The following is a 72,089-nucleotide window of genomic DNA, read 5'->3' on the forward strand; positions in this document are numbered from 1 at the left end:
ACTTACTAACTCCGCCAAATCCTGTGATAACAATCAAACTCCGCTACCTCCAAACGGTTTTTGCATTTTTTATACTATAAATCGAAAATATTTCGGCAATCCTAAAGATTTTAATCCTAAAGATTCATACTTTTTTACATACGTGCATTTTTATTTGTTAAATTCAAGCATGTAATTTCCTTATACAGAAAATGTCCATTGGCCAAAATTGCTTGCATGTGGATTTGGCGGGTAGGTATTGGAAATAGACGCCTCATATGTGTCAACACGTATGATATTGTGACTTAGATGACATTTGAACATATTATTAAATTGATAAAAATCGTTAGGTACCTAATAATATAAAACCTGATCATTCCGGGTTGATTTAAGAGAGTTTGTAGCTTAGAATCTCCGTTACAACATATACGTATATAAAATGAAAATAAATTCTTGGTCTGGCATGATAATAATTACAAGTAAGTCCGTAATGATATTAAATCGAACTCTTTGCATAGAAAATAATATGGCTAGATTTCGGGATAATAAGACCAAATCCGGCTCTTCGCGTATGGTTAGTTATGAATAATAGGTATTGATTATTAATCTATAATATACATAATTCAAGTGAACTCCTATGGTGTAAATGTCTAAAATATTAATCACGATATATAAACGCTGAATAATGCCTATCATCACTGACAGATTGTCATTAGTCTATGGATAGTCCGAATTGGTTTGACGTTTCATGTCAAACCATTTCTGATGATCCGAGAACGGTTTGATTTTCAATGATACACTGAACCAAACGTCAAATCTCAAACCATTTCCGGTCCTACTCATACAATTTGTACGTATATTGTCTATGGTTTCATTTGATTTGTTTCGTTCAGGTTGAAAGATACTACTTGTGCCATTTTGTGTTTCCTGATAGGAATTTAAAAAAAATCTGGCAATACTTTAGCCAAAAGCAGTGTGTCCATTCGTACTATAATTATAGTATTTGTACTATAATTTTGGTCCGCGTAGTATGTACGATATAAAACAGGTATAGTACGCCAAAAATACTATAATTTTGAATAGCTGGAAAAAATATGTAAAAAGTACTAAAATTTCGATATTTCCGTTCGACAAATTGGTGCAAAGTACTATAATTTCACAATATAAGAAGATTTGGAGAACTTTGAAAAAAAATTGCTCGAAAAACGTAAAAAAATCTCTTAACTTTGGTTTAAAATGAAATTTCTTGAATTCGTCGGTAAGCATTTTTGGTCGTAAGAGATACCTAAATAAAATGGGGTCTCGGAGTTTCTCAAATTCTCGGTGACAAAACAGAACAGCCAGGGGAAAAATGAAACATTAATTTTTGTGTGAATCTATTTATTAATTAAATTTTAAACGAAATACATATACTTATACATAAATATTTAATATTTAAAAAATATATCATTTTTTAAGTGAAATCATCATGGTATAATAATACTTTATTTTTTTTTACAATACTGTTATTTTGAAAATAATGCATTTTTTATATATAGAGTATATAAAATTGTATAATGTAATCACTGCATGTTGGCCATTTGGCGTAAATACCTATATTTATCTGTTTGATTTTGATAATCATGCACGACTATTGCCACTCGATTACTAAGTTTTTCATACTTTTTCTTTATAACTTCAAGACGACCTGTATAAGCACTGGCTAATAATAAGCGGGGTGCCGGACGAAATCAAAAATCACGAATAAATGCTTTTTTGTCTCCTGCAAAAAATTGCGCAACACTAACACTTATTTTTAATTGCGCATATTTTACAAGAGAGTCAAAAATCATACATTTTGTAAAAATTGCGGAATTCAACAAAAGAGTTACGATTGCGCATTTTTTTCAGGAGAGACAAAAAAGCATTTTTTTATCTTTCTTACTTATTTTTCGGGATTTCGACCTAAACCCATCATAGGCTTGTCGGCAACACCGAGTTAAGTTTATTTGAGGCTTTCTAGCGATTAGTAATGCAGAAATTAGGTATATAATTTGATTTATTATGGCGTATTGAAAATCTCTGCTATTAAAAATCTATCAATATAATAGAGATAGGACAATTTCAATAAATTAATTTTTTTTTTTTTGAAATATAGTTATATTTATCGTTGTTCTGTTTTGTCATGTTCTGTTTTGTCGTGTTCTGTTTTGTCGTGTTCTGTTTTGTCTTGTTCTGTTTTGTCACCGAAACAAAAAACCTATACAATTTCAACAGTGATGACAACGCGTACTATATTATTTCCCCAAATACTATAATTTTGGAAGACTATAAAGCCTTCCCCAAACCAAAGCGAATATTCGCAGCGAATTCGCAACGCCCTCGCTATCGCTGTCGCTACCGCTTGGATTTGATGCGAATTTCGCGTTTGGCCCCACACCAAAGCGTCAGCGACGCAGCCATAGACTAAATAATTTTATTTACGCGCCAGATTTAAAATTGTAAATATTATTAATATTTTACGCCAATTATTCTATAATTTTTATGAATTAAATATGAAAAATACACGTACACTATAGCGCTTTCAGAATTGCTACAACTTTTACCCACTTTGCGTAAAGTGTATTTTAATTATCTGAAAACAAGATGGCAGCATTGGGTGCAGCCATAGACTAAATACTAATGTCAAAGTGACAAGTCTTGACAACAGTGTTGCCAACCGTACTATAATTATAGTATTTGTACTATAATTTTTGACCGCGTACTATGTACGATATACGCCCAAAATACTATAATTTTGAATATCGGGAAAAATATATAAAAAGTACTAAAATTTCGATATTTCCGTTCGACAAATTGGTGCAAAGTACTATAATTTCGCAATATAAGAAGATTTGGAGGACATTGAAAAAAAATTGCTCGAAAAATGTAAAAAAATCCCTTGACTTTGGTTTAAAATGATTTTTTTTGAATTCGTCGGTTAGCATTTTTGTTCGGAAAAGGTACTTAAATAAAAAGGGGTCTCGGAGTTTCTCAAATTCTCGGTTATTTTTTTCTGAGAAACATAAAACCTATACATTTTCAACAGATGACAACGCGTACTATATTTTTTCCCCAAATACTATAATTTTGGAGGCTCTGTACTATAATTCTACTTTGAAAATATGGCAACACTGCTTGACAAACAAACAAAATGTACTCAACAACGGACGACACTTTGAAAAGATGGCAACACTGCTCAAATATGAAAACGTCACTTTTGTGTTAACCTGTTAACCTCAAATCATAGTGCTCAATCAAATCCATCTAATATCCAACAAGTTGATTATTTTTAATAAACCCTAAATTAAAGAATGGCTCTTTTAAGAAAAAACATTTATAAATTGTTTGCGTATAGAAGAATACAAGGATGGAAATGCTTTTCTAGCAGTATTAATAAGTGGGTGAGTGATATTCTAATAATCATTTAACTGTCGGCTAAAAAATCATTCTTTATTATTAAAATAATATATTAATTAAGTCTCTAATACTCTTATAATGTTCTCTGTTCTTTTAGTTTTTGAGATAGCTTCTTTTATTTATTTTACATTAGTTTAAAAAATAACTGATCTCCCAGATAGTTTACTTTTTTTTCTAAAAAAAACTTTCATTTATTACACAAAATCGATAAATACTTGGGTGTAAAAAAAATATTATACCTACATACAGTACTCTGTCAGTAATCCGCCGCTCGATTATCTGACAACTACTATAACCCGCCGTTATTTTTACTAGTTGAAAGCATAAAATCAGGCTCTATAATTCGCCGGAATTCGATTGTCAAATTCAGTAGTCCGCTGCGTACAAGTTTACAATGCTGATGAGACGGGCTTATTTTGGAATTACCAGGGAGGAAAGTCCCCAAGGACCGCATCACAATTATGCCGTGCTCCAATGCAACCGGGACACACAAACTGAAGCTTTTGGTCATAGGAAAATCCAGGAATCCTAAGCCATGCAAGAATATCTGCCTCACTGAATAACTGGTTTTGTCAAGTGATTTACTGATTAATATTTAGTTAATCAACTTAGTTTATAAATATGTGTAATTTAGTAAATACTTGATTTTGATTATAAATAAAACCGTGATTTTCTAGTACAAATTTCTCAAAAAAACTATTTTTACGAAATATGTGTTTTATTTGTTACCATATTTTGTATGTATGAACTATAATCCACCGCTTTCACTAATTGGACACTTGTCTGGTTTTTGGGGTGACGGATTACTGAGAGAGTACTGTATAGTGATTTATCACAACAATATGAAAAGAAAACACGGGTTTATATTTTAGATTCCCATGCAAGATTATATTATTTTTATACATAAGAAAATAGTATTATGGTTATAGTTATTTAAAATCAGCTTTTTACAGACGGTATTCAGTCACAGGTTGGGGCGACGAGGTTATTTACACTTACTTAATTTCATTATTTTTCACCTCTCATCAAAGGAGAAGACTGACTGTTTTTTTTTTTAAATCCTTTTACTCCATACATTGTATAACTGTAAAAAAACCATCCTTGAGATCTCGACTTCTAGAAATTTCTGGAAGCAGGCGGCTTTCTAACAAAAAATCTCATTAACCAAACGAGGAATGTTGATTCTGAGATTTTTTTGATTGTCACAAGAGAATGTCCAGTACCTATTAGCGAAGCAATGTGGAATTGCATGATGTTGGAATAAATCACGATTTAGCTCAATGTGTATTTTTACTTTGGCTGTGATTTCATTAGACTTTCGTGAGGCGGTCCAAATAAACATAGTATTATAGAGCCAATTAATAATAATTGTCTTAAATTTGGTTTCAATACATATGTGTAAAAGTATTTCTATTGATCTTTGTGTGAGATTAACAAGCTTGCATTTACATTACGTGTTGTATATTTGCGACGTAAGTAATTCTAACTATTCATATGCCATACATCCTTTTTAATAAGCACCACAGTCCTAATCATAACATAATGATACATTGTATGCAAACTAATTATTTAAACGAATGGATTATTACTTTCTCTGTTATAGAATCATTTAGAATATAATATCATACCGTCCGACTACTGCACCCACGACGGCCAAGTGGTAACGCTTTCGCTTAGTAAATCGATGGTCTCCGGTTTGAATCCCTATTTTGGGGATCACTTTGCAACAGAGTTGCTTTCCAATGTGTGTTTGGAACTAGAGCGTGCACGTAATATGTTCAGCATGTGGCTAACATTCATTTCTCTCAAAATAATGTTATAAAACCTTTTTGCCCAAGATCTACACTGGATTATAGAGTCAATTGAAAAACTGACCACCTGTAGTACCAATACCACATATTATTCTACAAACTACACGCATCCCGTATGTAAAAAGCTGATTAGTAGACATTATTTTTCATTTGAATTTTGTTACTGCTCGTCCTGCCTAGTACGAAGTGCAGAATTTTTACAGAACATTTTACACCATCTTTTGGTTATTTCAGAATGATGACCTTTCATCACAAATTAAAAAAGAGATTGAAAAACAATGGAATCACTGTGTCCTTAAGAATAACAGAGAATTGGCCACACCATCGGATAAACCTAAATTCTACGCTCTGTCAATGTTCCCTTACCCATCGGGTAAGTTACACATGGGCCATGTTAGAGTTTATAGTATATCGGATGCAGTTGCAAGATTTCATCAAATGAATGGAATGCAGGTCATCCATCCGATGGGCTGGGACTCATTTGGCTTGCCCGCTGAAAATGCAGCTCTAGATAAACATGTCGCTCCGCAAAAATGGACAGAAGAAAATATTGCCAAAATGAAAAGTCAATTGATTCAACTGGGATGTTCATTCGATTGGGATAGAGAGTTGAATACCAGCAGTCCAGAGTATTATAAATGGACGCAATTCTTATTCCTGCAACTATATAAAAACGGATTAGTTTATAAAAAAGAAGTAAGTTATCTTTTGAACTCCAGTCGCTCACGTCCAACATTCTTTTTTCTGTATGTAGTACCTACGCAAAACATAATAATATGTGAATTTCATTGTGACAGGTAGGACGGACCTAGGACAGTCATATCGAAAGAAAGTATCTGAGTATACGTCAAAAAGTATCGTAACTTTTTGACGGACATTATACCATAATATGTTTTAAGTAAGTGACGTAACGTCTGTTAATTTTGGTCACAGCCATTATAATGCGAACATTTATTATGACTGAAGTATTAATTTTGTAATTTGGTTGTCTATTCATTTTTGTAATTTTTATAACTTGTACCTGTGACAATGTCTATACTATTGAGTCTTTTTGCTTAGCTAAAATCTATTTAGTTACGGATTTAACGCATATAGTGAAATAATTAATAATGATATAAGTTGTTCATGAGTAAATAATTTAATTCAAAAGGCAATTTTATGGATATTCATTTACCCAATTTCATTCTATATTGCAGGCATATGTAAATTGGGATCCTGTCGATAAAACTGTTTTGGCAGATGAACAAGTCGATATAAACAGTTGTTCATGGCGATCTGGAGCCAAAGTGGAAAAAAAACTTCTGAACCAATGGTTTATCAAAACTACGGTATTCGCAAAACAACTCTATGATGGACTGGACGACCCCATTCTGGTGGATTGGAAAGATATAATACAAATGCAGAAACATTGGATAGGAGAATGCAATGGAATTACTGTAGATTTTAATCTATTATGTGATACAGACAAAATAATTAAGAAATCAAGTATACCAATTTGGACGGACAGACCTGAATCATTATTGCACTGTCATTTTGTAGCAGTTCCACCAAACAGCATTTTAGATAAAATTGATTATGTTGAATATGAAAATGAAAAATTTAAATTATTGTCAATTATGGCACACAATCCGATAACTGAAAAAAATTTACCCATATTTGTAACGAATGAAATTGTTTTCGCTGAAGGATCAGAAGCTCATCTCGGATCTCCAGATATAGACGATGAAGACCTACAATTCATTATACAAACAAAGATACCGTATAATAGAAATGCCGCATTGTCCAACATGTCATTGAAGGAACTTCATGAAATGAGAAACACTATATGTGAAATTGCCAAAGACAAAAACATCGGCGGATACCCTGTCAGTTCTAAACTTAAGGATTGGTTGATTTCACGACAAAGATATTGGGGTACGCCAATTCCCATTGTTAATTGTGAAATATGTGGAATTCAACCGGTTCCATTGGACCAATTACCTGTGGTTTTACCAGACATCCAGAAATATAGTAGAACTGGTATTTCACCATTGTCAGATATTGAACATTGGATAAATACAGTTTGTCCAGGATGTGGAGGAAAAGCAACCAGAGAAACAGACACCATGGATACTTTTGTGGATTCTTCATGGTATTATTTGCGATTTTTAGATCCAAAAAATGATTCTCTTCCATTTGGTAAAAATAGCGTATCAAATATGCCAGTAGATATATATATTGGGGGGAAAGAACATGCGGTTTTGCATTTGTATTATGCCCGTTTCATGAGCCACTTTCTGCAATCCATCGGACTAATACCAGAAAAAGAACCATTTAAAAGACTCTTAGTTCAAGGAATGGTCATGGGAAAATCATATAAGATTAAGGACTCCGGACAATATATCCCAGAGAGTTCTGTAAAAATAGTGAACGTAAAAAAAGGCACAGCTGTTACAAAAGATTCAAATAAACCGGTTGAAATATTTTGGGAAAAAATGAGTAAATCTAAATATAATGGAGTTGATCCGTCAGATTTATTTGAAGAATACGGATGTGACACGACTAGACTTTTCATTCTGGCAGATGTATCCCCAGTTTCTAATAGACATTGGTCCAATAATAGTGAGTTAAATTTATTAAATAAGTCACCGCATGCAATGATGTTTTATTATATTAAAGAACATAGATAAAACAAAGATAATTAATAAATATCTTAACACTGGATATGTGTCGCTGAGTTTCAAAACCCGCTATAACACTTTTTCATTTTGTTGAGAAAATCAATAAAAACTTTTTGAACTAAAAAGGTTTTTGAATGTTTCAGTAGTGTTATAGCGGGATTTGATAGACACATTGATTTTGTTTCATAAATGACAGTTAATCGTAGCGGTTTTTGAAAGAGGCGATAAAATTTTCATGTAGAGATTTTAATAACGAATCCAACGATATATATATCTTAATTATTTCAAAAAAGTGTTATAGCGGGTTTTGAAATTTAGCGACACATGTATAATATATATATCAAATGCTCCATCTTGAAACTGAATGATGATTTACTTTCTTTTACTCGATAGCATACATAAAACATATTATATCAATTTGTTTCAGCTTTTCCTGGAGTATTAAACTGGCAACATCGCCTTTGGCTTGCTGTGGGTGAATTTAGGAAAGAGCGAATAAATATAAATAATGTTGAGAATGAAAAAATTTTTCAATCCAAAGACTTCCAAGAGCAGGATAAAAAGATGTGGGATTCATTGAACTATTTTGTAACTTCGATTACATTTAACTTTCAATATACAAATCAATTAAGTGTTGCTATTTCACGGCTTCAAGGTTTAACCAATAGTTTGCGTGTGAGTACATTATATAATTATTTTATCTTTACTTTCCACCTCTAAACAATGTCTTCTTTCATAATCGCAACACTAAAAAAATATTCAACAATTTATTATCATCAGGTTATAGGTTATATTTTTTTTTTAGAAAGCGCATCCTAATATTAAAGCGTTGAGTAAAAACTATGAATATGCTCTAGCGAGCCAAATAATAATGCTGTCCCCTCTCGCTCCGCACTTTTCTTGTGAATTATGGGAAGGATTTATTAGCGCCGATGGAAGAATACAAAATGATGATAGTTTAATAGCATGGAACAAGAATGTTCTCGAACAAAACTGGCCAAAAGTTCATGAGAATTATAAATTGGACTTAATATGCACTGTAAGTATGAACAAAATCTAAGAGTTTGTCACCTCCGAAAGGGGGGGGGGTGTAGGTAAATGCGCTGGACCCCCCTGATGATGTAATGTCATGTCAAGTCACGGTGGTATCGTCTGCTTCTTTCGGGGACATGTTTGTGTTGATTGACAACGCGGAAGTACAGGCGAAAACAGGGCGTTTATTGTTCGGAATATGAATACAATAAAGTACAGCGTACAAAATATTTAACAAAAAAATATTTAAAAAAAAATAATTAAATTTAAAATGGCAGTGACGCCGGGAGCGCGGCGCCACAGCCGACGTCACGCTCCTCGAGAGTTCGAAAACCGAATGACCCTAATAGGGGCTGGTAGGGCAGAGTAGGTAGTAATAAATACCCAACAAACAATTCACAATTATTCTATCTCTGACAAATGACAAAAACAGCCTCTGGCATATGTACCTGGCTTGTAAGTAGGTACCTCAGGTCTCATATTTCAGACCTTTTCTAGGTACATGCTTTGGAAAGGGGCTGTGAATTTCTTGGAATTATTACTACCTTCTGCATTTCTTTGCTTGTTAGCTACATATTTTGAAATATTTGAACTAGGTACAAATACATATTTTTTTCAAAGTAATCTCAAATCATATATTCTAGGTGCTAGGTACATTGTATGGCTGGGAACTTTGCTTCCAATATTGGTCAAAATTGGATGAAATGTAGGTAATAATATTAAAAAAATGATACCTATTAATAATTACTATTTGCTTACGGGCTAGAAATTTGCCTCGCAGTCGATCTGTTCATGTTTGCATGAATCAGCCCAATGATGATTCAGGCCTCATGGCCTTGGATCCTCTGAGGATGCCATGGTTTAGACGGTATCAAGTTGATTAGTAGCCATAGAAAAATTAATATATAAGCTGGCTGCTATCAATTGTTTATAGCTGCCATCTTTTGGACATATGTTGATATTTCAGTAGGTAATGTCTATAATATGTATGCGATTTTTGTTGATTCATTTGAATTTTGTAATCATGATGGTTCGGTGTATTTAGTGGCCTATGTACAATAATTGACGTAATCTTTCCTTTCACAGATTTCGTTTGCATTCAATATTTAGGGGTATTCTACACTAGCATGTAAAAACCGCGGGTTACCGGCCACCGACCACATCTAAATTTTGCAAACTACATGAGATTGTCAAATTACTGCAGCTAATCTAGGCACGCACAATCACATGCACAATGACACTGATCACGCACAATGGCAAGCAGGCAACCGCTCACTAACACCTCCAGATATGTTCCATCTGCAGCCTGCTTTCCGAATGCCTCCCTCGCGGCCGTCAAAATGCTCATCTAGATAGGCTCATTATAAACTCATGGTACTGTTTGATAGCGCGGTTGGTAGCTGGTAATCTGCAATGATACACCTGCTCGTATAGAATGGCCCTTACACAAAGATAGTCGCTCTACGAGCTAGTCCAAAATGGGTAAAAAAATGCATCTTGGTTTTTTTTTTCAATGTATATTTGATCTAGCGCAAGGACCCAGTGGGTTGAGGGAATGGCTTACAACTATCTGTCATAAAAAAATCTGTTAATACAATCTCCACTCTACCCATATGCTCCACTCGAGATTGAACAGGGTAATTTACTTTACAAGTAGACCGCGGTCCGTGTTTGAAATGCTGAATGTATGTAGTAATTAATAAAACAATACCATACATTCATAATATATTCATGTGTCTGGTGTTTATTTTGACACCTTCAAATTTAATAATTGATGAAATTGACTGTGTAGTTGCAGTTTTTGACGGATGCAGGCGACTAAAGTTGTGAAGTTTGCTTTAAATTAATCTGCAGTGCAAAATGACTTGCAGCTAATTTATTAATGAGTTTTTTTCAGTTTTACTTTTGTATATATAGGCGTCATCTTTTAAAAAAGGTTTTCTTCAACATATTTGGAAAGAATTTGTCTCTTCATTAAACAAATTGATCGACATAAGTGTAGTTAAAATTGGTTCAGTATGTTTTTAGTTAAAAAACAGGTAGAAAAAATAAGTTTTAAAATATTAACGAATTGAAGATATTTTATTCTTTTATTACTAATATTGATGTTATCACTTATTTTTTTCAGATAAATGGACATGAATTTGGCCGTTTAAAATTGCTTCCAATTGAACTGAATAACTTGAACGAACAAAAGGCACTCGATTTGGTTTTACAATCTGACATTTATGGAAAATATAAAACTAAAGCCATATCCGATACATCACTTTCTCTATACCCCAATTGTAAAGCAATGTTGACTATAAACACTGTGCAGAAACCAAAAATACAACAAGAAATCTGTTCAGATGTTGCACAATAAAATTAATCATTTACGGTAAAAATGCTTAAATTTTCGGCTACAGTTGTATTTACAATTCCCAGTGATCTCTTGAGAATAAATTTATTAAAAAGTCTTTAATATCTAAGGCCATTAATATATACTGTTATAATAAATTTGTTGTGATGTTTCTAAAAAACACTTAATGTTAGCATCAATGTATGTATTAAAGTAGAGTTATCTTTATCAGATAAAATATAATACAATGTCTAGATTCAGTATCACATGAAGAGAAGACTCATTGCTATCAAGTCTGAATTACAATACAAATACATTCAGCTTTGTAATGTAGAAGCATTGCAGCAAAATATCCATGTACCATAATATGATGAGTATTGGATTGAGTAGACACCCCACCCCACCAGGCGCATAGACAGTATTTTTAAATCTAATTTTATGTGATCTAGCATCTAGAAGCACTATTTCCTCAGTGAGAATGTTCGGTGTGAATTATGACTTAAGAGGTATTAGCATGTGGGCATCTCAGGTTTGAATTAGAGTGAAGCATTAACATTTTAAGTAAACTATAGTGAAACTTTTTTCTCAATATAAGTATTTTCCATATCAGGTGTTTTGACATGTTTCTTTTATATTCACCGTCATTATTAATCTGTTTTTTCAACATGGAATACCGTGTTTTAAACAAAAATAATCTCAGGTGTTGCCAATGAGTTATGTGAGACACGTTATGTACATTTACACACACTAAAGCTTGATATGCATTTTATGAACTTATGCGTTGAAATGATTTTATAGAATACTTTATACAGGTATTTTGAATAGATTTTCAAGTCTGTTTGAAAATTTCTAGATACATCCTCCTATAAAATAAATTTCTTTCTGGCATCATTAGTGCACCATTCCTAATAGTTAAGCACATGCTTTTTTATATAAATGTGTTTAACCGCATGGACCCAATAGCTAAAAGCTACATCATTTAAAAAAATCTGTACACCAAGGAGGCCCAGATACTCAGTCTGTGATACAAAAGTAATTTACTTTTTAACCACATATTAACTTAAACTGTTTACAAAGTATTTTGTTGTCATGTTGCCCACTAACTACCCAAGCGACAGATAATGCAACAAAAATCTTAGTATGAATTATTGTCATTGCCACAATGTAAAATAAATAACAAGTTTTAAGTAAACACACTAGTAATATTTAATTACATGTAAATGTTTTGATAGAGAAATCATCAATGAGAATCATGAGAATGTTGAAATTGAAAAGAAATCCGTCAACCAAAACCGAAAATTTTAAAATTCGCTAGTAAAAAAAAATTTGGGATAATAAAAGCCCTAGACTTTGAATCATAATTCTTAAATTCGACGTGAAAAAATTATTTGCTAATAAAGGTCTAAATAAAAGGTCTTGAATTTGATCTAAAACAGATTCGGCCGGCAGAATATTCGGGCTGGATGAGTTGAATAGATGGAGTTGAGAGGATGAAAAAGAAATCAATAAACCTATCATGAATTCTCAAGAAGAAAATATTTTTGAATTCGAGAATTCTCCAATCTCGAGAAACAAAAAATGTCAAGGATTCACAAGCTCTAAATACATAAAAAATACCTAATATTTTTCAAATTATCCAGAGCCTGTCCAGATAGCACGATTTGACTCGCACGCTTCCGAGGTACAGGTGCCCCAATTGAGTTGTCTACATGCACTAATGACATGTAACATCTCGCTCCCGCACGCCGGACTCACGAGTACGCCCAAGATGAATTACTATGGCGGCAATAATTGCCGATAGTTGCAACAAGACGTATTGTTGCGTCTACGTATTGAATATTGTCTGTATAGTAAACTCACACTTTATATGAGCGCAAGACATATTTGATACTCTGGCGGCGAGACTTGCGCCATCTGGACAAGCTTTAAAATCAGTCTTTTGCGTAGCTATTATATTCTGTCAATCTGATTCTTTAAGGGGGGACATGCTCGTCGAAGGTCAAAATTGAGTTTTTATTGTATTTTCAAACCATGATCCTGGACACTCCTTAAACGTTGTAGATAATCTATTTATATAACTTTGAAGCCTTATTATCCTTTATAGTTATTTTAAACATTTAATGACTGCATACAGTATTTTTATTACATAAAATAGTATTCTTTTAAACCTCTCGCTCTAATGTTTCAGAATATAGTCATATTTTGGTACATAACTGTGCAGTGGTGTTAAGATTTTTTACATTTATTAATTTTTAAACGCATTTATAAAACCATTAGTATAATTTATTACGAGATAATTTTTGTAAAATATTCACGATAAAAAATTATATTGATAAATATCGGCAAGATTAACATATTTGAAGATGATTCTAAAGATATTTATTATAAGCTATGTCTTTGACCATTCAAGTGTGATAAACATCTTATGAATAATGATTGCTTTATAATAATTATTGACCTAAGAATAAGGTAGTGTTTTTTTGAAATACGCCATTTCTTTTGTCATTCCCCAGTAGTTAAGCTACAACATACGGCCGTAGCCATAAATTGACAAACTATAATTGAAGTAGGGAGTAAAATGATATTGACGCGCGTGTTTGAACATGTACCGTTTAAAAAAAAAATTTAAAAAAATCGGTTAGGTACATGTTCAAACACGCGCGTTAATATCATTTTACTCCCTATTTTAATTATAGTTTGCCAATTTATGGCTACGGCCGTATGTTGTAGCTTAACCACTGGGGAATGACAAAAGAAATTGCTTATTTCAAAAAAACACTACCTTATTCTTAGGTCAATAATTATTATAAAGCAATCATTATTCATAAGATGTTTATCACACTTGAATGGTCAAAAACATAGCTTATAATAAGTATCTTTAGAATCATCTTCAAATGTGTTAATCTTGCCGATTTTTTGAATAATAAAATGCCTAATTCTTGTCAAATTTGGGATCACAGAGATTATCAATATAATTTTTTATCGTGAATATTTTACAAAAATTATCTCGTAATAAATTATACTAATGGTTTTATAAATGCGTTTAAAAGTTAATAAATGTAAAAAATCTTAACACCACCGCACAGTTATGTACCGAAATATGACTATATTCTGAAACATTAGAGCGAGAGGTTTAAAAGAATACTATTTTATGTAACAAAAATACTTTATGCAGTCATCAAATGTTTAAAATAACTATAAAGGATAACAAGGCTTCAAAATTATATAAATAGATTATCTACAACGTTTAAGGAGTGTCCAGGATCATGGTTTTAAAATACAATAAAAACTCAATTTTGACCTTCGACGAGCATGTCCCCCCTTAATGGTTATGTATGTTTTTAAATTTCAATATAAGAAAGTTGTGAATTTGATTCCCACTCAGTCCCACATTTTTTCTAGAATTTTTAGAATGGGTAGGCTATGTTTGGGATTTTTCAAAATTATGTATTTAAAATTTTTCAGCAATTGACTTTTATTAATTGGTTTTACTTAAAAAATAGGCTTATTCTCATGTTTCAGTATAAATAATAATCATTTGTTGCTGGGTAAATAAATATACAATATCGTGTGGTTTCCAATATCTAAGATAAAAATGATATAACATATAAATACAGAGGAACATGATGGAAAAATGAACTCTACCTGCATTGTAATAAGGATCAATTTGCAAAGTGCGTTCATTTATATAAGTACATCATTATTGTTTTTCTTCTACCCAACATGTTTGTGGGCTAACTTAGAACAATACTCTACCTATATTGAAAGAATCTCTCATGATTTTTGTAAGAACCTTACCTGAAACAATTACTTATTGTTGTGTTCAGATATTGTGTGGAATTATTGTATATCCTGTACATGAATGGTCTCAACCGACTTCTATTCTGTAAATCTGTGTAATTTTTTTGATTGACCGTCAACTTATTTTCACAACAATTTAAACACATAGCTTTATTTACACTATCTAATTAAACCACTGTAATAAAATATATATTTTATGATGATCAGTAATCAATAATGTTGCTTCCTACTATTGAATGTTAATAAAAACACTTTAAAAGTGATAACTGTTGTTTTTCTTAATTTTTAGATACCTATGTCCTATTTTCCTTTCAAGTAACTTTTATTTTAAATTTCTAGATCTTTTGTAAGATAAACAAATCATATGACGATTTGCTAAAATATTAATCCATAACATGCTAAATAAATGTGTATGATTCATTTCATCTAATTAATCATTTGTGTGAGATAATATTAATAAATGCATTTCCTTTGCAGTTGGTTTACATTACAATATATGCATGCCTAGAGGAGATTACAATATAGAATTAATGTTGAATCATAGTAGTAAGTCCATAATTTGAAAATGCAGTGCCACCCTAGTTCCAATCAAGTATCTTATCTACGTTTCAATCTCCCATTGAGTAGGTTAGAAGCAAAACGGTTTCTCTTGTATTAATAATAATAGTCTGTATCAATTTAATTGAAATTCGTACTTATATATTTAAAATTATAATTAAATTATTTCGTATATATCTAAAATTATAGTACGGTCCTACAAACCTTTCTAAAGTCAGCCAATTTCAAAATTTCATTCGAATGTCAGATTATGTCCAGTTGCTAGTCTTGATTGGGTAGTTCGGTAGTTTTAGACTGTGGGTCCAGTGTTGCCAACTAATATTTTTAAAATTCAGTAGTTTTTTCATCAATATATCAGTAGATTGACAAAAATGTATGAAATTCAACGATTGTCTTTGATGAAAACGTGCATATTGACATAATCTCACAAGTGTCTTAAAAAATCATGTAAAAAGTGACTTTTATTCACCACAAATATCATAATTTCTTCTTTTCCTAACCTAAATTTCAGTAGATATACTGAAATTTCAGTAGACATGGCAATACTGTGTGGGTCCCACATCCTGTACCAGTGCTGCCAACCGTACTATAATTTTGGTCCACGTACTATGTACGATTTATAACAGTTATAGTACGCCCAAAATACTATATTTTGAATATCGGAAAAAATATGTAAAAAGTAGGTACAAAATTTTCGATAGGTATTTCCGTTCGATAAATTGGTGCAAAAGTACTTTAATTTCGCAATATAAGAAGATTTGAAGGATTTCGAAAAAAATTGCTCGAAAAACGTAAAAAATCTCTTGACTTTAGTTTAAAATGAAATTTCTTGAATTCTTCGGAATGCATTTTTGGTCGGAAGAGGTACCAACCTAATTAAAAAGGGGTCTTGGAGTTTCTCCGTTATATTTTTATTTGTATATTTTTTCCCCAAATACTACAATTTTGGAGGCTCTATAATGCCACTTTGAAAAGATGGCAACACTGGTCTGTACACAGTACCGTTGGCAGCACTGACTACGCATTACGGACAGCGTTGCCATGTCTACTGAAATTTCAGTAATTCCACTGATATTTTTTGTCTTTATACCTAATGAATTTAAGATTTTTTATGAAATCTGCTGATATTTGTGTTCTCCATAATATTTGTAAGTGAACTGATGATTATTTTAATAATAAACTTGAAATGATTAAGTAATGCACGCTTGAAAATTCGAAAAATAGGAAAAATAAGCAATGGAATATCTTAATATATAAAGATTAATATTTGTTTGTTTGTTTGTTCGTATTGTATGCGCTGCCATACCGTTCATCCGATTGCGATAAAACTTTGTTAACTTATTGCTTGCACTTCCGCGAAGAGTATAGGCTATATTATCTTATATATAAAAAATGAATGTCTGTCCTTCTGTCTGTCCCGTATGCATTCCTATACCATTCATTCGATTGCGATCTAATTTTGGTAAATGGTTGTATGCACACCTGCAAAGGTTTCTGAATAAGAAAAATCATCATTTTCTTCTGCTTCATCATTCTATTTTCTTTTATTCGTATGGTTCCTATACCATTCATCCGATAGCGACGAAACTTTCGTCAGCTATTGTACGCACACCCGCAAAGGATTTTAAATTATAAAAACCATCTTCTTCTTCTTCTTCTTCTTCATTATATCTTCTTTTATTCGTATGGTTCCTATACCATTCATCCGATTGCGATGAAACCTTCGTCAGTTGTTATGGTAACACCCGCAAAGGTTTCTGAATAAGTACAACCATCTTCTTCTTCTTCTTCTCTATCATTCTATCTTCTTTTATTTGTATAGTCTCCATACCATTCATCCGATTGCGATGAAACTTTCGTTAGTGGTTGTGCCAACACCTGCGAAGGTTTCTGAATTAGTACAACCATCTTCTTCTTCTTCTTCATTATATCTTCTGTTATTCGTATGGTTCCTACACTATTCATCCGATTGCGATGAAACATTCGTCAGTTGCTGTGGTAACACCCGCAAAGATTTCTGAATTAGTACAACCATCTTCTTCTTTTATTTTATATTCTTCTATTCGTTTGCGTTTCTATTCCATTCATCCGATTGCAATAAAACTTTCTTCAATAATTGTGCCAAAACCCACGAAGGTTTCTGAATTAGAATAACCATCTTCTTCTATTCTCAATGAAACTTTGGTGAGTTGTCGTGCGCATGCCCACGAAGATTTCTGAATTAGAAAATCATCTTCTTCTTCTATTCGTATGCGTTCCTATACCATTCATCCGATTGCGATGAAACTTTTGTCAGTGGTTGTGCGCACATCTGCGAAGGTTTCTAAATTAGTATTACATAAAATACAACGTTTGTTGTTTGTTTGTTCCATGCAATTTTGTTTTTTTTTTACTACATATTAATAACATTAATAACGCTTGCATATTTTGGATTCGATTTTAATTTAGTGGTCTTTTGTTTGACCTTTACTCCTATTAGAATTATTTTCATATTGCCATATTGTATAACACAGATATTTTAATATAAAAAAAATAATTACCTCTTATTATTTTTTAAATATCTAAGATAAATGTAATCACGAAGCGACCCTGTGCGAAGCCGGGTACTTCAGCTAGTTTTTCATAAAAATAAGCCCTCGTTAATTCTGTACATTAGATGATAAACCACGGAAGTCCAGTTTTTACCGTTTCTGAGTTAAATATGCAGAAAATTTTGTTTTATTTCATTACACAAAATGAATAAAACACTGAAGTCCATAAATAGTAAATTAACCGATATAGCTAATTAAAAAATTACTGAAGTCCAATTCACTTTAGTGCATAAACAACGGGTGTCCTTTTTACTATGTTTATGCTCTAATAAAAATGTTAATAAGCCATTATAATAATTCCATAAACACGGAAGTCCACCAAACGTTAGGTAGGTACATTTATTATCTATACTATAATTTTCGTTTTTCTTTGTACAAATCCACACGCGCAGTCGGATTTCGATAAAATTTGGACAGTAGACGGGGGCCGACGAGCCAGAGTGCGTGATTGAGGTCTCGAATTTCAGATTTAACCCGTTGCAACCCGGGGACAGTTTTACGGGTTTTGCAAAAAAAAAGTCGCCGCGTACAAGGTCTTGAAACGAGGAAGTTAATGCCGCAACCCCCATTTTTTATTGAAAATGTCGCTAGAATGTGTACATTTAAAAAATATTGGCGCTTATTTCAGCTTGATCGGAGGTCATATGGCAAAGTTAGATTATAAAAACTAATATCCGCCAGGTTGGCGCGGGCGACGTGTTATGCGTAGATCGGAATGCTTCACTCACGAACAATAATTGTATGTAGCCTCCCCCAAACCAAAGCGAATATTCGCAGCGAATTCGCAACGCCCTCGCTATCGCTGTCGCTACCGCTTGGATTTGATGCGAATTTCGCGTTTGGCCCCACACCAAAGCGTCAGCGACGCAGCCATAGACTAAATAATTTTATTTACGCGCCAGATTTAAAATTGTAAATATTATTAATATTTTACGCCAATTATTCTATAATTTTTATGAATTAAATATAAAAAATACACGTACACTATAGCGCTTTCAGAATTGCTACAACTTTTACCCACTTTGCGTAAAGTGTATTTTAATTATCTGAAACAAGGTGGCAGCATTGGATGCAGCCATAGACTAAATACATATACGAATGTCAAAGTGACAGTTGTGTGTTGACAAAATGTACACGTCTTCTGAATGCTTATTACACGCTGAAGATATAATGAGATGGCGTGCGACAAATTACATCGACATTTAATATAACCTTACTTTATGACAGGGCAAGATTGCCATGGCTCATAGGTAAGATAGATTTACTCAGTTTCATAACTGCACATATTATAAATAAGCATTTACCATGAAGGGTTAACAGGATTTGAAGGTAATATGCTATTGAAATAACATGTCTCCGTTATTTGAATTGTAGGTTTTGACTATTTTGCGTTTCTACGCAGAGGGAGCGTACCAAAAACGGGTAGGCCAAGTCTTCTGCGCAATGAGCCAGGCATCAGTAAGCAGATGCATAGGAAACGTGTCCGATGCTATAATAGCAGTGCTTAGTAATACTTACATACAGTCGCCATACAGCGCTGACAGTCTTTAGTGTTGTGTTGATACCCTCTGATCAATTTATACAATATTACAATGTACATGTCATGTAACTAGAGTAACTGCGCATAGACACAACAAGTAAATTACCTACTCAATAAGAATTTAACGGGAATATTATTTTGTGTCGGTAAAAATATTTTTTAATTTCAGACTTCAAGAAAGGGCAGGTTTCCCGAAAATCATTGGGTGCATTAACTGCACCCATGTGCGAATATACCCGTCATACTTGGAGACTTTCAAAAATGAGCGCAGAAAATTTTCTGTAACTGTGAAATTCGTAATAAAATCTATGTTGTTTCTGATACATTCATATTCATTACGTATAATATCATAACATGACATTTATTTTTATGCAGGTATCTGACATGGACATTCTGGCAGTGAGTGCCAGATTTCCTTTGAGTGTTTATGACCAATTCATATTTAGTGGATCGTTGGTAAAAACTGAAATGAAACATCTACAGAACGACAAGAATTGGGAATTTTGTTTTATTAGGGAAGTATGTTAAACTTTACTTTACTATGGCAGTACCAGTAACAAATATTTTTGTTTGGTTTATATTCATCCGTATTTTGTATAGGTACTTCAAAGGAATCAAAATTTTGCATAGGTATGAATATGATATTTAATGAAACAGTTTTTTAATTATTTAAATCCTGATTTCTAATATTTTTACAACTTTCAGTCGAAAACATATTCAAATTAACAGACTGTGTATATTGAAATCATTCTAGTGCCACCATAGGCCAGCCAGACTCACTACACGGCTGCCCGCTGTTTGACCAGGGATGTGATTGAGTGTTTTTGGATAATGGACCACACCAGATCGCATAGCTACAGCAACAAGTGCAAGACCAACCGTGGCTATACATACAGTATACATGTATATATTAAATATAATTTATGTATATTTATTTATGGCTTATACACCGAAACAAAATATGTCACTTAACTGTACTTGAATATTTTTGCAGGATCATTCAATAAAAAATACTTGGTTTAGGTTAAGAAAGTTTTAATAATCATTTTTGCACAGAATACAAGAAAAATATTTATATAATTATTAGAATTACAATGAGCTTTAAAAGTAACACGATATTGTAATAAAATGGACAAATATGAAAAAAAATAACAATAAATTGTATATAGATAGGTAGACAGGGTTCAGATGATTCTGGCAGTGCAGGCGACTCATTTAGGTGTCAGTATTGTTACTTTCAAATGACAATAACACCGTTCCAATGTGATTCGGTCGTGCCAGAAGACTCTGTCCTTCCTCTATTTAGTAACCGGGCGTTTTACAACTTTAAATGAAAATTAAGTGGGTATATAGATAGTATATTTTTTCTAGTACAATATTATTTAATTAGGTGACTTTTTATTTCTTTATTACTTGAAATGGTGTTTATATGGTAGATGGATTATAATGGTTTTGAAATATAGTTATTTTTGTTAATTCTACTTTAACTGAGTCATTTACCTTGACAGCTGTTTCGGCACATAAACTCATTTTCGGAACATTCAACAATAATTTGTGATTATAAAAGAGCTACAGGTCACGTAGCAAATTAAATACGCTTAGTTAAATAATAAATACGTACCAAATATATTACAAAATACACCACATACATCCATCGAATATGGTATATAAAATACAGATTCAAGTATCAAATAATTCTTGGATAAATAGATGTTTATGTAAGTATATGTTTTTTTAAATACTTACATGATACTGTGTTGTATAACATTTAAATTTATATTTTTGATTTTGATTTACATACTTAAATGTACCTACATAAATTTGTAATGTACAGTAGGTACTTAATTACATTTTTAACATTAGGAAATTACCATTATTCGATTCTATCCACCCGCCATGTCTATAATCACCCCAACGCTGGATAGAAAGAGACATCACACAAAATTGGCTGTTTGATAATAAATGGTAGTTTAAAAATATTTTAGAGTATGATTATGTCCATAGAAACAGGTTTTAAGTCATTCATATTTGTCCGAATAATGTGTAGCAGAAAAATAGAAATTTTAAAAAGGGTCTATTCAGTATTCACCCCATTCTACGGCAAACATTTTTCTTAATAAAAATAGGTACATCAATAGAGGAATCATAAAATGGACCTTGGCCCTCGCCCACGCCTTATTCATCCTTGTATATTATATTATCACACTTAATGTTTTGGAAAATTCATTAACATTGTGCACAAATGCCACTTTTGTTGATTGACACTTCACTTAGTTGATCTCTTTGTTCACGTGAAGTACAATAAAAGTATGTAGCAGCGAAGAACTAGAGACCGAAAATAGTAGAAGGAGCTAGAAGAGGCTTTCATCTAGCAGTGGAATGACCCCGACTGATGTTTATGATGAAATATTATTTTATTCCTGTTAATGCCGGGGGTTTCATTTTTAATTTCTTCTGGTGCTTTGTACCTACGTTGAAAGGTTGAAGATCTTTGCGAAAATTAAATTCATCACAAAGCATTAGTATATCTCCAACATCATTCAGGTAGGTATCCATGATGATAATATAATATTATGTACTTAGAGGAGGTATCTGACCTTTATATTTACATGCACATAAAATTATTAATCTTATTGCCTAATGCAGACCAAGATATACCTACCTACATAATATTACATGAACAGAAGTTTAAGAACATCTCAATTAAGTTTAAAATGTTTGTAGGTATACAAATTAATGTGAAACAGAAAACATTGGTTATGTTAGATAGGTACATGGAACATGTAGATATTATCTTGGTTCGCGGTCGGCACTGGGCAAAACCAGTTTATTAGCTCAATATACCTATACATAATGAAGGAAATATATACCTAGTAGGTATATAGGTACATAATATCGTTTTTGTGATTGAGGTCTCTTGAGATCAAAAAACAAACACAACCTAGGTATGTCCTACTGTAAATAACCCGATAGTAAGTAGTATGTAAGGTTTTTGGTCTAAAACCTTACAAAATACCACAATGACGACATGGAGTACCTACTTATCTACCTATATGTATATTATATCTTTAGCTACAATAGAAATGCTATGCTGCATAATGTTAGATGCAAAAAAATAATCTTAAAGACTAGGTACCTATCTAACCTAAAAAAATATTATCAACGAATATAACATGGGTATTTACGTGACCGATACCGAATATGATTGAAGTAGGTATTGTAAATGATACCTAATTATAACATTATTGATATGACTGCTCGAAAGTCGAAACCAAAACGTCAAACGATCGCAATAAGTTAGAACTGTCAGTGCACTAACAATCAAAGTTATAAAGTTTCTGTTATTCAAAGCTGTGCATGACGCAAATTAATATGTATTTTTTAAATATCGGGACCTTAGATTAAAGTTATTTATTTATAATAGCGTATTCATCCTGTCAAAAAACTTTACATACTTTGGTTAGACAAAGATACCTACATAATATTATTATGACGACCTTCATACCATTTTCAACAATTTCCCTGCCAATTTCATCCCATATCTTATCTTTCTTTCTTATGTTTTGTAGTCACTGTCAGAGAAATCATAAAGGATTGGATATTTCCGGACCAACTCGATCAGCTGCTCAATGTCTTCGCCATTTTGATTTTACTAATTCCCTTGGCGAAATTGTCCGCCGCGAATAAATTCGCTGTCGACAGAGTTCCCGAAAATCGCAGCGAATATTCGCTGCAAATTCGCACTCAAGACGCAAGGCGGTCGCGCAAGCGTGCTCTGTCCCGTAAGCCAATACGAGCTTGATTGGCGAATAATTCGCTGCGAATATTCGCCGCGAATATTCGCTTTGGTGTGGGGGAGGCTTGTAGTCGCATCAGAGCCGGAGTGCGTGGTCGGGTCCCGAATTTCAGTTTTAACCCGTTGCACTCCAGGGAGAGTTTTATAATAATACTTTGTACTACTTTTTAAGATAATTATTTAAATGCAATAAATGTACTTACAAAAAAAATAAAAATCTAAAATATTATATTTTTTTACTTTTTTAAATTCAATACTTTGCACTCTACGTAACTCCCGGGCAGCGCCGGGTGATACAGCTAGTTATACATAAATAAGTATTACAAAAATGTTTGATTTATTCTTCAAAGAATATAACCATATGAATGAACCCAAAATTGTGTCTATCGCCATATACATATTCAAAATGGATTTTTAATCAAATAAAATAAAAATTTAATTCGGCTTTCATTTGCCAAGCAATGACACCTGCGACGCCCGCGATAGCCCTAAGATGTGTCTTAAAGATGTTAATATTTATTTTGAAGAAAAATCAATGATACCTTTTGGAAGACCACATACAGGAAGCCACTGCAATTAAAGAAGATTGATAAAACTCTTGCAAAAGAAAAATCTACCAGTATGAATGTAATAATGGTTGCAGCGCTCGGAATGGAGCGGAACGCCCCGGAGCGCCGTTCCTGTTCGTGGGATTTCCAAGGATGGCGTTCCTGTTCGTTAAAACCTCGAAAATGGCGTACCGGTTCGTAAAATATCCGAAGGACAGCGAGTCGTCTAGTAAAATCCTCAAGCGTCATACTTAATATTATTACGTTCCGGGTTAGATTTAAAATTTACGAAAATGAATTGATAGTTCCAAAGGTACAAAAACATAAATATTTTTTTTTATTAAAAAATAATTTTACTGGCTTAGAACCACTGAATTTTCTATGACCCGTACATAATGTACTTAAGTTTTTTTGAAATAGTGATAGAGTAAGTGGTATTTGAGAACTAACCTTCTTTCAAGACAATACTGTTTTCAACGTATTTGGCCTTGAATGCACCAATAGACAGAACCTTTTGCGTCAATGGTGATAAAACAATAAATTTGTATACAAAGAAATGCACTGAGGCAATGAGCAAGATTTATTGCATTGTCGCACGTATGGGACAATAATGTATTTTGAAAAAAAAAAAGGTTTTTATGATTGTTAGGAAAAGGTTGGAAGCTATTTGACATTAAGTTAATTAAGTTAATAACGTAATAGTTATAATGCACACTAGAACTTTTTAATTTTTAAATGAAACACATTAAATACACATATTATCTTTACTGTATAAATGACTTAATTAATTTGTTAAATATTGCACAAAAATAACATAGTAAAAATAGTGTGAATAAAACTACGTGCCCTACATAAGTATATACCGAGATAGGTATACTATATCTGTCCTACCGAGGGTTGAAATTCTTGAGCACGTTTATGATCAATACGGCAGTGGTAGGCAATTGTTTTTTGTAATGAAACTTTAAATTTTGTATCGAGACAACCATAATTGACCGAATTGTCCATTTATCATATTATTATGTTAGCGAAATTTACATGGGTTTGACGCGTTCATAGTTTTTGTATTTCATAATGCAATCGGGGTCGTTCATTGGTCGTTTATCAATATTAAGTTGTATGCAGCCAATGATAAGCGTTTTCATCAGAGGAAGCGACAAAATTAGACTCCTTGTTTTTCCAAATTTAATCATTTTAAGTTGTGTTTTTTTGGTTTCCCATTACCTAACCCCCATGCTTTGTTGCTCTACACTAATTTATTTTTTATATTTCTTACATTATTGATGAATTGATGAAGTTCAGCGGAAATACTTTGCAGTGAAAAACTAAGTAGGTACCGAGAGAGATGGAATAAAATAAGGGAGGCCTTCATCCAGCACTGGATCGACCAAGGTTGATGGGTTGGGTTCTAAATAATTATTATTGCATACATGAAAAAACCTAACTATTGCAGCTGCTTTGCTAAATTTTTAAATTTCCGAAAAACTTGTGCTCTGACATCGTTTAAAAACTCTTTGTAGGTACTTAATAGCTTAAATTGTTGTTCAATAATTTCTAAGGGGGTCAAATATTTCATATTAAATAGTAAATACAGTCATGCTTTTCCCTGTGACCAGACCATACGTATTTGCTGTTTTACCTACCTACTCAACGTTACGGAATCGCCAGATAATAATTATTTATCCTAATATATTATAATATTTTACATTGAGTGACAAAAAAAATAAATATCATTTCCTCATATATTTGTATTGTCTTAATTATATATGGATATTTTTCGGGTTTAATGAACTGTGTTTTTGATGGCTAAACTAATATAATAATACATTTAATAACTTAAATCAAATAATTCCATAATTAATATAGATACATATTCGTGAACATCGTATGCATGTTAAAATTTTTTGTATTGTTTAAGGTACGAGTACATTACGAAATAAAAATATTTAAATAAATCAATCAGAATCCAATGGGATAAATATATGCAAAATTTCCCTGTATATAACAATTTCTATAACATTGGAAACCTATTAGAATAAATTATCCTACATGTCCACATGATGTAAATATTTTTTTTCTAATAATATGTACCTACACTTCTGAGGTTGTTTAAAATGATTCATATTTAATAAAGAATGCTACATTTGTAAATCTTTCGTATTACATACTTTTTTAATTAATTTATTAAAAAACATGTCCTTGCTTTCTAGTATACGATGGATTTTAATTTGATTAAAAAATAGTTTACCATAATCAAAATATTTCGAATTTACGAAAAATCAGAGATTTGAAAAAAGCGGCATGTATTTTGTGTAAACCGAAGTATCTTCACTCATATTTCTATCCACTTTTAGTTGCATATTTTTATTCAAACTACTAAAGAAACCGATGGGAAATTGTGATTAGTTTGTCTATTATTTCATGTATTTTAATAATGTTTCCCACTCCAATTAGATTCATATACGTTTAGTTATTTATATAATTATTAATGTATTTTTTAGAAAACGATTTCGTAAACTAAAATGACTGTATATTTGTATGTTACCACTAATTGTTATAGCCGATAGCGTATTGGGCGAAGATGATGATGAAAAAAGTACATCATGTAAAACTAAAAGATATTTTTATGTTACAGATTTTATTATATCTAATATCACACATTTTTGGAAAATTGTCGAGCGTTCCTGTTCGTGAAATTTTCCATTTCGAGCACCGAATGGTTGACTAGGAGAAGTGTTTACCTATTCCATATACCTAGTTTCTATCTGAGAAAATTGTGGACTCTGAATTGTACAATTTACGATGATACAAGTGGTGAGACACTACACTGATGTGGATGAAATAAAAGGTGGAAGGGGTGGCAATAAGACCGATTGTTGCTTGATGAAATGGGCATCTAGCAATGTTTTAGCAAATATTGAAGAGCTGACGATTTGGTATGATAATTGCCCTTGCCAAAATAGGAATATCATGATTTTTTTTTCATATACCTAGCCTCTGAAAAACATTCCTACGCTGAAAATCATAAATCGCAAATTCCTATTAGGCCATACACACATGGAGATCGACACTGACCACTCTATAACAAAACGTCAAAAAATATTCTGAACGGTATGCAGATAATTGTTACTCCATGGGATTGGGTTCAGCTTGTAGGGACATGTAAAAGAAACGAGCTTTTTGAAGTTATTAACATGGAGTTAAATAGTATAAACAATTTTCGCTCTTTGTATGCATCATCTTCAGCTCCTTTTGTGGCTCGAAAAAAGAATATTGATAGCACACCTTTTTATTTCTAATGTTGTATGGTTGCAAATTCGAGCAGATAATATGGGTTATTTCACAGCTGACTCTGTTTAATGTTGTATCTTAAGATGGCGCTAGTTATCTACGTTATAAGGCGAAGTTATCCGATGAAGATTTCCAAACTGTGGACCTCCGTAGAAAAACAAGGTCGCAAAATATTTTTTTTCCCATTGGCATTCCACATGTTCAAAACATCCAATTAGCACGGCCAAATTAGAAAGATCTACAAAGTTTCTTTTCCATCCACATTTCCACATCCGTTATGCAGGCGTATACTGCGGCATAACGAACGATAGGCGCTCTTCAAATTTGTGCCGAAAGTGTCCCAGGAGCAACTTCCCAAGACCTTGGTTGGCGTGCACTAGAGTGTATATCATCCCTTATTCGTTATAATGTATTAAGGTCAATTTTGAGATCAGAGGATGTGATCGGTATCCTGCAATTCGGCACATAAGCAAGTCGGAGATTCTATTAGGCCAAGCTTGGAGGCAAAACCACCGTGTCCGGTTAAGATCTGCAAACTATGAAACAATGGATATCTCGGAATTTCAAGAATTTTATGATAGAATTCCACATAATTCCTGATCACCTGATGTCCCGGAGAATGACCAGGAATAATTCTCATTGCGTTGATTTTTTTCTAGAGTAATAATAAATTTCGAATAATGTTGTACTTATGTAAATTAAAAAAACATATAATTTCTTTTCATATGTAGACTTACTGAAATATTTTTTGTATTTATAATAAAATAATTATTAATAATATGATGCACAGGAAATAAAAATAATTTATACCTATATGGACGTCCGTGTATTATCTATAGGCGAAGTATTGCTTAGTGGTACTTCTACATTATGTGTTAGAACATAAAACACGGAAGTCCATTAATTTATTAATTCTAAATGATTTAGTCTTTCTAATTTAATAACTAATTCTAAAAACAAATTTAATTATGAATGATACCGTTTACAGACCCTAATTATTACAGTTATTATAAAAGTTATAGAGCTTGAAACATTTAACCTACACAAAAATCACTCTCCTGAACAAAAGTCCAAATGTGCCTTCCGTGGTTCGTCCTCTAGCGTATTGAATTATTTTTGAACTCTTTCTGGATTTTGTCTAAAAAACACGACGTTCATCTCTTTAGGTCAGGGGGAGGCAAACTTTTTGGGTGGAGGGCCAAATTTAAGAATTCAAAATGAGCGGCGGGCCGCAAGTAAAATACCATTTTTAGATTTATACACTATTTATTATCACGAAAAATAAACATTACAAAAAAATTAATGAGAAGAATGAAACTGTTGTACATTTTTTTAAATTCAGGTGTTAATTTTGTCGTTGATATTCTCAAAACTGCTTGTAAATGGGCATCGGAGATATTTGATCGTTAAGAATTTTTATTGAGGTTCATGATCGAAAATGTTTGTTCACATGTATAGGTTGATCCAAAAATAACGAACATTTTTCTTGCATAATCTTTAAGTTGGTCGAATTTGTCTGAATTAAGGGCATTGTAAAATTTGGAGATTTCTTCACGACGATGCAATTCTCTTAAATCAGTGTCAAACTGCAGATCAATAATCTCAAGTTGTAGCTCTGTCGGTACACTATCAATATCTATTGAAAATGGATCGCGTACTATTGCTAAAGTATAATAAATCTATATCAATATTATTTTTTTTTAATTATAAAAAAGTTATTCGTAATCAAAAGTACAATTAATGATGGCGGGCCGCAAAAAAATACCCGGCGGGCCACATGCGGCCCGCGGGCCGCAGTTTGCCCCCCTCTGCTTTAGGTGTACCTAATTTTTTGGACTACTTTAACTCTTAAAAGTATTGGTCATTCAACTAGTACCAGGTAGGTACCTACCTATCTACGTTTAGATCTGGGCCCTTATGTTAGAACTTGCGAGTCGTGTGAAACATCGTAGTTATTCGCGAAAGTGACGTAGGTTATCGAAATATGGCATGTCGAAACTTATCAGTGATAAGTTTGAGTTTGAATATGACTAATTCAGGTAGTGATAAGTTATCACTACCTGAATTAGTCATAATCCGTGTCGACATTATTGCCCATACCAAAGGGTACTCGTGACCGTCGTACCTATGTAGGATTTTGTCGAATCTACTGAATTTTTTGTCATTCTACTGAATTTTTAAATTTTGACTTAGCAACACTGATTACGAGGGTAACCAACTTGTATGATATCCATAAACAATATATTGCCGACCAAAATAAAAATAAAGGTAATGTAAAGTCTTCCATTCGAAGCGAAAAAAAATGTAGAATACTTTTATTTATTGAGTACTAAAATTGAGATTTTTAAAGTCTAGGGTTGAATATTAAGTTGTTCGTCCTAAATCAATGCACACACGAAACATTCATGCACGCAGGAGATCAACTATAAGTGCTCGTCCGTGGTGGTTTGGCGGTCGCGGGGCGGGCAACTCAAACGTATGAACACGTCTCGACGTGTCCGTAGACAATGCGCGGGGACGGGTGTTCGCGCGTGTTGTTTTGGCGCGTCTAGCTCGACGCAGGCAAGATTGTACATGCGGCGGGCTCTTCCCATACTGCGCGCATAGAGGTGTCCGCACTGAATGGACGGGCGCCGACATGGTAAACGAGCGAATAGCGGGTGTCTCAAACCATCATGAGCTTACCGCGCGCGTCTGGTGTATTTGTGGTATTATTTTCACAAAGCATAGATAGTGCGAAGTGATGTAAAGTAGGTATACGTTTTATAACGTTGCACTTTTTACTACACTGATACGCCTCTTTTCCTTATTACGTCGCATAAAATTATATCAAATGATATTCACTTGTATTAATATAATATGTAGTTCTAAATAAATATTTATTATGTAAAAATAATATCTTTAAATTTCAGTAATTCTTAACGCACATATAATATTGTATACTTATCTTACTTATATTTATAAAGGTAGGTACATAAAAACTGTTTTTTTTTTGTCTATAATTATTCAATATTCTTTCTCATTTATCTCTTTATCTAATTTCTCTGTATTTTAATTATAATATGATTACCTAACTATAATTATTATAATTTATATGGAAACTTTGCTTGTTGCAATATCTTTTTCTAGTCTATTTTATATATATTTGTATTCTATGTAACTGTTTGTTTTCCTTAATAAAAAAATATAAACATAATAAAAATAAAATATATTAAGTAGGTACAACATTTCCATCCTAGAGCCGGGGTGCAAAGTTATGAAGCGTACATTCTACACATACATTCACACCATATGAACCGAAAAGTCTTTTTTAAACTTTAACTTACATAATATTATCCAATATATAATCAAATTATAAAATCGACCAAGCGTACTTGATAGAATTTGAATTTAAATTCATATATTATATAAATTTACCAAATAAACATGAATTAACTGTATCAGATGACAGTGTGTATTCACCATAGATGGTGTTTGAAGATGCCAAAAGGCGATAGTCGGATCGCAAAAAATGACTCAAAAGGAATAGAAAAAAACTTAGATCAATTAGAATATATCAAATATTTTCTCATGTTACTCTTTTTCGAAAAACTTGTCTGGTTGTTCCCGCAGTTTCTTGTATAAGTTATAAAATTCTTCTGTTAAATTAGTGCTTTCCATATTGATTTCATTGGCCCCATATTTTGCTGCAAAGTTTTGCCATTCTACCCGTGCCCGTCCCCGCGCCTATTCCGCGTCGCACACGCCCCATGACTACGGCCAAGCGCTAATAAAAGGCCAATAGCCAAGAGAGGTGGTGTTAAAAGATGACACTTTTGACAGTTAACTGTGATAATTAGCTGCCTTTATGCCAGCGCTCCATTGGCACGCAAGTCAGACGATTTACAGTCTTCGGACTTTTTTTTCGCGTGGAGCACCCCAGATCTGCAGACTTTTTAATCCGCAGACCAGGCTCGCTGGATTTCAAACATGTTTGATATTTTTGCCAGACTTCGTCAGTCGATCACTATGCGAAATCGATTTATCATTAATACGCAATCATTCGGACCGGAAAAAAATTTGTAATTGTTTTAAACATTTTCATTGATTAATTTGTTAATTTACACATTATAAAATGAGAGATTTACAATTATTTTTTTTATTTGTATTTATGAAATTCATAAAATAAATCGTAAAACTCGTGTTGTTTTCACTGCTATATTATTTTAAGCAAGTCTACATATAAATAACACAAAATTATAGGATTATCGGAAGACATTACGAGAATCATAACTTTTCACTTTTGACAGCTCGACTTTTTTATTCGTTCGTTGATCAGTAGCAGAGCATAGACAAATCGGACGATTTATTGTCCTCGGACTTTTGGCTCGCCAATGGAGCGCTGGCATTAGAATAGCCAACTGAATCGGTAGGTACCTATCCGCTTTTGTTCCATTCGAGTTTTTTCTCATTAGGGTTTCCAAAATAATATTTTCTACATTACAAAATCAGCTAAGTCCACCATTAGGTATTTTTGACTTTTTTGTGAATTGCTGAAGAACTACCGCTTTCTAACATTTCTGCATTATCAAAATGTGGGATTTATTAATTTTAAATATTCTATACTTGAGATAATATAAACTTTCACCCTTGTGACTGTGTATTTGAGAAAACATAAAGCTGTTTTTCTCCTATTCATCTATTATGGACTTGGCTGATTTCGAAATCTAAAGACACATTATTGTGTATTCAATAATAAACAACTTTAAATATACAGACAGCATACTGAATAAACTTAACCCAATATCCTAAACAACTAAAATATTATTATGCCATATACAAAATAACTAAACATTCTTGCATTTGAAATGTGTAAAATATCTATTCCAATCTTATCATGTTGTCTATGTTATTTCAAATGAAGCTTATTTATTTATAAAAAATATACCTATTATGAATATTTAACGTATTTTTGACTTTAAAAAAATATAAAATTGTTATTGTTCTAAATTCAAACCAATTCAGTCTTTGATAATCCTTGAAACAATAAAAAACAAATAAAGGGTATGAATATTTTGAAATGATTGAAGTATTTCCGGTTAGTATATAAACGAGTGACCGCTTCCTTTCACCGCCTCTTCCTCGTATGAGCAAGGTCTGTTCACGTGAGGTTGTGTGTTTCCTTTCAAAATAGGTCACACAATCCTCTTCAATTTCGTGAAATAATCTAGAAAAATATAAAAAAATAATAAAAACTATTAAAAACCCCAAAAAAATCGAAAAAGTAGTGAAAACGTACGGGAAACAAGTGTAACTTTATTTTGATTTTATGTGCGTGCGTGTTCAACGTGGGCCATACTGAAACGAGCCATTTTGGAAAATTGAAACTTGAGTTTATTCCACGTTGCAAATTTTGTTTTCATATTTTTGTACATTTTCAATGCATTAAATCTACATACGTAAACTAAGTCCGTGAAGGCCATAATTTATTTATAATGGCGTCTCTATACGTTGGAGACCTTCACTATGATATCAACGAGGCCATGCTCTTTGAGAAGTTTTCTACTGCAGGACCAGTACTTTCCATTAGAGTGTGCAGGGATGTGATCACTCGGAGATCGTTGGGCTATGCCTACGTGAATTTCCAACAGCCGGCCGATGGTGAGTTTTATTTGAGTGTTCATAATTTAAATCACGTGTTCCAATCTACCATATTGTTGAAACATCATGTCACCCGTGAGTCATTCTATCCGATGTAATTAATTTGAATGTTTGCTTACAGCCGAACGCGCATTGGACTCAATGAATTTTGACATGATCAAAGGGCGCCCGATAAGAATTATGTGGTCCCAACGCGACCCTTCCTTGCGGAAATCGGGTGTTGGCAACGTATTCATTAAAAATCTGGACAAAAACATTGACAATAAAGCGATGTATGATACATTTTCTGCATTTGGAAATATTTTAAGTTGTAAAGTGGCTCAAGATGAAACTGGCGCCTCCAAAGGTTACGGTTTCGTGCATTTTGAAACAGAGGAAGCCGCCAATAAATCTATCGACAAAGTAAATGGCATGTTACTCAATGGGAAAAAAGTGTACGTTGGCAGGTTCATTCCCCGCAAAGAACGCGAAAAGGAACTCGGAGAGCGCGCAAAACTGTTCACCAACGTTTACGTTAAGAACTTCGGGGAAGATCTTACCGATGAAATGTTGCGTGACATGTTCGAGAAGTACGGGCGTATCACCAGCCACAAGGTCATGAGCAAGGGAGGAGCCTCACTCGGCTTCGGATTTGTCGCTTTCGAAGACCCTGATGCGGCCGAACAGGCCGTAGTCGAGTTGAACGGCAAGGAATTAGTCGAAGGGAAGCCTATGTACGTTGGCCGCGCCCAGAAGAAAGCTGAGCGTCAGACTGAATTGAAACGCAAGTTCGAACAACTTAAAATCGAACGGCTTCGTCATTTCCAAGGTGTCAATCTGTACGTGAAAAATCTCGATGACACCATAGACGATGAGCGTCTGCGCAAAGAATTCATGGGTTTCGGCACCATTACATCAGCCAAGGTGATTATAATGTTTACATTAACTTACCTGTTTTCTTATTTACAATCTTAAACTAGAAAGCAGTGCCCGCGTGGCCTGTAAAGTTTTACAGATGCTAAAATTGTTGCTCATTGTGAAAATTTGATGTTTTCATTTCATGTCAGTCAGATGTATTGGCCCTATGAAAAATTTTAATTATTCAAGATCTGTTTAAATTATCCATTCCTATGAGCGTTTTTAAATGCTTATTACCAATTTCTTTTAGAAATCCACAGCAATTCAATTGTAACATCCATTATTATATATCCTGTGGTATACATTCATGTGCGTTTTTTCACAACTTACCTATTTTTGGGTTACAGGAAGTTGTGTTAGGTATAATCTCGAAACAATATTTACTGTATCTTCACCCCCCAGTTATAAGTATCGTCCTGGAAATGTTTTGGCACATTTTAATCTCTTACTATTTTCTATCGTGTAAGGTAGGTAGGAATAGTCACACTACTATTTGAATATTGCGTATATATACATCTTTTTGACTAATCTGATTCAAAATTTCAATTCCAATAAAATTCATAACATTACAATATACCACAAACAACATAATCTAGGGCACAACTGACTAGTTCTCCGCCTTTGCACGTTGCCATCTGTCTGATGCAATTTCTGAATTTTATGCAACACAGTGTAATACCCCGTTTACACGTGCATGGATTTACTGTGCACAGTAAGAAAATGTATGGGGAATATTATCCTGCAGTTGGCAAGATTGTGTGCATGAATCAAGTAAGTTTGGAAGCTTCTGAATTGTTCTGATTTTTTATGGTCTTATGCGCAAGTAAGATCTGCGCCTCTGAGTAGAACGATAATGACGAACCTGCCAGTAAAAAACGAAATACTTATTTTGAGGTTAACCGATCTTTTCAATACATCTCGTCAAAATAGTACTATAAGATGACAACATCGCGTCTCGCTTACTCTTGAAAAATGAGATTGGAGAGACAGTCGGCACTTTAACATGTAAACAGTTATTGTCACGATATTTTAAAATAAGCACTATTGCTGACAGTGAATCCATGCACTTACTTACCAACTGAACTATAATTATAGTACTTTTACTATAATTTTGGTCTGTGTACTACTAAGGTATAGTAAAGCCCAAAATATCATAATTTTGAATATCAGAAAAAATCATTTTTATGTTTGCAATTTAATTTTGACATTTAAAAATATGCCAAACGATATTTCCCTACCTTAAATAGGTGCAATATTAATAGTACTATAATTTTGTAATAAAGAAAATTTGGAGAACCGAGAAAAAAATTGGTCGAAAGAGGTGAAAAAGTTCTTGACTTGATATAAAATGAATTAAATTCGCTGATGAGAGGTGTTTAATAAAAAAGAGCATCGGAATTTCTCGAATTCGCTGTTTCTTTGTGAGAAACATAAAACCCATACGTTTTCAACAGTTGACAATGCATACTATAATTTCTTGGACCCAAACTATGATAGATAGATGGACAAAAAGATACCTACACTGTAAGAGAATTCAGAAATGGCGTCTGACTGATGACAGCAGTGCGTGAGAGCGGAAAACTATTCAGTTAAGCTCAATGTAGTACTATATAACAATGCACCACATTAAAGATAAGTTTGAATACTTGCCATGATGGACTAGGACAGTGGTTCTCATATGCGGCCCTGGTGGATGCATTCGGCCACCAGTGGATTTTGCTGCGGCCACCAGCGCTTTACAGAATAATATTTGAAAAATTTATTTATTCGTAATTATTATTTATTCTGTTAGAAGTTGACAATTTTTCTGTTTTATCTTCTTTTAGCGATTTCATAGATAAAATTACGAACACAACTTCCAAACTAAAATAATAGAGTGTCTTCAATCTCTAGATCTAGAATTTGAAAAAACGCTTTATTTCGTAACTTCGCTTTTTCAGATGGTGACAAATAAAAATTTCATAGGACTACAAATGAGATTAACATAATTTTCAGTATTTAATTTAATTAACCTGATCTGTGCCGGAAGGTTGTGTATGGCGGCAAGTGAGAGGCTGCAAATTTTCGGCAAAAACTATTTTTAAAAAAAAAATTATAATATGTACTAAAATGTTCAAATGTCTTTTATTAAATGTACATGATGTTTATAAATAAGTTGATCAATTTTTTAGTAAATCAAATTTAGCTTTATTTTTTACAATCAGGACAAAAATTAAATTTGGTGCGGGGCCACCAGACGATTCCATAGAACTGTCGAATGTTAATTGTGCAGCCACAGCTAAATTTCACGTGAGAACCACTGGACTAGAATGAGTGAGTGCAGTCAAGGACTATACAATTATAAATGAACATGTGTTTGTTTTCAGGTGATGCTGGAAGATGGGCGCAGCAAAGGCTTCGGCTTTGTGTGCTTCTCAGCCCCCGAGGAGGCGACCAAGGCCGTGACAGACATGAATGGCCGCATTATGGGTAGCAAGCCGCTCTACGTGGCCCTTGCCCAGCGTAAGGAGGAGCGCAAGGCGCATTTGGCGTCACAGTACATGCAAAGGATGACCAACATGCGCATGCAGCAAATGGGTCAGCTATACCAGGCCGGAGGTGGTGGGGGCTATTTTGTGCCCACCATCGCCCCCAACCAGAGGTTCTTCGGCCCTGCCCAGATGGCTCCAATGCGGACCACCCCCCGCTGGCAGGCGCCCCAGGTACGGCCCAATGCCCAGGCGGCTGCTTCCGCCTACCCCGGCATGCAAGCTGCCTTCCGCCCATCGCCCCGCGCCCCCGGCCAGGCTGCTGCCCGCAACGCTCTCTCAGCCCGCCCTATCACCGGGCAGCAGGGGGCTGTACCCGGTGTACGTGCCCCCGCAGCAGCTGCCGCCGGCCGCCCTACCGGCTACAAGTACACGGCCAATATGCGCAACCCGCCTGCTGCCCAGCAGGCTGTGCACACACCTGGCCAAGAGCCACTCACGGCTTCCATGCTGGCCGCTGCACCCATGCAGGAGCAGAAGCAGATGCTGGGTGAGCGGCTCTTCCCCCTCATCCAGCGGATGCACTCGGACCTGGCCGGTAAGATCACGGGCATGCTGCTCGAGATAGACAACTCGGAGCTGGTGCACATGCTGGAGCATGGGGAATCGCTCAAAGCCAAGGTGGAGGAGGCAGTAGCCGTATTGCAGGCCCACCAGGCCAAGCAGCAGGCCACCAAAAAGGAGTAATCCGGCTGTCCCGTGCCCTCGCTTCCCTCTACGTTTATGTTACGAAAATTTTGAAAAATTTGGAAAATGTTTCCGTAATCGCATAAAAAAATGTAAAACTTATCAGAAAATTTAAGGTTATGACGATCTTTTGCTCCCGGAGTGCATTTCGATGCCATCCCTCGATCGGGAAAGTTATCAACTTCGCCTTACAAAAACAGACATCATTAATATTTTAAGGTTTAACATCTGTCTTCGTTCAGTCACGGGCTGGCCCTTTTAGCTGCCCCGTCGTCCTTTTTTTCCGACACCGAAATGTTTGTTTCTACTCATTTTATATTTCATGGTGACCCCCCGCCCAGGTCCGTCGTGGCCCGGCCGGGACACGTTTTCTCTTAAATAATTGATTTAATTTTAATGTCGCCTCATTGCTGTGTATGGATATATTACCAGGGTTAAATAAATTTCTTTTGATTGTAAAATGCGTATTATTAAATTTCCTCACCGCATCCTTTCCGTGTCTGATATTAGTTTAGTGGACTGATAAATTTTTGCCAGTAACAGTTGACACTCTTCTATAGATCTGTCATTTGCTCATTTGAAATTTAAGGACAGCTCAACAGTACGTAGGAAACCTCCCACATAGGAAACAGTGCTTCATCTTTTATTTGTATTGAGTTCTGTAGTCTGCTTGCGTTCTAATTCCTCCAGTAGTGAGATATTTAAACAACCATCGATATGTCTTGGAATGGTATCTTCATTCTGTTTGAATGTCAACTCTTTATTTTAAAATTGTCATTATTAAAACGATTTGGTTCCATCCAATTACGACATCTCATTTAGAGGTGTGGAGGGGCAGCTTCATCGCTAGGGGCATAACCACTAGCTTTGATGTTACCTTAGATACGGTTACGGTATCTCGTACACAAGTTGATAAAAACAAAATTTGTACTTGCTTGCCAGACCCAGGATTTAAACCTTGGTTCCACGACGTTATACTTTGCTATGCAAAAAATACGTTCTCCGCGGCGTGGCTGCCGGCGACTGGTCGCCTAGTGTGGCAGCGCACAATACATAGCTATATGTTATCATACATCGCTACCGATCGCCCAACCAGAGACCGGGAACCAGGCCGAGCGCACGAACGAGATTTTACTGATCGCCCGACTTAATTGCTTGCGCGACTACTGGGCGATCAGGTGTGGCATCATCCATATAACTGCATACATCGGTCTGGTCCCGAGACCAGAGTCGCTCGGTGTGGCTTGGCTCTTAGCCGCGTGGGCATACACATAAGTCAAAATAAATAATATTAAAGCAAAATGCCTCAAATATATAGAGTTATTGTAGCGATGAATGAACACATTTCGAAATACATATAAAACCTTCGTGGCAAATATTTCCAATTATTGGTATTATGATGTCATTGACAACTATTGATCCAACGTTGATAGTACATCTTACAAACATTAAATTTGGGAGATTTTCCTATACCCGGACTTGAGTATTTGTAAAAATTAGCAGTGGTTGCTATAAGATGGTGTTTTCAATAGTTTAATAATTTTAATAGTTATATTACTTATTGATAGGTACTTCTTTTTTTTCTATAATATATTTTGATAAATACCGGTATTAATATTATATTCATTCGGTATTGCAATCGACATACCGAAAGAAAAAGTATCGATATTTGTCACTGGTATGTCAAACGAAATTTGAAGCTTAATTAATGTTTAAAAAAAATTGTGGACTAAACTGTTGTGAACAAGAAGAGAGGAGAAACAAATATTAACATATACCCCTCGCGCTGCATCACAACAGTCCGAGATTGGAAACAGGTTACCCAAATTTTTAACTTAAGTTATAGTTGACCTAGAACACGTGTTTATACTGTTTATAGCCGGAGACAGTTGTCAACATAAATGACTCAAAGTAGAATTGACAAAAATAACTGATTCAAAACCATTTATTACCATTCTACTATACCAGTGGTCGGCAAACCGCGGCTCTTTGGCCTCTTGAGTGTGGCTCTGCCACAAATGACCACGTATGGGCTAAAACGGTTCCTTATTAACAGAAATTAAAGCATTTCTCTGTGAGAAGAGTGTCACTATCCAGAAATAACGGACCATCAGTTGATTCAAAAAAAATATTTCATGGTAGACATTATGTCTAGAGTTGGGTATTTACTGAGAAAATCTCAAGATTCGGGATTTCCTGAAATGATGAAATTTTGAATTCTCAAGATTCGGGATTTCCAAAAAAGAATTCTTCGAGATATCGTGAAATTTAAAAAAAAAACCTGTAAAAATCCTAAAATCAGTAAAAACAGACATTCCAAAAACGTATTTTTTTTTATTTATGTAAGAAGACAAACAAAATAGAAGTAATATAAATAGAATAGTAGTAAAGTAAATAGAATAATTCAAAACATTACTTAAATAGAATTAAAAAAAACACAGACTGTCAATCGCGTACGCTTTTGAGATACAAAATTCCCTGATGTTGCAAACATTGTGCTCATTTTGAGTCGACGTTGGCTTAATTATGTTAAATGGCCCGATCAGTCTTTTAACGTTATGTGTTTCTGTCCACTTTTTTCATATAGAAAATTGTTTTTTCAATTAATATTTCATAATGAAGAAATCCTGAGAAAAGATTCTCGAGATCCGGGATTTCCCGAAATGTTAAAAATTTCGATTCTCGAGATTTGGGATAGAAAATTTCGAAAAATGAAAATTCCCGAAACCCAACTCTAGTTATGTCTCATCTATATCAGCTTAATCGTAAACTGCAGGGGAAAGAAAACACATTTTTTTCGATGTTCATAGTTCTTTCGTGCGAAAACAAATTTTCCCTTGCTCAAGATTTCGAAAGAGAATCTTCGATTCACTTTTAAGCCTGCTGAAACATCACCAAGAAAATAATTCTGATATTGACATTTGCTATTTCAATATAACAATTTTAAATATGAGGGAAGCTTTTCTCAACAAGTTTTAGGAATTCAGAAACAGCAAAGCGATGTTAGTCTGTGAAAAAAACCTCTTAGGCCGGGAATATACGAGCAACTTCGTGTTGCTGCTGCTGGCAGCAAACGAGCAGCCGACTACAGCAACTCGTGCTGCCGACCAAGGCAACTCATGCTGCTGTGCTTGGCAGGAAATGTGTCAGCGGGAGCTGGAGTTTACAAACGAATCTCGACTCATATCCAAAATGAAAGTTGAAGGAGAAGCTGTGTTGTTTATGGAAGTGTTGTTGCTTGTGCTTTTAGTACGTAAAAGAAAACAGAAAAACTCGCAGTTTTGGATACATCCTATCATGTCTCAAAGGGCTGGACATGGTGAATTTCATACTCTATTTATGCAACTACGGCACATTTTAGATTCCAAATGCACTCAGTTTTTTTTATATCACTTATAAAAGCGTCCGTGTCAAAATTATTGTTGTCCATCTTTGACAAAAACTCGGGACTGGATTGATGGTGCGCATGACTAGGTGGAGAGAGAGGTGGGAGGGGCTGAGTTGCTATACCGGGCAGCCAGTGCTGCCGAGTGTATGTTCGACGCGGTGACAAATTAACTGCGGCAACTCGGCGGTTCCGGGGAGTGCGTCGACTGCAGCTGCCGAGGTCGGCAGCAGTGTGTGCGTCCATTATGAGTTTTGTATGAACAATTAGGGATCTCCAAGTTGCCACTGCCGGCAGCAGCAACACGAGTTTGCCCCTATATTCCCGGCCTTAATGCTGCGGTAACAATTATTTTTATCTCCCTTTGCTGTTGACATGAAATGCAATTTCTAGATTTAAAAAATAGAGAATTATGTAGCTCTACATTTGAACGTCTGCTGATATGGACATACTGGAGAAAAACAAATGTGAAAATAGTTCACAGCACAAGTAGTCTGCTTTAAAAGACCTGTCGAAGGAAAGGAAGACATGGTGATTTTTAACACCCGGTATTCCTGACTCATATGATCAATTGAAAAAACTAGCGCTTGCTGCTCTTTCCCTTTTAGGTTCTACATATTCATGCAAATAATCCTTTTCAAGCATGAACCTTATCAAGAGTAAATTGAGAAGTCGTCTTATTGACGAGATCCTGGAATCGTGCCTAAAATTAAAAACAACATACAAACTTGACTTTTCAAGGAGATGCAAGGCCATCGTTCACTTTAAGTGTTTGTCAGTCATTGTCATGATTTAATTTTATAGATACCTTACTTGCAATTTAATAAGATCATTATTAAGTATGATAGCTATTAAGTTTTATTCAGTGTACCTGGTTTTTCCACGGCGTGTTAATTTGTTTTTGGACTACGTATCCTTTATGTGGTTTTTATGGTTATATATACTTAACTGCAATTATTAAAAATAGTAAATATTTATCTACATTCTGATACATTGATTTTACTGATGCAAATATGTAGGCGTAATTACAGTCTCGGGGTTATTCTGCCTATTTTTAAAAGTCATTATCACTGTTACGAGGGAACAGCAATATAGTAATAATATTCATAACACGTGTTAAATACCATAACCCATCTACATTCATCTTTTTTGTGTGTTTTTGCTTTGAACTTAGGGTTGTGCAAAAAGTATAGTTAATTATGTTTTGTACATAAACTATGTTCATGATATTATGATTATGTTCTAACAAATTAACGTGCATATTAATTAGGTAGGAATAATATAATGTATGAAACTATTGTTTTTTATGCTTATTTTTGTTATTTTGAAAGAAATATAACAAAAAGTATCTTTGTAACTGATTTAATGAAGCCTCTTGCATCTAATGACAAAATAAATACCAATACAATTATGCTTATCTGTATTTTTATATTGTAGTACTTTTTACACAAATTTTATTTTGGCGTTCCACTAATAAATAATAGACAATTTATTTTATTTATTGACATTAAAAAATAATACTATTAAAAAGTGTTTTGACAACCCTACCCCAGGCGGAATAACCCCAAAACTTCTAGGTTGTTTGGTTATGCTTTTAGTCAAATATTTTATGATTTTTATAAAACTAAATGTGTTGGAAAGCGGGAAAATGAAAATAACGCGTTTATAACTAACTGATAAGCGATAATCATAAAATATGTACAACAAAAAATCCACAAGTTCGTATGAGATTTCAGTGCCAACGAACAAACAAGTCACTGCGACCATTGCCGACGGAATACTAACGTATAGAACAGGGATGGCGAACCTTTTTGAGAAGTGGGTCAAATTTTGTTTATTTTTATTTTTAGTACTAGCTCGTGGGTCACCAAGTCACATATTTCATAATATATTCATAAAACAAAATAGCGCCGCAGGTGACTTTTTTTATTTGTGAAAATTTATTTGTACCCCTTCGAATACTAAAAAACATAAATAATAGTATTTGTCGATATAGGAATAATGTATTATTTAAGTACCAAACTTTATTTACCGATTGCTTAAAATAGGTGTGTTGAATAAAATAAATAAATGCAAATTTATCATTAAAGTCACTTTACTAAACTTGGTTACTATCCACTTGGCTACCAATTGATTTATTTAAGAATGTCCGACAAATCCGGTCCTGAATTTTGATAAAATTGTTTACATGGCAAATTACACGCAGTCGTTTTATTCTTCTCACACCATATTTATCAAACCATTTTGTTTGGTGTGGTCTGGAACTTGTATCGTTTGTTTTTATTTTTTTTTAAACCGCCAACATAATACAGGACTACAACTAAAAATATTTATATTTAGAACACAATAATTTGAGAAGAAATTTCTTATTAACGTACATGATATACATACATATGCAGACGAGAAACTTCAATAATAAAAAATAATTATAATGTTGAATTATTAAACACTTCTAGACAGACGTGTACAAGTCTGCCATTTAGTTCAGCACTGGTATATCTCCCCGTTCTACGATGCAACGAATATGTATGCGCGTCAAGTTTATGACTAACTCATGAGTCATACACGCTTCGCGACAAAAGGACAAAGCACAACGTTTTACGACCATGTACCTCAGACACAGGTGCAGTGATACGATAGAAAATTAGCTAGCCAATGTCTACATTAGAGATGGGAAAACTGGTCGATTTTGAAGACTAAGTATACTTACTACCAGTATAAAAAAATACTTAGTATGGAAACTTGTTCCAAAATACTTACTAGTATTTGGAATAATATATAGACTGTTTGGCGTGCGTATGCGTCAAAAGTTTCGTACTCAAGTGAAACCAAAACCAACTCCATATTAGTATTTGAAATACGTATCGTCTCAGGGAACTCTGACTGTGTATGAATTCTTCAATAGAATCGCTAAAAATACGCTGAGCTCCGCTTCTCGAAAAGTCCCATTAATTATAAAATTTTAAACACATTTTAAATTTATGAGTTATTTTTCTGTTAGGTTACAATATTCTTGTTAACAAAAATGAATAACAATGATTTTTTTTTATTGTAAACTGCGTCACCTCACCACATTTCCGAGGGAATAATATGCTGCTACAGAAAATTTATGACCTATTTGTTCACACATAAGATGATGTCATTTGCATGCATAGACTAATAAATTAAAATAAAGTTGTATTTGAGTGCTACCTCGCTCGCGCACATTTAATGTCAATAGTATTGAAAGTTTACCAACTAGCCAGCGACTCGCGATGATATCATCACAAGTTTTTTGGAATAAGTTTATTGGGCCATACATACTGAGTATGGGTAGTTTCATCCGAAACTTGAGTACACAAACTGGTGACAGTATTTCCAACTCACCTCTAGTCTACATGGAAATATTTTTTTATAAATTCGATATTATATATACTTATATACTTTATGTTTTTAATTGTCTGTTCTCTCTTTTATGATATAAAAAGGAAGTTTATAAAAATCAACGCGTGGGTCATTTAAAAAGCCTGCGTGGGTCAGTGTCTGACCCGCGAGTCCTAGGTTCACCATCCCTGGTATGGAAGTTTCATACTAATATCACGAGTAAGTGCGATATTGGCACCCCGCGCACGCCCTCCACTCCGCACAAACGCGTGATTGGCAGTGAACCGCTCCCAAGAAATGTGAAAACCACTCGTGCGTTTCGATGTTGTCATAAGATGATGACATAAGTATTGAAACTAACATATTATTTAACCTGATGTATGCCACATGCGCGTTTACCTGCACTACAATTCCATGCGTGCAAGGCCAGCCATAGTAATGAGAGTGTATACCAGTGATGGTGAACCTATGGTACGCAAGATGATTTTGTGTGGCACGCAAATGTTTTATTTCATATAAGTAATTAAAAAATATTTTTTTTACAAAATATATAAATAAGTAAGTGTAGGTATAATAATATAAATAAGTATATAATTAAAAATAATGATGACAGCCATGCGTATTTTGTTCGGTTTTTAATATTATTTTTACCAATCAATACGGAAACGACGAAATTCATGTATAAATTACCAATCACATTGTAGAAAAAATAACCATTATGTTTATTGTAAAATATATAATTGCATAGGTCGATCCTTAGCTTTAGGAATTTATTGATCGTCAATTAAAAATAATAATATTCAATAACAATCCTAATGAAAATTATTTATCATTCAAAAGTCTTTTGATATACAGTCCGTATATATCCGTGTATGAATTTAATTTAGAAATAAAAAATCTTCCTGTTGACTATTATTATAACCAGAAAGGAGCATGGATGGATAGGATCTTTGAAAATTGGTTCAAAACTAAATGGATTCCAAAAGTGAGATTTTTTGAAAAGTAAGGGGTTGCCACAGAAAGCAGTGGTGTTATTAGGTAATGTTCCTTCTCATCCAAATGGAAGCGTATTGAAAATGGACGCCAGCCTTATGGTTGCAAACTACCACCTAATATTACATCTTTAACTCAACGCATGGATCAAAGGTTTATATCATTAATGGAACGACATTACTGTAATGGCCTTCTTAAAAGCCTTTGTAACAAAAATGACGATTTGATTAAATTCTAGAAAAAAATCACAATATGGATGCGATACATGGAGTAACTCAAACTTGGTACAAAATAAAGCCAATAAAACTCGTTCGATCGTGGAGATAAATTCTACCAAATGTAGAAGCTAATGGCAAATTTATCATGGCTTTGAAAATATTGAGTGGTTAGAATATGATTCAGGTTTTCAAATAACGAGTGACGCGGATATTAATTCCAATCTCATTCAACTAAAAGAGAAAGAGAATGAGGCTAGCGTGAGGAAGAAATTATCAATCGCATTAGTCACAACACGGCAATGACTTCTGTTAACACTTTATTAGAGTAGGTACATTGACAAATTGGAATATAACGATATAATTAATAGCTCTTAGGAAAATTTGAATTGATTAGAAAATCATTAAAAGATTCCTGCAATTAAACCATAAACACAGTTTCACAAATTCTTAAGAAATAATGAGTATTAAACATGTTAAAATAAATTGCGTTTTAGGACTGTATAATATGTTGTATTTTAAAAAGAAAAAAACTATAGCTTGGAAAATTCGTGCCGCCTCTTTCCACCACTAGCCCGGATCATGGCCCCCACATCTTGAAGCGGGCCCCCAGGCTAGGATATTTGGCGGGCCCCCTTCCTATCGCTAAAGATAAAGTAGTGTTTTCCAAATGGTGTATGCGGTAAAATTAATGTGTGTAGATATATTTAATGATTTTTTTGTATATTTCAATACATCTATTTGAATTACGGAGTTGTTGAGTATCGATATACAATTAAAAATTGTATCGTATAACCACATAATTATAAATAATAATATTATTGAAGATAAATACTGACTTTTTTACTATTACGTTTATATCACTTATCCGGTCGACTCGCCACGCCGGGCCCTTCCTGAGCCCAGGCCCCCAGGCTAGAGCCTTGTCAGCCCCCCTTTGTGAGGGCCATGGCCCGCATAATCGGGAGTCGTCCGTATTTCCAAAAAAAGATATGTTTATAAAGGTTTATTTATTCATAGAAATTCACAGCTATGCTACACCTCCCAGCATTTAATGGGTTAACCCATGTATTTAAGATGGTACTTCAGTGAAACGGCAAATAATTTTCAACTATAGGTGCGACGAAATACTTTTGAATCAAAGAACGAAAATAACCTTAAGTTTATCCACACGCAAGATTTAAATCTTCTAATAGTCTCACAGAGAAGGCAACCCACTTTCCATTATTTTTGTATTCCCTGGTACTTACCTTGATTTCTACACGGCGTCAGGATCTTTCCAAATTTTAACTTTTGAAACTTAATGTACCAGACTGAAAAAATGAGTCTTTTATCAGCCGTTCTCGACCAATGATGTATACTCCCACGGCCGTAAAAAAAACAATAAATTCTAGATATTTTTTCAAAATTGACTCCCATACCACTTTTCTGTGCCTGTGGGTCTATTCTATACTTATCGAACACTAAATTGATAAATAGTATCAAACTTAGGGTAGGTTTGTATCAAAATATTAGCACTTATTGTAACAATTACACGAAGCCGGTTTTTATTGTTGCAATAAGTGCGATATTTTAACAGCAGCAAGATAGGTGCTGTTAAAATATAGCACTTATTGCAACAATAAAAACCGGCTTCGTGTAATTGTTACAATAAGTGCTAATATTTTGATACAAACCTACCCTAAGTTTGATAATATTTTTCACTTTATCACTTTAGCGGTCGATAAGCATAGAATAGACCCACTTTGATACAAACCTACCCTAAGTTTGATAATATTTTTCACTTTATCACTTTAGCGGTCGATAAGCATAGAATAGACCCACTTTGATACAAACCTACCCTAAGTTTGATAATATTTTTCACTTTATCACTTTAGCGGTCGATAAGCATAGAATAGGCCCACTTTGATACAAACCTACCCTAAGTTTGATAATATTTTTCACTTTAGCGGTCGATAAGCATAGAATAGACCCACTGGAGCCTGTAATAATTTTTTTCATATGTTTAATTGCAATTGTAAGAATACAATAATTACAAAACCATGACTTGTCTATGCTGACATTCGACAAAAACCATTCCAATGAATATTTTCCCTGCATGAAAATAATGTAAATAAATTCGATAACAAAAATTGAGATTTAAGAAATCATGATTAAATTGCGCATTGGGCGGCAGTTGATTTAGTCGCCACAGACGAATTCGCAATTATTGTTAGTGCCATGGGCTGTAATGCTATAAATCAGTGCTCCGCAACCTTTTCCCACCCATGGCACACCAAAGGTCTTCCCAGAATTCCACAGCACACCACAAGTAAAACAATTTATACACCAAAACATGGACCCCACATTCTGAACGGGAACCCCAGGCCAAGATCTTTAGCGGGCCCCCCTACCTATCGCTAAGGTTAAAGAGTAAAGACAGTGTGATACTCTAAAATAGCATTTTTCAAATAGTGTTCGAGGTAAAATTAATGGTATTGATTTTATGTTTAGCGATTTTTTGTATGGTTATATTATATAATTATGGTTAGTTGTCTAGTTAGGAATAATTATTTGTCGAGTATTGACACAATAATAATAAATTGTATCCTACAATCACATGTTTTAAAATATTAATACTAGCGTAGTAAAAGAGCGCCTTTTGACTCGAAAATGCTGAACTGCGATAGCCTTGTCGGAAATCCGAGGATATTTTTTTTTGACCGAAATCCAGAAAATAGTCAATCGAACATCGGCGAAGTTCGGTTTTAGCGTCCCGTCGTTTATCAATTCAAGAAATTCCTCCCGAATTTATAGGAAAAGCGCTTCTATAGAATTTTCAGCATCGGTTGCAAGGTTTTGTATCCAGTAGCATTGATTGTATGAAAGTACTGATGAAATTTTTTTTTTATTTGCAGCAAAGTTAAATGTTTTTTAAACGGAAAATTAATTGCTTGTTTTCAATGGTGTTCTGGTAGTTCCTTTGGAACATTTGTAGAGATCCTTGTCTTAACTCCTTCTGCCAAAGTTCGAGTTTATTTTTGAATTCTTCTACTTTATCAGAGCACATCAATATATTATTATTTTCATTCTGACCTTCCATTGTTTTATCAAGTCCATGCAGGTGCTCAAATATATTACCACCCATGTACGCAAATTTGGCTGTTGCACCGCGGCACACCGGTTGCGGAGCACTGCTATAAATGATGATGACGATAATAGTGCAGATAATTCAATTCAGCATGGTATCACATGCAGTGAATCACCATGTTAATCTGTGAGTTTTAACATATGAACCTCCCCGCAGAGTAAAAATTATATTAGCATTCTTCTTTGAGGACTGGTTGTCAGCTATTCGTTCAATGGTAACATTCATTGAATAAAACATGTGGTTTTGAAGAAACCAGCCAGAAACCAGCTCCGCCAACTAGGTCACGATGGGTCAAGAGGTACAATGCAAATAGTGTAATAACAGGCGCATCTGAATAGTTCAGCCGGCATGAAGAAAATTAAATTTTATGCTGATGCACTGATTATAATAAATTTATTTAAAGAGAATCCTTTTTATTGTAATTTTCTCTCAATCTTTAAACGCAAATAAGCACTGAATTAGGTACATGCGCACATAATAAAATTTGTGAAAATCATAACAAAATAACTAGCAAATAAATAAAAAAGAAATGGTGATTTTTAGATTTAAAATTTTATTTTTATATAATGTATTTTTAAAAATTTCTGCATCATTTCTACAGCTTCTAATACATGTATTTTCATCATTGATACTATAAATAATCTAGGTAAATGAAAAAAAATATGCCTTTGAATTCTTCATTCACATACCTTTATGATGGTAGAGGGCAAAACTGTCTCAAAAATCTAAGTTGTAAAAGAATGTTTCGAGAAGCCTTTGTTGGTCATATTATTTATTACGACTAATGAACAAAATATAGTTTGGTCCAAAGGATGATAGCAGTTTACATGTATGTACCATAATTATTATTACGGTGCATGTTAAGAATTTGACGGACACAAAATATCTGTCATTGGCACTGGTAAAAAGGGTTACAATTAGAAAAGTATATTTTCACTAAAATTGATTCATCATATTTTGAACCTTTCTATTTCTAATACCAGCCAAAGCCAAATTCTTTGATAATTCGCAGACAAGGCATTTTTGGTATATGTAGAATGTAGATAGATATTAATTATTAAATGAATGTAAAAAATAAATAGAAGATAGAAAATGTGAAAATTAACATGTAGGTTTGAAATGAACATTTTTACACTAAGATAATAAATAATGTTTACAAAAAAATACACAGAAAAGGTTGTACAAATGACTTAGTGTTCATAATATAAACTGGAAAAGTATGCACGAGTTAACTAACATCACTGCCATTAATCATTGCAAGTCTCCGATATAAACATTTTAACAAATAAATAAAAAATGGGGGTAAAATTTAAAATACTTTTATGCAACTTACAGTAAGGTGAATGTTCAATTACATATTATCATTACTCCAGTGCGATAAACAAATTAAACAACAAATATTTTAGAAAATTCGTTAATTATTCAGGGCGTAGATAAGATTGGTATCCTTGTACTTTAATTATTAAATTGGCATCGTTTGCGGATGCACTTTCTTTCAGTAAATAATGGAAATAAAATTCTATATCTAGTATTTATTATTTATAATCCAATATCGACTAGGCATATTTAGCTAGCGTCAATATGTATCGTAAGGCAACATTATTAACTCGCAAAACCACGAAGACTAGGCCTCGGAAAAAAGAAAATTTAACTCTAGAACAAAAAAATGTGATATAGGTATGTACTAATAATTTGAAATTTATTATATTTTATGAACGTTACAAATCATTTATAAAATTAATTACATTAATGATTGCTGCGTACAATCATTCATAATATTGCGATACAACGTATTCACTAAATTCATTACTGCAAGACGAGACCAATCTTTCCGGGTACCATGTTAGGACACCTCCAATTATACAAATAGTACTGCAAATCACCGTCTCCTATACCAAACTTGAGCGTACTTAAAAATTCCTTATTGTCCATCAGGTCAAGAGCGTTGAGCACATCGAAGCCGGCGTTTTTAGCCGATATCAGAGCGTCAGTCATGAGGTCCACCCATGGAGTTTTCGTAGAAACATTATAGAAAGAATACGCCGCCTTTAATGTTTTGTGAACGGGATGATTCATGACAGTCGACGGCAGGGAGTAATAGCTAATGAAGTCAGTTATAGTACCGTCAGGCTCTGCAATGACAAAACTATCGATGATAGCCGGCTGGGGTATAAACCAATGTTGAAACTCTTCTTCCGAAAAGATAGGAGCCAAGTCGAACTTTGTCAAATAATCATTTAAAAGTTTCACCACTGCCGGGCAATCCGACGAAAGCATTTTTCGAAAACCTGGAGTTTTAGGAGCATCCGGTAATTTGTATAATTTTATGGTTCTCTGCATTGTCCTGTTCTTTGATAAGCTCGAAAACTCGATTTGAATTAATTTCTTAGGGTTAAGAGAGCGATGCCAATAGCGACAAGTGGCTATCGGCTTAGGAAGAACAATTCCAGCGGTGTAAACGCCTTGAAAAATACCGGTAAGATTTACACGTCTCGTTATCTCACGGATCAAGACTGGTGCCACTCGTTTAGATCGTAGCTTTTTATGTACACATAAGAAATTAATTTCTACCACCTTTTGTACATGTTCGTGAATTCTAAGAACTGCAGGTATAGCCGATATAAACCCTACGAGGCGACCCGACTTGGTAACTCTCACGCCGCAGTGCCAATCTCGCCTCCATCCGGGTGGCTGCAGAGCCCACTTTAAAAACGCAGGTTGATAATCGAATCTAAACATACAGTCGTCGTCTTCAACGTAATTTTCATTCAAAAGTGTATATAGCTCTTTCAGCACTGAGGAATTGTTCAAATTGAGCGTATCCCACTGAAATCCTTCGGGTAAACTATAAGGTTCAGCCCTAATTTCCGATATACTTTTTTCGGGCTCAATAGGCTCATTTACGACAATTTTCTCATCCATTTTCGGAACGGGCTGGGTTGACCAAAATTTGTATGACTTCACTTGGTGTGGCTCTTTCGCCAGCATTCCTGTTTTCATATTTAACGCTTCCATTGCCATTTTCAGGTCTTTAAGAGATATATTCTGAATGTCACTGCTACCACTCAGGGATTCAACTGGATCACTAATTGCGCTATCTGTCTGATCACCGTTGCTCTCCATGACGGCTTTTTTCTTATTTTTGTTCCGCTTCTTTGGCTGTTTGGTATCAACGTCCCCCTCAATTGTTTCTTCTTTTTTATCATCGCTCACGCTGACTTCCCTGTCCTCCATTTTCGGAATTATTTTACTCTTGTCAACTCTATGGAATTTGAAATAGTTATTACTTAAGTGTTAGCACTATATTGAAGTTAAAAGCCCCATATGTATACTGAACAATATTAGATTATTATCTAGGTAGTTCTTTTCTATTCCGTGTTTTAAAATTATTTAAAAAAAATCAGGAACATTCATTAGTCATTTAATTTCAAAAGGTCAGCGTTTGATTTTAATAACAATAATCTTTTGTCGATTATTATTTGTATCCGCTATAATATATTATTTTACTTGTAAGGTATACATTTAATTATTCATGTGTTTTTCACTGACAAAATTGACTATTTTTTTATCATTATTTAGACATGCCTACCTTCCAGTTCATAGAATTTATTTTCATAGAGTATTGTTTATGGTAAAATATCTATGATTAAAAAATCGTGTTGATTTTTAAGTTCTTTTCCGGTAGGTGGACGAACACAAGGTTCGTAGTGTTCTTTCAAAATGGAATTTTCGTGTTTTATCTTCATCATCCGTCAATTATCTGACATTTTATGAATTGCACGGTTGTTAGCGACCTAATTGTCACGCGATGTGAAGACTATTTAGTAGCCAATGTTTATTTTTCACCATGAACTACATGTGTAGCTGATTTTTTTGACAGCTGACTTTAAATTTCAGATTCAAGATGGGTAAAGGAAATAATATGATCCCTAACGGGCATTTCCATAAGGATTGGCAAAGGTTTGTCAAGACCTGGTTCAACCAGCCTGCCCGTAAACAAAGGAGGAAACAGAACAGAATTAAGAAAGCCCGTGCGATTTTCCCTCGTCCAGCGGCCGGTCCTCTGAGACCAGTAGTAAGATGCCCCTCTGTTAAATATCACAAGAAAGTTCGTGCTGGCAGAGGATTCACTCTTGACGAAATCAAGGTAAGAAATATATTTTTACTACGTAAAATCTTGTCACAAGTCTAACCTGTCAGTCTAATTACCTACTAGTCTATTCTGTCATAGTCTATCCCATACACTTCAAAACTTTTTCCGTACCATTATCATTCACACCTTCGCTATTGTTTAATGTTGATTTTGTTTATTTATGATGACATAACTTTGGGTAAGAGTAGTCGACTTCGAAACTGTTCCTCATATTATGTATGTACTCAAACCCATATCCCTCAGAAGACATTATTTCGTGTTCCGGCACGACTGACTGGTTCTCCGCCCTCGCGCACCGCTAATAAATGTCACGCCTCATTCTTTAAGAGTACAACGCAAGCTGCCTTCACATTAATATGGTATGCTGTGATTGAAATATGAACATTTTCACGGAACTTTTAACTTCGACAATAGGCAACTTTTGAAAACAATGAAATAAACAATTAAAGCGGCATTAATTATTGCAATGGCATGCATTGTACATACCTTAAACGGAAAGCATTCTGTATTATTGTTTCACATACTATAATCCGCTGTTTTTTTACTTGTTACAAAATTACAAAAAGTTATAAAATCAAGCTCCATAATTCGCCTGTATTCGTATGTAAAATTCAGTAGTCCGCCGCGTGTCTATATCAGCTGTCCACTGTCATATTTAACGTAGCTGAGGCATGAAACAACCTACCGGGATGAGCAATAATTTAATCCTGAAAAAAGCTATGGCCTTCCATGAATCAAGATGATGAAAACTGGGAACCGGAAGACTTAGTTTCATCAGAAGAATTGATTCATAGGGCGACTGAAAACTCAGAGCTAAAGCGAAATGTTTTAGAATAATGGATACGAGGAAGTTCTGAGTAGGTATGCGAGGCTTTCGACTGAAGGCGATCTTATAAATACATCAAGAGGCTTGGATTCTGAGTATGAAGGCAATAATTGTAAGCCGACTGCAGCTCATACAGTCAAATCAGAAGATGCACTGGTTGGGACTGACGCGTTACCATTAATTAATAGGTAGAAGAAAATAATGCAACCATCAACACATTCATCATGTTGCATAATTTACGAGATGACACATTATTCAGAAAAAAACAAACAACAAATAGTTGTGTTACGTGATACTGTTTAATACCTATACATAATAAACTTAGTTTATAATTAACATGTATAATTTAATACATAATCGATTTTGATCATAAAAAAACCGTAATTTGCTAGGTAGTCAAATTTCTCAATAAAAACTATTTTTACGAAATATCTGTCTTAATTTTTACAATATTTTGTATTTATGCACTATAATCCGCCGTTTTCTCCAATTGGACACTTGTCTGGTTTTTGGGGTGGCGCATTACTGTGAGGGTACTGTATTAAAATGCTACCGATTAAACAATATGAATTTTACACTTATTAAATTAATGTTCACAATTTTCACTTTCGATTTTTCATTTTCGCAATCATATTATTTGAGTCATATTTTTAAAACTCGACAGACTAAAGTTATTGTAAGTTGTACAGTATACCTACACCTTATTATTCTTTAGTAGATATTTAGATACGATTGCAAAAGGTTAACATTATAAAATATTACAATGAGCTGCTTTGTCTTTGACTCATAACAACTTGCTACCATTCGAATTGTTTATGCTATTGGCCATTTGAAATGTGTACGCTGACTGCTTTAATCATTTTATTGATTCATTTATATAGTTCTTAGCTATTTTATTATGTTTTATAATTTTCAATCATTACTTATTCATTGTTATTAAACATTTTGAAAAATAGTGCATCCATGGCCAATTCTATCGTCCGCCCTTTCGATACATACCTACTTATCAATACTTTTTTTCCTTTTAAGTTCCCTTCCTGCACCTTGCTGATATAATTATGTAACGCGATATCTGACAGAAAACCATAAATCTACTTCAATTTTAACAGTGGTGTCAAAAATGTTTGCGAAACGTCACCACTCGCGAAACCGCGGTTGGGTATCACTGCTCTAAGTCGATAATAATCTAACAAATAATATAGTAAGAATCCCTACTAGTAAAAGTCACATAAAAGGTTGCCGATTACTAGCACGCCTATTGTAGGCTTTCTTGTTTAATTGAGGGCTACATCCCGCTGCTTCCCGTTTTCACCCGACTGTGTCCGATATAATCGTAATGTACCTAATTTTCTAATACAAAACTTCAAATTTTTGAGTTATTCTATGGAATTTTGCCATCAATATGTTTCCAATGTGTCACAAATTATGTATGACCTATTGGATGAATTTTCTGCATGATCTACAACAATACACCAATTTTACAACTACATTGTTATAATGCATAAAATTAAACCATTATCGACTTTATGCGGAGCCTGTTTGCCTATGATATCATTCATCTCCTCTCCTATGGCTCGGATCGCCATCGAACACGCTGTCAGTATGATGGTCCTTTACTCCATCCAGTGGTTTCGCAGTGCACTGTGGTCCCTCCGGCTCTCTCATCGGGCACTCAAATGACAAATTTCTTTATTGCAAAAAGTCACTTACTCTGTTCCCTAAAACTTTCAGGCTGCCAATATGTACCCTGCATTTGCCAGGGCAGTCGGAGTCTCAGTGGACCCTCGCCGCCGAAACAAATCAGTGGAGTCGAGACAAGTGAATGTGCAGCGACTCAAGGAGTACCGCAGTCGTCTGATTCTGTTCCCACGCGGCGTGAAGAAGGTGCGCAAGGGAGAAGCCACCAAGGAAGAGTGCAAGGTTGCCACGCAGCTCAAGGGAACACTCATGCCCATCAGACAGCCACTGCCCGCACAGAAGGCTCGTCAAATCTCTGAAAAGGAAAAGTCCTTCGAAGCTTACGCTTTCATCAAGAGGGTTAGTTAATTCTTTGTATTATAATTTTACAATTACATTGACTGTCAATTTGTCGCTTTGAAAGTATGGAGATGTAACTCATCGGCAGCTACCGATAACTTCCGTAATCAATTCGAATGTTAATTTGTCGCTTTGAAAGTATGGAGATGTAACTCATCGGCAGCTACTGATGACTTCCGTAATCTGTCGGAGGAAGTCAGGATCCAAACCAGGTGCAGATTTGTATTGTAGAAAATGATTAATAATAGAATTAAATCGTTCGTGAGTATCTCATTCATCAATTTCTATAATGAAAAACCATTATCGAATTCATCAATTTTCTATTTATAGGAATCAGAAGACTGGGAAACGCTTAATATCTCACTGAATATTGTAACATTTTACATTATAATAGACTGAAGGATTTAAAACCAAAAGGAGTTTGTTTATGATCGGAATGAATTTATTGCTGTATTATGAAATTGAATATTGTTATCTTCATTTTAGGCCCGCATTGATGCTGAGATGGTGGGAATTCGCGCTAAGAAACTTAAGGAAGCAGCTGAGAATGCTGATGACTTAAACAAGGCAACCAAGGCCCCAAAGACACCCAAGGGACCTAAGACACCTAAAGTTAAGGCCAAGAAGTAATTTCTTGTAATTTACTAAGAAAAAATAAAATCCTAAAAACATAAAATATCTTTTAAATTGAGTTTCTTTGTTCCTTTACATTCTTTCAACAATGGCGCACAAGTAGACTAAATATGTGAAAAAAATCCTAGTACAATAATGTCCTTCGAATTACTTTCGAGTTTTCAGTGATTCGTGGTAAAAATTAATTAAGGGCTTGCGCAGACAGAGAGCGGTCGGAGTTCTGCGTTCAACCGACCGTTGACCGCTAACGTTCAGGGACAGCAGACAGGTGGCGGTCAACAATAAGCGTTCCATTTGTATACAAACGTCGTTGTGACACAGGCGCTGCATAATGCGAGACCGCTATATTCCGACTGCGAGTGGAAGTGAGAAAGCACCGCTGTTGCGTACTCACTCCCCCGTGTGGTTTCGCTCTATGTTGTGTGACTGCTCAAATTCCTATGACGGGAGGTACGGCGTTCTTTGTAATTCCGGGCATAGAACTCTAGCGTTCCAATTGACCGGCGCGGTCTGACCGCCGGCTGTGTACCCATACAGTATGAAGTCCATACAGTACAAAGAACGCAGACCGCCTGACCGCGCTCTGTCTGCGCAAGCCCTAAAACAAAGTGATATTTAGTACTGATTCTACTTTTTTAATACTATTTGTAACTGGTTCCGTCTGCTTTCGATAGACATGTCAACTAATAAAGAACATACAATATATGGTTAAAAGTTTTTATCTACAATATTATAAACCTTTGTAGTGTACAATGAAAATAAAATATTTTCATTAGTGTTACCGGCCTATATTTTTGGTCCGCTTATTTGTTATGAAAAACATCAAGTTAGATATTTTTTGAAAAGATTCAAGCCACCTGTTCATGTTTATTATACAAAAGTATAAATTACCATCATGTTAGAAATATATCTTCTTCAAAAGGAGCTTCAACATAGAAAAGTAAAGCAAAAAATGTACCCCTGGGGCTTTATTCGTAACTACTGCGAGTGTTCCTAAACATCGTATCTGTGATGAATGACATCTCTATTCAATCCATATTTGAATTCGCTAATGAAGCAGGTCATATGTTTGTCGAGAGTGCTAACCATGACCTCCAGGGTCCAAGATCATTAAATTTGTAGATGTTTTTCCGTCAAATAATATAAAGAAATTGTGTTAATTAAATAGCGTATAATATGTTTAAAAAGTACTTACGAGCAGCGGCGGCTCCTCTCATGCAAGTGCTACGCACTACCTGCATTTTGGAAGACATCGCTCAACTTTTCATTGTTATTCATATCTGTATCACTCACTTCGCGAAGTAGAACATGTAGCAGTATTATGGACAATACTCCGTTCATGAGCGCAAAGCGATTGCGATCCAAATAGATTTTTGTTTGCACAGGATTACAGTGAGGTCATTGTATACTACTTAAACGGTGGTCCAATGTTCCCGAGTAGCGTTTTGTGTAGCATTTTTTACACACTTTATGATCGGCGCACGAAATTTACGGTTTCTGTTTTATAACAATGTTGGTTAATTTTTAACATTTAATGAATCGCCAACATTTTACGAAAATACAAACTGCCGCATTTATTTCTAAACAACTCAAATACATTCAATATAATAAAAAAAAAAAACACAACAGCACTACATGAGTAGTAGGTCGTAGCTGAATATTAAATAAGAACGATAATATAAGAGAAACATACTTTTAATGACATAAATATATCAGGAATAAAACTGAGTTCGAATGAACGTTGATTTACAATATAAACATTACCCACGTAATGTTAGTTCATTTTATAATTTCACGTAAATTAATAATAATGTGAGATTTAAAAAATAAACATACTGCTATGCACTTTTAACAAAGTGAATTACCCAGACGTCATCCGTTTTTACGATGGTTCATATTTGGCTGACGCATTGTTGGTAGCGTAACGCCATAAACCGTGACATTTATATTTCTTTATTGATATTAAATCATTCTAACTGTTCAAAAACTTTTTTGAGAAATAATATAAATAAGCTAAAGACATTTAATTTACCTTCCGAGAAGTTCGACGTTTCAGTCATTTTACACTAAGATATTATCATAGCTTATGGACACGGCTGCCTTCAGTGTTTGATGTAATCATGAAGAGACGCTTTAGACGTGGCTAGGATGCGTGTTCCTGATGCCGCCAAAGAGTGTGACACTTCGTACCCTTAAGGCACAGCCTCAAGGGTTCCGTCGCCATGGCCGGCCCTCCCTCACCCTGCAGCGGTGCCACAAAAGCGACCTATGTGCTGCAGGTCTGACATGGCGGGAGGTACAAGAGTTGGCGATAGACCGAGGGAAGTGGCGCGAACTTGTGTTTGCTGTATGCTCCAATGCTGGATCGTGACAGGGTGAAAGAAGAAGATCTTCCCTTTATAGAAGGTAAACCATTCCGCACTACCAGAAAATGCTATCTGAAGACCACCGGTCGCCACTGCTTACGAGTCAATGCAATTACTTACCATTATATCTTGGCGACAAACATCGTAACGGTGGATCTGGGAACTGATCCCCTGCACTTTCAGGTTTAAATCCACACTATCGACCCCCACTGTTCTGCCCCCATAAGCAAAAAGGCAGCTATTTCCCAAAATCACATTTTGAAATAATGAGACATTCATGTTTTTTCAATTAAGAAAATTTTCAGTATGGTTGAATCTTTTGTTTTATGGTATAAGCAAAAACCAGTACATATATTTTCAATTGATGCTGTGTGTTGGATCTTTTTATACTGTTTTCTTGTTTAGCCCTTTACTGCATGATTTTTTTTTTTTGAAAAATTTTATTTTTTCTTGGTGTCAAAATGCCTTCTGAATAAAGGAAAAATAATAAAAAAAATATTTTTCGAAAATTCCATTAAATTTTGTATGTTACTGCGTGATATCACAGATTTAACACATTTGGAAATCTTACATTTCAGTATGACAAAATACAAAACCAAATGAAAACAATTATAAAAAACTAATGTACACACCTTATTTGATGTGTAGATATTTTTATTCAACCAATTTCAATCTTCTGTATATTTTTATTTATTTATTTACAAATGCGGATTTTCGCGTACATACGAATTCGTCAACTGTCAAAGCAGAAATGCAGAGACTATAATGCAGAAATGCTTTATTTCTTGAAATGTCCAAACAAAATCGGTAAAGTAGGATGTTTATGGTAAAACAGTTTTCTAGGCATCGAAAAAGTATATTATTTGATAATTTACACAGATGGCATTGGCTATATTGAAATGTCGCAAATTTGCGACACCATGCAGTAAAGGGTTAGAATAATTACCATTATCGCGAAAAAAATGAAAAACCATGTCAATTTTTATACTGAAATAAATTTTATACTTCTTTTTTATGTCATTCATAATTTCATGTAGAGCATTATCCGTGCACAAACTCAATTTGTGATTTTTATCGAAAAGCTGCCTTTTTTCCTTATGGGGGCAGTATAGTCCGTAACATAATCATAGCTAAGATATGATTCTAGTATAGAATTGCATAGTTTAGGCTATTTTTTGTTCGATTTTGTAATGCCAAAAGGTTCAAGCAAACTTGATTTTCATTCAATTATCGTTTTAATTTTACAAATATTTCTTCCTACTGACATCTTCGGGTGAGAAATGTGTGGAGATAATATTATTATTACAGTAGTGTATCATGTTTTATAATTTGAAGCAAACAGTACATAACAATAGAAAATACCCAATGATTTTTTTTCTCTAGTGCGCATGTGCATTACAAAAATATGTGAATAATTTGTTAAAATGCATGTGTGCAAGACAAGTTGGGCAACTAATTTAGGTACATTGTTATGCAATTAGTGGATACCCTTGCGATATATTATCGTGCCGCGAAATCAAGTTGTGTTCAGTAACTACTTGCTAAGCGCGGTGGGCACATCGGATAAAGTTGCTGGTCTATTAATTTTCATACAAACTGTGTACGGTTGGGGCTGTCATATCAAAAGAAAGTACAGTAAAACCTCGTTAATACGAATTCAACGGGACCGAAAATCGAAAAAAAATTCGAAATGTATGAGGGGTAAATATAAAAAATAAATTTGATTTTCATTAATTTCGTTTACGATCATAGATAGATGTGCCTACCAAATTTCCGATTCCGTGTGTTAATGGGTCATAAAATGTCATAAATTATTTTTATTACCTTAAAATAAGTAATTTATGATGTTTTAAGAAAAGTGTCAATTCATCGTCAATCTGACAAAAGAGGCTTAAGTTAAAATTTGGCTGTTTTAAGTTAATAATGGCGAAATGTAGCTTATGTGATACTTGCATACGTGTCAAAACGGCATATCTGCATTAAATCTGTGTCAAAAGTTATCATAGAAAAACTTATAGCTGTATATTCAGTTATTTCAAATAAATTTCTGACAAACGGCCGGAATCTAATATACGCCTCTTTGTCTGATAGCGTTAGCGACATTTCTTTCGTTCCCGCCTTTAGTTTTGACGTTATGCGTGCGGTAGTGATACAATGTTTGTCGTATTCTTTATGTTTATATAACTATAAAACAAATGTTACATCATAACAATAATGTGCATAGTTTATGTGTGTATGTTTACGTTTAATTACTTGAGTGTTATCTTATAACTAAAACAATAGCTTAACACACTCGCAATTAGTGAGAAAGTAGTAAGGACAACTATGGAAAAAATTCAATCTACAGGAGTCTTAGAAAAAGATAAGAGAGGAAGAAGGGTACAATCACAGAAAAGACAAAGATGCAATTGAAAGCCATATCAAAAGATATATAGGTAGGTGAATAAATGAAATAACGATATCGACTAACCACACTAAGTACACATTTATTAAAAAAAAGAAATGAGTCAAGTTTTCAAACTGCTTTAAGTATCATGATCACAGTTTTTACAAACCTTACTTACACATTGGAACAATGATATACATGTCAAAGCCGATTTCTTATAACTACATGATAATGTACGGCAGTTAGAATTACAGTTACATGGTTTAACTAAATAATTTGGTAGATGTTCATTCGTCATTTGTCTTGGATACAAATTATTTTCTCGTAACTCATAGCCAAGTTGTAGGAAATCAATAGGCTCATTAGTGGATCAGATGAGCTTTTCCATAAATAAACTTGTGCTGAAGCCCTTAAACAGTGTAAATACTTATAATGTAAGCCTTGGAGATTGTCCCTTAGATGTGGTGGATTAATTGCAAAGATTCTTTTGTGAGCCCTAAAAATAAATTACAGCTTGTTAAATTTGTCAATGAAAAAAGTGAGCTGTACATTATGTGTGGTAAATTTGACGACCCCACACAATGGTTTAAATTGCAGGGATCAATTTTCACTGACAAAATCATTTAGAAGCAGACTCTAGATTCTAGAATATTCTGTCATATATTTCATGCTGTAAAAATGCAAAATTTGGAGATTATTACTGTCCCGATACAGATGTTTTAATCTTAGGCATTTATTTCTGGAATAAACTCGCAACGATTGGTTGCCGTGGATTATGGTTTGAGGGATCTCAGAAGAAATCCCGTGTCTTAGGTAGTATTTTGCCAGCATTACATTCTTTAACCGGCTGCGACACCATTAGTCGCATAGGTACAAAAAAACAAGCTTTAACCATCTCGTCAATGAGTTTTGTTCAGGATGCAATTTCAGATTTAGTAAATGGATAGTTGGAGACCACAGCAGTTTCAAGACCTAGAAAAAGTTTGCACTTACTTATTATGTAAACAAAAAACAACAGCGGATGAACTTCGATATAAATTTATTTCCCAAAATATTGGATTTAGTTTAAATTTGTCAAGAGATTTTTTTCACATATGATTCATTGTATTAATACTGTTTAAAGCATGGGTGGCCAACCCGAGGCCCGCTGGGTGTCAACTTGTGGAGCAGTGAGAAAATAAAAATAATATCGAATGCTGCCGCTAGATGTGCTAATTTCGCAAATTGAGATTCGATATTGATTAAAAAAACCATACACTTAAAAATAAAACTACAAATAGTCAAAAAATATTATTGAATTTTAATTCTTGGGCACATTTCGTTCCGCTCCGTTACCCTATGTCTATAATGACATGGCAGAGCATTTTTCCTTTAGTTTTTGAAAAAACCAATCAGTGTTCGTTCTGCTATTTTTTTAAAGACAGTAATCACTTTTACTAAATTTTATTGGAAAAATACATAAGTTTCGTTATTTAATAATCAAATGAAAAATAGTTAACGTTCAAATTTTTTGGGGACATTTTCGGAATGGAACGAAATGGTAACGGAATGTAATTTGTAAAGCTAAAGTTACATGTAACCATAAAAACAAATTTTTGTTTTATGAAATTTGTTTGAATTTTTTGATAGTCAGATATATATTCAACGTGCGTCACAATAACAAAACAAATCAAACTTAATCACTAAAATAGACATATTTTATAATAAATTTCACAATACTGGTAACATAAGGTAGGTAATAATTTTGACACTATACATTACCATAACTTTTATTTGGCATTTATATTATTATTTGTAACTCAGATCAAAAATATTTTAAAGCAAATTAACAATATATGAAAAAAATGAAATCAGCAAGGGATTCGGACGCGAGTTCCTAGCGCGGTACGGAGTATATAACTTTTACGAAAATAATTACAGTCGAACTCGGTTATTACGATCTCATTTGTTGACATTTGGTTTATGATTTTCGGCATACTTTTAATTGATTCACTGTTATAACGAGCAACTTATCGGATACACCGAGCTAAAATACTGTTAATGTGTCGATCGTTTAAAAACATTTCTACCCTAAGCAATAAAATCCGATTGGACAAGATGCCGCCGGGGTCGGATTACGTTTATGACACTAGTAAAGTGTCTAAGTACCTACCTTATTGGTGTTTCGCCGACAATAATAGAAAAGAATCCACGCGTATGGTTGAAAAATCCAAGGTTTGTGAAGTCAGTAGGTACCTACCAGCGTTCATTACAATAAACAAGGATTTGGATTTCAGATTTTTTATTTTAAACTTTTTGTGTAATGTGACATGCTCATTTAAAAATACCTATTCTCTAATATAACGAGTAACGCTTATAACAAGCAAATTCAGTCGGTCCCATCTTCCTCGTAATAACCAAGTTCGACTGTATGTTGTCTTGAAATTGACTTGTATTCATCAACATAAAATGTAGCTATACAGGTTGATTGTAATCAAGACGTACTTTTCTGACATTTCGCGAATACCTACAGTCCAGGTATTAAGGTGATGTCTCTAGGTAAAGTTGTTATCGAAAAATAGCTAGAAAAGTTTATTAATCGGTAGATATATATTCAAAAGTAATGAGAAAAATAAAATAAAAAATTAAGATGTATCGTGGAGTTCTATATACCAAAAATACGTGTCAAATTCGGTACATTTCTATCGGGTGGTAAGAATGAATGACATAAGATTTATTATCAAAATTACGATAAAAATATACCTAAATCTATTACCTAGCGAAACGCTAAACGTAAATTGGAATTTATTATATCCTTATATCTTTTTTTTCAAATTTAAAAAACATCGATTTAGAGGTTAGAAAGCACGCAATTAAAATCGAAATATCTCGGCTTACACGCAATTTATCGCGAATAACGCTTAGCGTTTCTATTAAAAATATTATTTATTAATTTTTACGGCAGTTATTTAAATTTAATCTTGTATTTTTGTATATTAACGAATCGATAGAAATCGAAACCATAATAATTGCTCGAATTGGCAACATGCTGACAACACTAAGCCGACGCTTGGCCGTATAGTGCTGCCGTCGTGGAATTATTTGGAAACAAAATTTCTTCATACAAAATACACACACAACCATAACATGACGTTGAAAATGAAACTCACACATAGACAAGACAAAATAACATTATTTTTCTCTGAATCTTGGCAAAAATCAGTTTGTGTTAAACTTCTATGCGAAATTGCCATATGAATAAAAATAACTTAACAAATTAAAATTACAATATTAGCAATATAGCCAATATAGCCTAAAACTGAACTAGATGCTTCACATCAACCAATGTAGGGCCACGTGATGGCTCGTGGGTTAACTTCAATAATATTGCTTATTATATTATATACTTCATTAGAATAAACAACTTCTTTTGTAGCTGTTTATGCATGCCATGCTTGTTTCGTGGATTTTCACGATGGTTTTCAGATTTTTCGTGTTCTATGCTTATAACGATATCTCATAATTATTATTAATTTACAATGCTATACAATGTAACCAATGATTTATTATATTCTAAAATGTTTTAATGAAAATAACTAGTGGAACTTTTTTATATAATTATATACCATATATAGTTAGTTTATTTAGTGGTTATTTTGGTTTCTTTGGCAATTCTTCCAGAATATATTCCTAGAATTGTCGGACTTGAGCGATAATAAAACGCATTTCTAATCTACGCATGCGTTTTACTATTTATTATACATGTTTTCCTGATATCGTCGCCTTGGAAGTGAATAGAGCTTCACGGATGTCATTTGTGTATTAGATTGTTTAGCAAATTTGATGGAAATCATGTTCCTGTAAAAAGATCAGTTATTTTTCTTCACCATATTAATAATTATAACCAATAAGTATTTCAAAAATTGTTTGGTCAAATAAAAACGTTTTTGAATTTTGTGTGGATTACCTCTATTCACTTCCAAGGTGAAGATATTCACCAAGATTTATTTTCAACACGTCTAGTATTCTCAATACTTTCTATAACCTGATTCCTAAACCTAAACAATTTTTCACAAACATGTGTTTGGATCCAGCGTGTCTATTCCTGAGACTATGTACGCAAGACGCTTCCCGCTGCTATCTAAGGAAGGTTTGTATCCAATTGTTGTAATTGTTACAATAAGTGCTATGTTTTAACAGCACTTTTCTTGGCAAAGCTAAACTTTCGAGCGAGATGACTGTTTAGACCAAGGGTTCCCAACCTCGGAACGCGACGGGTTTTCTGTGGGGTCGCCAGCTTATAAAGCTAAAAAAAATTCACTATAATGCAATTTTTATTTTGGGCAGAGAGGTGGTGGCGTTCTCATTGCTGTACGCTCCGACCGACCAGACAGTATATCTGTTGTTGACTGTCACTTTGCTGCAGCTATTGATGTCGTTATTATTCGATTACGGTGAAATGGGTCATTTTTCACTGTTACGTGTATTTTCCACCGCGATCGTCTCGCGATGCATATAATTCGTTCTTTTCATACTTTGAAAACTTGCCAGTTGATAATTGTATAACCATCATTGGTGATTTCAATTTGTATTCATCTCATTTCTTATCCTGTATGAATCTCAAGCAGTTTTCAGAGATAAGAAATTGAGATACCCGGGGTTCCAGCGGCTAGCTCAGGTGTCCATCGAACCCCGGATTCACAAAAAAAAGATAAAAAAAGGATTTATATATGTTGGTAAAATTAAATAAAACACTAAGTCTTTCTCGTGCGGTCTTAGCATTATATATTTTAATATTTGGTTGGACAACGTTACTTTATAGTCCATTACATATTTTGTTTTTACAATTAGTTACACAGGTCCGTACACGGTTTACAAAGGACGCTTACTAACTTTCTTTTTCAAATTCCCCGTACCCACGCCGTCCAGCAAAAAGGACTCTCGTGATTGGACATACGATTAAAGCACTTGCATCACAAAAAATGGAAGAAAGCGAAGTGTCTTAGCGATTTTATTTTCTTATATCATATCACGTGTATTATATCAAATCTTGTGACATTGTCAATGTTATCAATGGAATCCAGTTTTTACTCTTGGCAGACGATTTAAAATTATATGTGTCAATTCACAGTGAATTAGATTGTCACATATTACAAAATAACTAGTAGAACTTTTTTATATTATAATAAGTGAAGGTAATTCCATAAACAACGTTTTTTGTGTAATTGAATTTGATCAAATTATATACCTACAATATATTATAATATACTATCATAAAAATGTCAATACGATATAATAAAATATTGTACTTATTTAAAAAAATTAATAATTATTTGAATAAGTATATATATATAATAATATTATAGTAAGTAGAATATATTATATTCTTATAATATGTAAATGAATTTTTGTCTAGCGATTTTTTTCATCTGGCAATACTTGCAACTTATTATGGTAACTTACTGCCATCTGGTTGGAATCGACCAAAGTTTTTAGTAACAGATTTTTAGAAATTCATGGTAGATGCCTGTAAATATAAATAGATGGCGTGAAAGTCACATTATATGTGTAATTTAGGCCAAAGACATCGCCTTAAATCTAATAGGGTACACATTTCTGTTAAACGTGACAAAAAAATACTTTTTCATACATTTTTATAAATTTCTATGCCTAAAATGTATGGAGAAGTTTTAACATTTTGGTGGCGTATAACAGAAAGCGTATCCGGAAATTTGTACGTAAACAGTTCAACGTAGAACACTTATTCGTGTGCCGCAGTACGTGAAACATGAGTTTTCACCGTGGAATACATTTCATCGTGGAATACGTATTCTACAACATGTGGCGCTGGTTTGCTGTTCCAATTAGATTCAATACGAATTTTATGAGATGTCTTTATTGGTTTTAAATAATTTAATGTTGAAACTACATAAATATAATTACAATATGAAAGTATTTCTAATTTAGTTACCTACTTATTTTCTTCCGTCTTTCCCATATACTCCGATGGTTTAAGTGTTATAATTTTACAAGAATATTATATGTTACCGAAATAGCATTATTTAGTTCAAAATTGTAAATAAAAAATATTATATTTCTTTACCTTCGTAAAAGAAGTGGTTATGTCGATATGTCATTTTTTCCAGTACAAACGATTCTTTAATGCCTTTCAAAGTCATTAATTGATAATTTAAATAATAATATGCACTATAGTTTTTTTATGTTGTTTTTAATACAAGCAAAGTAGTAGTAGTATAGTCAATAACCACGTGATAAAGAATAGGTATGTCATTTACATTATGTAAGTATCATGATATGTTTTATTTTGTTAACTGTCAATTCATGGTGGAACAGCATTGTTGTTGTTATATTATTTATGTCGCTTTGGAATTTGTTTGATAAATATTGTTTTAAAAAAATGTATTCAGTTGAAAATGTCCCTCTGAGGCGGACGAAACCGGTCCTAATTAAACGTGGAATAAGTACTACAAAAAATGCGTTTTATTAAATTAAAACAACAATATCATAATATGCATTAAAGTTTCTAACATAAACGAAACGCGCATTCAATATTTGAAGACACTAAACGGGCTTAGTATTTCTTGCGATGCTGGCTTCAAATTCTTGATCGATGGTGACTGGCTTTCGCATTTCTATCTTATTAATCAGTTCTGTGGTATGACCTATAGATATTTAAAATGGGTACTGTTCGGTTATACGGAATACAGAGGAAAACACATTTTGAAAATAGCCGATAAACTGGATTATTTGTTAGGTTAACCTAATCTAACCTGACCCAACCTAACCTAACCTAAACTAAACTAACCCAAATTAACAAATAATCCAGTATATCGGGTGTTTTCAAAATCTGTTTTCCGTTGTGTTTCGTATAACCGAACAGTACCAAACAGTACCAAAAAAATATATTAAGTAAGTATATGAAAAATATTCTCTTAGGTATAAGTATAAATAAAATAAATCAAATGTTTCTCCTACACATAATTTTGCTGCGGACAGTGGACTAATTGAATTAAAAATTATTGTAGTGAAAATACAATACCTACTTTAATTTAAAAAAGTAAATGTTTTTACCTAGGTATATAGATAAATGCTGTTATTTAATTCATTTAGGATAATATCGATCTTTATATATGTAAAGTATGCAGTACCTACCAACATGTCCTAAATATAATTAAAAAATCAATAACTCGTGTAGTGTTTTGGAATAAATCAATTACAAATCCGTTGTATTTTGGTGGAATCTTCTGAGACTGCATTTCATAAAAATGACAAAAGACGTATCCAGATGGTAATGATTTTGTATAGAAATTAGGGTCAGTTTATTGTGTAGGTATGTCCTTTAACTTCCACGTGCTTCTATTATTGTGTGCACAAAAAATATTTGGCCACTGTAACATACCTAATATCCGGAGTTAGGGTTTATAAATAAATGTACCTTCAGATATTTCACAGGCCTTTTACCTATCGCTAAAGATAAAGACAGTGTGATGCTCTTTTCCAAATGGTGTATGCGGTAAAATTAATGTGTATATTTAGTGTTTTTGTATATTTGAATTCATCTATTTGTCTTTTTTTACTATTCGAGAGAATTTGTGATGTGTTTCAATCACTTTTCTGGTCGATTCGCCACGCCGGGCTCTTCCTGAGCCCGGGCCCCCAGGCTAGAGCCCTGTCAGCCCTCACTTTGTGGGAGCCATGTCCAGTGGTATCCAAGAAGTACAAAACGTTCACAAGGTAGACCTAGAGGCCACTGGATCGATGAAATGATCAAGTTCTGCGGAAGTACGTGGCAAAGCAACGCACAGGACCGAAAGAAGTGGAAGCAGCTTGAAGAGGCTTTCATCCAGCATTGGATAGATTCAGGCTGATGATGATGATTATCAAACTTAGGGTAGGTTTGTATGCTATATTTTAACAGCACCTATCTTGCTGCTGTTAAAATATAGCATTTATTGCAACAATTACAAACATCTTATTGTAATAATTGTTACAATAAGTGTTGGTCTCACGTTGGATTAACACACATTAAAAAAACAACATGTATTTTTTATCCAGTCACGGGATTGAACCCACTTTTTATATGGAACCGCTCTGCCAAGTCGGATACCATACCTGTATTATCAGGATATGCTAAAGTTAAAGTACCTATGTAGTAGTACCTATCTATAAAGTTGCAAAGATCAATCATATCCAAAAATGAATTCAATAAATGCAGTCATCTATATAAGTAGGTATATTTATTTTTAAGTTCGTATTTTCAATAATATCCATTTACAAAAAGTTTCAAACCAACATTGTCCATAATATTATTTTAAATAATAATCAAGAAAAATAATAAGAACACGCATTTTTTATAATACTATAATAAAATTTTAACATATTTGGTAGTTAATTAAAATAAAACGCAATAAGCCACATTAGACACATTTTAAAAAACAACGTGTATTTTGGTACGTCCGAGGGATCGAACCCACTCTTCATAAACGACCGCTCCCCCAACTCAGGCAAAAATATTTAAAATTAAAGTAGGTACTACGTACTTATCTATAAAAATCAATAATATCCTAAATGAATCAAATAACAGCATTTATCTACATACCTATGTACCTATATACATTTATTTTTTAAATTAAAGTAGGTAGGTATTGCCATCTTTGTATTTTTAATAATGCCTACTTAAAAAAGGTTTCAAATCGACATGTCCATTGATTGTGCACACGCAAAATTTATGTGTATAAGAAACATTTGATCTGTTTTTATATACAAATATAAATATACATATTAATACAATAAGAGAACATTTTTCACGTAATTTTTTTATTCAAATGTTTTGGTAAGATTATAGGATTCTGAATAAAACATTTGAAACCATAATACGAGGGTGGGTCAATAAGTCCTTAGAAAAGCCGACAGGTGGCGCGACTAGTACTGTAAGCGGTTTGTTTTCATGCAGCGGCACTACCGATTCAGTATGCTGCGAAGTTTCAATCAGATTGGTCGGGTTGTTGTGTGTTTCTCGTACATTTAAAAAAAAAATTTGCTTGTGGAAAATGGAAAAATGGAAAATGGAGAAAATTGAGTTTAGAGCTGTTATTAAACATTTTAATATAAAAGGGTTAACAGCAAAGGAAATAAAAAATGAGTTGGATTTAGTTCACGGCATATCTGCTCCTTCACTTGCAACTATTTATAACTGGTTAAATGAATTTAAACGTGGTCGTACATCAACAAAGGATGAACCACGCTCAGGACGTTTTGTAGAGGTGACTACACCAGAAATGATCAATAAAATCCACGATATGGTGTTAAGTGACCGAAGATTAAAATTGAGTGAGATAATTGAGGTTACAGGGATCTCAAAAGGTAGCGTCATTTCTATTTTACATGACAAATTGGGCATGAAAAATATTTCTGCAAGATGGGTGCCGCGTTTGCTCACAGTCGACAATAAACGCAATAGGGTGGTGGCCTCTAAAGCCCTGTTCTCGCTCATGCAACGCAATCCGGATGAATTTTTTCGTCGCTTTGTGACTGTAGATGAAACATGGATACACCACTATACTCCCGAGACGAAAGAACAGTCAAAGCAGTGGATTGCGAAGACAAACCATGTCCAAAGAAGGCGAAAACCGTAAAATCAGCTGGTAAGGTTATGGCTACTGTATTTTGGGATGCACGTGAAATTATTTTCGTTGACTATTTGGAAAAAGGAAAAACAATAACAGGGGATTATTATGCATCTTTATTGGACCAGCTAAAAAACGAAATTGAAGAAAAACGGCCTCATTTAAACAGGAAAAAAATCCTCTTTCATCAGGACAATGCCCGTGTTCACACATGTTTACGATCAATGGCTAAAATTGAAGAATTGAAGTTCGAATTGGTCGACCACCCACCGTATTCGCCAGATTTAGCCCTCAGTGACTTTTTCCTTTTCCCAAACTTAAAAAAATGGCTAAGTGGACAACGTTTTTTTTCAAATGAAGAAGTCATCGATCGGACAAATGCTTATTTTGAGGACCTTCCGAAAACTTATTTTTCTGACGGTTTAAAAAAATTGAGAAACGTCTTACCAAGTGTATTGAGCTCCAAGGAGATTATGTTGAGAAATTAAAAAAAAATACAAAAATAAAAACTGTTTTAATGCTTTTTTCTAAGGAATTATTGACCCACCCTCGTATTCTAATAATAAAGATAATCTCCTAATATAATATTTTACCAAATACCACCAATAAATAGCTGTTGATAATTATTTATACCATTAAAGTGCAATATTACTTACTAATATACTAATACTAGCTAATACTAATATATTACACAGGGAATTATAAATATCATAATAATCATATTTAAAAAATATAATTATCTATTTCGGTAACAGACAATACCAATGTCTAAATAAAACACTTAAAAATACGTAATAAAACCATCGTAATACAAGGAACACACATTAGAAAATAGGTAGGTAAGTAGATTATGAATACAATCACATCGTTCGTATGAATCTAATTGGAACAGCAAACTAGCGCCACAAGTTGTAGAATACGTATTCCACGGTGAAATGTTCAACGAAGAAGTCGTCATTTGATAAAATGTTATACGAACTCATGTTTCACCTACTGCGGCGCACGAATAAGTGTCCCACGAAGAACTGCATACGTACAACTTACATGTAACCAACAGAAAGAGTATGACAGAGCCAGTGCCTGTCTCGCAATTATTTCAGTCTGGTGTTTTTTCTTTTCCTTCTGTTGTTTTTTTATCTCTCCATACTTTTATCTGCGCTAGTTTTGCGTATTCAGACATATCACATACTTTTTTAATCTTGGGCTTAATTCTTTTTAAATATTTTTTTTTATATTCGTCATATTTTGCTGGATCGCGTTTTAATCTCTTCCTATAAATTCTCATTTTCTGAGCAGGCGTGAGCGGCATCTAAAAAAATGAATTGGTACAACTAAATAAAAAAAATCATTTTGAAAGAGAAAATAATGCATATCTATTATATAGTCAGGTTATTTTCTATATTTTTTAATGAAAATATTTTTGTTTTTCATACGAACTGACAAAATAAAACTTTTTATAATCTATGAAGAACTAAACACACAATGTAAATCCAACTTTATGCATTCCATTTCGTTACTTTTACATTCCACATATACGTTACCACCAATATAGTTTCGGAATGGAAGTAACGGATTCTGTTTCAGAAGTGTTTGAAGTCAAAATTTAGCTTAGTTTTATTGTTAAACCTGCAATATGTTTTATTATATCTGTAGTATGAAAGATAAGCTCCATATGTATAGTGTGTGAAATAGAAATATGTGATTTCTTACCTTACAATTCGTGGTAACAGTAGTGGAACTTCTTAAATGACCAACCCAGAAAGCAACCTGTTCCAATAGCGATACCGACACACACCAACAATTTAAATTGTAAATGGCGAAGTGTTGCTACATTAAAAAAA

General features: G+C 33.8%; 5 protein-coding genes across 9 annotated transcripts; 4 read left to right on the top strand and 1 right to left on the bottom strand.

The window, feature by feature from the left end:
- The first annotated feature begins 3,155 nt into the window (after nucleotides 1-3,155).
- On the top strand, nucleotides 3,156-12,784 carry LeuRS-m (Leucyl-tRNA synthetase, mitochondrial). The gene is made up of 6 exons (XM_085946808.1): nucleotides 3,156-3,401; nucleotides 5,463-5,924; nucleotides 6,425-7,829; nucleotides 8,316-8,563; nucleotides 8,694-8,927; nucleotides 11,049-12,784. Exons 1-6 carry the CDS (start codon nucleotides 3,312-3,314, stop codon nucleotides 11,280-11,282), a joined length of 2,673 nt encoding a protein of 890 aa, XP_085802934.1. The 5' UTR covers nucleotides 3,156-3,311; the 3' UTR covers nucleotides 11,283-12,784.
- Nucleotides 12,785-19,296: 6,512 nt separating this feature from the next.
- Nucleotides 19,297-23,599, top strand: LOC147072276 (uncharacterized). Of its 5 annotated transcripts, XM_085947766.1 has the most exons (4): nucleotides 19,297-19,458; nucleotides 19,918-20,029; nucleotides 20,124-20,267; nucleotides 20,503-23,599. In XM_085947766.1, the coding sequence occupies exons 1-4, from the start codon at nucleotides 19,448-19,450 to the stop codon at nucleotides 20,548-20,550; spliced, it is 315 nt and encodes a 104-aa protein (XP_085803892.1). In that variant the 5' UTR covers nucleotides 19,297-19,447; the 3' UTR covers nucleotides 20,551-23,599. The 5 variants fall into 5 exon arrangements, 1 of the variants encoding a protein (XP_085803892.1); XR_015070724.1 differs by lacking the exon at nucleotides 19,918-20,029 and having other exon boundaries at nucleotides 19,310-19,458; nucleotides 20,124-20,378; nucleotides 20,503-23,598; XR_015070723.1 differs by lacking the exon at nucleotides 19,918-20,029 and having other exon boundaries at nucleotides 19,310-19,458; nucleotides 20,503-23,597.
- Nucleotides 23,600-32,495: 8,896 nt separating this feature from the next.
- Nucleotides 32,496-37,596, top strand: pAbp (poly(A) binding protein). The gene is made up of 3 exons (XM_085946329.1): nucleotides 32,496-33,023; nucleotides 33,145-33,926; nucleotides 36,287-37,596. The coding sequence occupies exons 1-3, from the start codon at nucleotides 32,858-32,860 to the stop codon at nucleotides 37,133-37,135; spliced, it is 1,797 nt and encodes a 598-aa protein (XP_085802455.1). The 5' UTR covers nucleotides 32,496-32,857; the 3' UTR covers nucleotides 37,136-37,596.
- An 11,158-nt stretch (nucleotides 37,597-48,754) lies between these two features.
- Nucleotides 48,755-51,492, bottom strand: Nmt (N-myristoyl transferase). Its single transcript, XM_085946330.1, has one exon. It carries the CDS (start codon nucleotides 51,453-51,455, stop codon nucleotides 50,028-50,030), a length of 1,428 nt encoding a protein of 475 aa, XP_085802456.1. The 5' UTR covers nucleotides 51,456-51,492; the 3' UTR covers nucleotides 48,755-50,027.
- A 402-nt stretch (nucleotides 51,493-51,894) lies between these two features.
- On the top strand, nucleotides 51,895-55,913 carry RpL13 (ribosomal protein L13). Its single transcript, XM_085946331.1, has 4 exons — nucleotides 51,895-51,921; nucleotides 52,119-52,368; nucleotides 54,932-55,237; nucleotides 55,724-55,913. Exons 2-4 carry the CDS (start codon nucleotides 52,126-52,128, stop codon nucleotides 55,865-55,867), a joined length of 693 nt encoding a protein of 230 aa, XP_085802457.1. The 5' UTR covers nucleotides 51,895-51,921; nucleotides 52,119-52,125; the 3' UTR covers nucleotides 55,868-55,913.
- Nucleotides 55,914-72,089: the final 16,176 nt, after the last annotated feature.

This window comes from Rhyacophila brunnea, unplaced genomic scaffold (genome assembly GCF_057557595.1).
Source record: "Rhyacophila brunnea isolate RB1 unplaced genomic scaffold, BYU_Rbru_1.0 scaffold_2, whole genome shotgun sequence".
NCBI classification, from domain to species: domain Eukaryota; kingdom Metazoa; phylum Arthropoda; class Insecta; order Trichoptera; family Rhyacophilidae; genus Rhyacophila; species Rhyacophila brunnea.

Bases quoted from the DNA above. Each gene is read 5' to 3' on its own strand.
- LeuRS-m (XM_085946808.1), top strand. From the start codon at position 3,312: ATGGCTCTTTTAAGAAAAAACATTTATAAATTGTTTGCGTATAGAAGA. The intron at 5,925-6,424 runs GTAAGTTATCTT...TCTATATTGCAG, and splicing joins GATTAGTTTATAAAAAAGAA to GCATATGTAAATTGGGATCC. The intron at 8,928-11,048 runs GTAAGTATGAAC...TATTTTTTTCAG, and splicing joins AATTGGACTTAATATGCACT to ATAAATGGACATGAATTTGG.
- Nmt (XM_085946330.1), bottom strand. From the start codon at position 51,455: ATGGAGGACAGGGAAGTCAGCGTGAGCGATGATAAAAAAGAAGAAACA.
- RpL13 (XM_085946331.1), top strand. From the start codon at position 52,126: ATGGGTAAAGGAAATAATATGATCCCTAACGGGCATTTCCATAAGGAT. The intron at 52,369-54,931 runs GTAAGAAATATA...TAAAACTTTCAG, and splicing joins TCACTCTTGACGAAATCAAG to GCTGCCAATATGTACCCTGC. The intron at 55,238-55,723 runs GTTAGTTAATTC...TCTTCATTTTAG, and splicing joins CTTACGCTTTCATCAAGAGG to GCCCGCATTGATGCTGAGAT.
- pAbp (XM_085946329.1), top strand. From the start codon at position 32,858: ATGGCGTCTCTATACGTTGGAGACCTTCACTATGATATCAACGAGGCC. The intron at 33,024-33,144 runs GTGAGTTTTATT...GTTTGCTTACAG, and splicing joins TTTCCAACAGCCGGCCGATG to CCGAACGCGCATTGGACTCA. The intron at 33,927-36,286 runs GTGATTATAATG...GTTTGTTTTCAG, and splicing joins GCACCATTACATCAGCCAAG to GTGATGCTGGAAGATGGGCG.
- LOC147072276 (XM_085947766.1), top strand. The intron at 20,030-20,123 runs GTAACTGTGAAA...ATTTTTATGCAG, and splicing joins ATGAGCGCAGAAAATTTTCT to GTATCTGACATGGACATTCT. The intron at 20,268-20,502 runs GTATGTTAAACT...AAATCATTCTAG, and splicing joins AATTTTGTTTTATTAGGGAA to TGCCACCATAGGCCAGCCAG.